The sequence below is a fragment of the Apium graveolens genome, chromosome 3, assembly GCF_009905375.1.
Source record: "Apium graveolens cultivar Ventura chromosome 3, ASM990537v1, whole genome shotgun sequence".
Taxonomy (NCBI): Eukaryota; Viridiplantae; Streptophyta; class Magnoliopsida; order Apiales; family Apiaceae; genus Apium; species Apium graveolens.
The window spans coordinates 218,768,565-218,840,653 of NC_133649.1; the positions used below are offsets into that span (position 1 = coordinate 218,768,565).

Consider the following 72,089-nt stretch of genomic DNA (forward strand, 5'->3'; position numbering starts at 1 on the left):
CCATCCATTATACAAGCTTCCATTTCAACACTGCCATTGCTGGTAAGAACAGACCCTTTACCGGCATTGAAGTTTGGATTATTCTCTAGTTCACGTACCTGAACAAATGAATATACTATGTTTAATAATAAATACCATTAAAAATTCAATTCAGAAAGCATCCGCGTAAGTACTATATATCGCACCATCATATTAGGTTGTTGTAATCACTGTATGTTTTAACTTCATCGTATCTGGAAGTTCCTTTTTTTTCCACTAATAATGCATTACATTAGCTCCTTGAAACATAATGGAATTGATATACAATAAGTAGACGCCCAAAATGTGCACACTTTTCGACCCTATCCTATGTTAAACATTTATGCAAGAAATCATATAACAATAGCTCGAAAACTCCTACTATGTCAACAAACATCATGTCCATCCTCTAAATGCATTACTATAACAGCTCTTTTACAAAGCACCTTTATTAAAAGAACTTGATCTATAACCAAATAGGCACTTACTAGTTTATATCATCAATCTAACAAACCAATTACCATAAATCAACATAAAGATTTGAGAATAACCAGCTCGCATTAAACATAACAAGTGAAGCCCCTGATTCTTTTCAAGATTCTTGCTTGTCAAGATCATGGTACGAATATTTGAAAAGAATTATGAATGACCCCTTGATTCTCTACTTCTAATTGTATTGTCTACGTACATCTCACCCTGCTCAGACTCGTTACGAGCTAATTATGTTTAGTTTGGTTTATTAGAAAAAATCAAGATACAAACCTTAAACAGGGCATCACACACACAAACACATGTATCATATAAAAATGTCATTTCATTTAAAGAAAAATAAGGGGATTTTAATACAAAAACACATGAAGATGATATTATATAAGTTATATATGTAAATGAAAAATGTAGAATACCACAAGTTCAACAGCATCCAATGCAGAGGCATGCGACTTGAGTGCAGAAACACCCACTTCAAGGGCACGTCGGAGCCCTTCTTCTCGTGGCTGCCGGCGTTCCGGTGGCAGGTTCATCGGAATATCCCCGGCGCCGCCGTGTAAAGCGATGGCCCAACCCATTTGATTAACAAACAGTGAGCTGTGAGAGTTTGTTGATCAAATGGGAAAGGAGTACAAAATTAGTCTCTTTTTGTCAAGTTTCGAGGAATCAAAGGTTATTTTTTTATTTATAAGGAAAATGACAACTCAATTTTAGATTATAATTATTTTTTTTAAAGAAATACTTCATCAATTTGTATTTTATTTCCATTATTTGTATTTTTACGAAAGATTCTTTATCATTATCTTTGATTTATTAATCGAGTGGTATCTTTGTCTTTCCTGTTTCAGGATGTCGGAGAGTCCGCAACTTCTAAAAAGTAAGGGTAGGTGTTATTAATAATAACAAACTCAGCGATTTCTGCAACAATCTTAAAATATCTTCTGACTTGAAATTTATCATATGTTTATTGTATATTATATGGGCATTGGCCCCAAATGTCATTATTTGGGGTAAAATGATCTTTAATGTCATTTTGGATAAAATAACCCAAAATATTATTTCAAAACGGAGTTTGATGTGAAGTTTTAGTATTTATTCTGAAAAGGCAAATACGCGTTACGTTTAACTATATATTTCAAAACTAAATAGAAAAAAAGAAGTTGCGTCTTTCGTTTTTACGCAAAACGCAGTTTGAAATTTTGTTATTTGCTAAATTTTAAAAAATAAAATGTGTGTTTTAAACTCAAAACGGGATCTGAATTTGAGTTTAATATATAAACGAAATATGAAAAATTGTATTGAACTATTAAAACACAAAACAAAATCATGTTTTCTTCTTAAAATTTAAATTGTATGGTTTCTAAAAACGTTGTTTGAAGTCTAGTTAATGGTTTAAATTTTGTAGTTATAAAAATACAAAAATATGATTTTGAAAATTATTTATAAAAATCAAAACGCAGTTTCAAAGAATGTATTGACCGGTTGAAAACGAGATCTGAAGTTCAGTTAATGTATTAAATTTTATAGTTATAAAATACAAAAACATGATTTTGAATATTATTTTAATATTAAAACGCAACACGAGTTCATGTTTTGAACTTATATATGATACTTTATAAAACGAAAAACGCAGTTTCAAAGAATGTGTTACTGAACTTCGATATATAAAAACGTAATTTAAAAAAACATGTTTGGATATTAAAACGCAACACGAGTTCTTGTTTTTTGATAAAAGCGTTATTTCAGGTTTTGTGGTAATCGGGATGATCTTAAAACGAAACACGATATCATGTTTTGATCATAAAACACGACATGGTTTCATGTTTTTATTCAAAAACGTTGTTTCAGGTTATGTTTTTATCGGGATGTTGAAACCCTCCTCTTGGTAGAAGCTACTGTGATTTAGTTATTTTTTCAAAAAAATCTTAAAAATAAGATTTAAAACAAAACCAATCTACTAATTAAGTATCAAATTAGTAACAAAACACAAATTAGAAGAGAAATAATCAAATACAAGTCTCCAAATTTAACAAGAATTTTAAACAAAGTTTCAAATATCTAATAAATTATCTCGAAATAAATAACAATAGTCAAATTGCTTCAATTCTTTCTGCGCGAGGCTTGAAAGTCCATTGCATTCTTAAATCATGTGGACTTTCTTCTTCTCAACTTCTTTGTCATGCATCAACTTTGGAACCTCAACACCCGATGGCCAACGAGGATCCCCTTTGGTTGGTATTGGTTCAAATACACCGTCATAGACTTTTGAAACATTCTCCAACCTATAAAAATCGCCTACAAACCTTTCGTGACTCATATTCAAATGGGCATAACACGCAACCAAATGAGAACATGGAATGTGATAGTTTTGCCACTTTCCACGAGAACACATACCATCTTGCAACCGGACAGTATGCATATTTCCTCGTGTTTGGCCAACCCTCCTAGTAACTACTTGAAATAACATAGAATGTCGGTCAAATACCGTGACATAATGTCCGGCAGCACGTTTATTCGATCGGCTCATCATTTTGTGTGCATGTTTTGTGAACACTTGACCTTTAGATGATTTGGGTTGCAATCTCAACCCGCCTTTCATCAAAATACTCCACGATCTTCGAAAACAGAAATCTAACCAATGAACTAATCGTGAGAATTCTAGCTTCAAGAATCGTATTGTTCCAACTTTCGACATGGTTGGTGCCAAAACGTTTGCCCCCATCATGTGCCAAAGACCCTTTCATCAATGATTTATCCGTAAATCATTCTTCCGCCCGAGGCTCCACAATTAGCGTTTGCTCCCATAGATAATCAAACTTCTTCTTTTGCACCTGAGAAGCCAAATCAACTAACCTATCCTTCAATCCCGGTCTTCTATGCGCATTAACAAAATTTGTAAAAATGTGTCTAATGCTCCCGTCTGCCGCATAGCTGCCATAATCCCAGTATGTCTGTCATAGATGATACAAATGCCATGTCTCTTACCTGCCACGAATCTCCTCAACCAATCCATAAACCACCCCCAACTAGAAACGTTCTCGGATTCCATAATTGCAAACTCCAATGGAAGAATGTGACGGAAACCATCTACTACTACAACACTCAATAGTATATCGGGATAAGGACCATAAATGTGGGTGCCATCTATGTGAATGACCGGGATGCAATGCTCAAATCCATCAATACAGGGCTTAAAAGCCCAAAACAATCTTTTGAACGTCACTTCCTGTTTCAAACATATATTATAACATTCATTAGTGCAAACCCTAACTTAATATACCTAAAAGAATAAGAATTAAATTTACAAAAAAAGAATGAACTACTAATATTATCAAAAATTATACCTCTAAATTCTCATGTACTCCTGACTCACTTTCTTTAAAAAGTCAATAAACTTTTGTACCAACATTGAAGGATTGCAATGCTTCCATCAAATAAGGAAGTTCTTCATATGATCCTTCCCAAGAACCATGCACTTCATCCATCACAAGTTTCTTTGCATTTCTAATTTTCTTTCTACCTGGAAGGTAACCAAACATACTTTTTGCCGTCGCCATTAACACTTTTTCTTTAATTCTAGGATTGGCTACAATTTGGTCCTTAATCGTTTCACAATATCATAAGAGGACAAGTTATCGTGGTCTTGAATAATGGCGGTGCTCATACATGTGTGTGGCCCGAAAGTTTTCATTATTTGAACTTTACCAAGTGCCTTTCGCAACCTAGCCTTTAGACTCCATTCACAACCATCTTCCCTCAACTTACATGCAACATGCCAATTCAAATCACTTGATCTAGTAGCGGTAAACTCTTGATGACTAGCAATATGAAATTGATTCACAACATGAATCAAATCCTCTTTTGAATTAAATGTCATACCCTCCCTCAACTCCATAGGGGTTGACACATCATCTCTCATCTCCAAAATTGACTCATCAAAAGAAATAATATTAAGTATGGATTTACCAATCATTATTCCACTATCAACATCATTAATATCCACACCTCGACTACTACTCGTTTTTGCCCCAAAATATTTACTACTACTTCTACTTGTATACCCTTCGAAGCATCTACTAGTACTCTTTCGATAACTTTAGAGCTACTATTAACTAATAGGCAATTGAAAATTTTTTCAATATAATTTTTCACAAAGAAAGGAGGTCCCCTTTGAAAGAATAACTCCAAACATTAAATCAACATCATCATCAAGAGGCACGATACAGAATTTCATATCATTAGGATTTTGACTTCTACAATACAACTTCAAATAATAATTATTTTTATCAATTTTCAATTTCAAAAATAACAAATCACATAAATTACGATAATTCATGCTACTATCAAGTTTAATATGCTTGGAAACAGGTTTATCATATACGCAACCCTCTAATTGCGTATGTTGAATATTACCGTCGATATAGATCCACGCAATTACGGATGTCGATTTTGATCCCGAGCCCGAAGCCATTCCGAAATCACACTTAATTTCAGTGTATTAAAGATATAAGTGTGATATACTATATGTTTAAGTGCTTAGGTTTTGGTTTTTAAGCAGAAAAAGCAATAGAGTAACATGGATCTGAGACATACATACGTTTATGTATGGAATAAAATGAAAACGGAAGACGAAATAATGTTATCTGTCTCAAATACATGATTCCAAGGCACGTTTATGGTATAATCTTAAAAAGTAAAAGAGAATAAAAACCAAACACGATGCCTTGTTTTAGAAACGCAAAACACAATCTGATGTTGTGTTATTTATTAAATTTTAAAAAACAAAATTGTATGTTTTATCCTTAAAACGCTGTTTGAGGTTTTGTTTTGGTTTAAAATTTTATAGTTATAAAAAAACATGATTTCGAAAGTTGTTTTGGTAGCATAAAGCTCAAATTAGAATACAATTTAATTTATAATTTATTTTAAAAATAAAAAATGGAACATGCTATCATGTTTTACAGTCAAAACATGATTACAAGTTTCGTTCATTCGAAAATAATATATTACAAAATATAACTAAAACGGAACACGATGCCTTGTCTTTAATCTAAAAATTGTATACTTTTTAAAAATACTTTGTAAATTTTGGTTTTGGATTTAAATTTTATACTTGTAAAAATACAAGAACATGATTACGAAAATTGTTTTTGCAAATTTATAAATTTAAATTGGAACATTATATCATGTTCCACAATCAAAAACAGAGTTTGTAATATAGTTTTATCTTAAATATTGAAAATGTGAACAACGTTGTTTGAAAACTGGTTGCAATAGGTAAAAACGTTATTTGAAGACATGTTTATAAGACAAAAACGCTGATTGAAATCATGTTTCTGTCAGAATTTCTTGATTGCAAATAAATAACAGAAATCAACACCCCTGTTCAACAATTATAGAACACAGATTATTGAACACAGATTAGAAACTGAATAATTAAATATTTACATCAAACTAAGTAAAGCGCTAGATCATTGATTAAACTAAATGATTTAACATAGAAGTTAATGCCAATATACTTATAAGCAAAACTTTACTACAATATACCTTCCATTTCATACTTGGGATTCAAAATAACTCTGATATTATCACTACAAAGCAGTAGTTCCAGCAAAGAACTATTAAGATTAAACAAGCAGAACATTTAATGTGGCTAGGCACATCATTCCAAGCAGCAAAACTAGCAAAAACAAAGTTTCAAAAATAGAGCAGATATTCAGATATGCACTATCAGCCAAACATAGTTCAAACAAAGTAGAGGCTTTAAGTTTTGAGTCATGGACATGCAACAATGGACATAGTTCAAGCCAGACTGCATCACCCATCCTTTCATTTGCTAATGTTAGCAGAGCTGGCCACCCACATCAGGATTGTCACTCCTTTCCATCACTATTCAAGTACCTATTATAATGATCGAAATTAACGAGGAATGAGCTACTTGAGAAATGATTACTTTCAAGACATGTTTCTATGTTTTTCATGTGCTTAATAAAATTACAAGATTACAAACATTTAAAAGAAACAATACTTCCAAGTCACTTTCTGGCACACTTCTCCCCATCAGTCCCACAACGTGGAGGCTTACGAGCTCTCTTTGAACGTCGGTACTAAGCTCCAAACTTTCTTCTTCCATCACTACCTTTGGAACTCTGAGAAGACCCAACAACAGTATCAAGATCAAAAGAAGGAATGGAATGATCCATAGCTGAACACTCAATAGGCCTGTCAGGACGACGTATAGGGGGAGGCTGATTAGTAGAAGGACGGTCAGTAGTATGCAGCTCATGAGTAGAGTGTGGAGTAGGCTGCTCAGGAGGAGTGGGAGGAGTAGGTGTTAGATGGAGATGAAATGAAGGATAAGGATCCCTCAATCTCTCCGGAATGATATTAATAAAATGATGCTCACTAGTATGCTGCTCAGAAGGAGAGTGTGGAGTAAGCTGCTCGGGAGGAGAGTGTGGAGTAAGCTGATCGGGAGGAGGGTGTGGAATAGCGTCAAATGGAGATCAAATGACGGATAAGGATCCCTCGATATCTCCTGAACAACATCAATATAAACATCTCCACGATGTGTTATCATAGGATCATCACCAACTACATCTACTGCAATAATCTGATCAAGTGCATCAGCTTCTCGGCCTCGACTTCGACCTCTACCACGTCTAGGACAACGCCCGGGATCCTGCCGCACATCCATCTCTCTAACTCTACACTCATCCACTGACAATGCATCAAAACCATACAATCTAAAATCTCTAACATCATTACAACCATCAACAGCTAACTGATGAACACTTGGAAGAACTGAATGTGTCTGATCAGCTATACTCCTCAACAAATCTCCCTAAAAATAACAAATAAAGGAAAGACTTGTTATAAAAATAAAAAAGGATATAAGCAAAAGAATTGAAAGAATACTACGAAACAATTGAACATATACGGTTAACTAAATGAAGGGATTATAGGACTTACAACGTAATGATGAAATGCACCAGTACGAGAAATAAATCGCACAGTCCTCTGCATATACCACCCGTAATAGCCAAAAACTGTACTATCATTAACAATCAAATCTACATGGAATATAGTATCTGAACGATGGTCCCAGAGAGAAATGAATGACTCAAATTCTAGATTCCACTTAATCAACTGATTGCCCCTCAAAGTAATCTTATGTAGCTCACTCGTGTACTGTAACACGGGTGGAATAAATTGCACCATGCCAAACTGCCTAGCAACTCTGTCAGGAACATGAGTCTCCACAATAAAAATACAAAGGATAGGGCCTCTATAATGCTAGATATCACAACCAGCCAAGAAACAAGGAGGTAAAGAATCAATGATATCCGTAGAATAAGGCTGCCATATAAAGTTAGATGCTGCAAGCTCATCTAGAACTGTACGATAAACAGAAAGTGTACGACCAACCATCTCTTTATAAGAAAGACTAACAAGCCACCTATAATCAAAATTAATAAATAAAACCAATTCAATATTCTAATGTAAATTAAATTTAAATCTTTCTAAAACCCAATTAAGGGATTGGTGAACCCTAGAATATTAAAAAATGTTAAATTAGGTTTATTACATTAACTTATTAAGCATGGTTATTATGATTTGAAATTAAAAGAACAATTAAAAACAAAAAAAGTTTCATACCTGTCTCCGTGTGGACCCGCAAGCTGATCATCAAAAATAGGAGAATGATGTAATGTCGAGTCTGTGGGGATTGGAGTAAGAGTAGGCAACCTCTCCCATGCCCATAACTGAAGCAACAAAAGACATCCAGCAACCTCCTCTTTGTCTGTCTTGCAACCCTTACATAGCTCTCTGTACAAGAATGCAAGGACAACAGCTCCCCAAGCATACTCACCACATGAATCCAAGTCCCGAAGAAAAAGTAGGTACTTTGGATTAATACAACCTCCAAAAATATCAGTAAAAAGCACACCAGCAATAAGATGAACAAGATAGCACCTAGTGCGATGCATAACCTCATCTAATGATACAGTCTCCGGAAGAATCCGCGGAGTAAGAGAAGAGAAGAAAGAACACGAAATCCTGGCTCCAATAAGGCAAGTCGAAGGAGGTGGAGTACAAAATATAGAGGCAACTAAATCAAGCAAAATATCGCTAGGTCCGGGGATATCATCAGCGATAAGAGTGTGCCCATTCACAGGGAGGCCTAGAAGGACAACAACATTCGGAAGAGTAACAGTCACCTCTCCTATAGGTAGATGGAAGGTATGGGTCTCCGGCCGCCACCTCTTAACCAAAGCGGATAATAAACTCTAATCAAGCTGTAATACAGAAACCCTAACGACATCATAAAAGCCAGAAGACTGTAAAAATGTTATCATCCGATGGTCCAGTGCAATACTATCCTTATTAGGATTAGAGCGTCTACATCTCAAAGCATCACCACCACCTAACCACCAAATCTCTCCAGACCTATGCTTGGGCTAAAGATGAAGAAGACTATCATCAATAGGTCCCGGATTAATAGCCTGTAAATAGATATTTGTAGAACGTTCAAATAAAATTATAAAATATATAAAATGTACTAACAAATTGATAGGGATAAATAAATTATGATTGTATAATTAAATACTGCATTAATTGTACAAACTGTGGGCTGCTAGGCCCAATAAAAAGATATATGATACTCAGACCAGAAAGGTTAAGCCTGATGGACCAGATCAGGCCTGATGGAATAAAAAAGGCCCAAAAGCCCTGATTATTAATTAATTTCGTAATTAATTAATAAGGGACAAATCAGATGTTGAAAAGAGTCCCGATAAGGATATAAATCCTTGGAGATTAGCCTCAAGGGGACCTAAAAGGATAAGGAATCAGTTTCCTACTACCTAGGACTCCAAAGTCCATTCTAATTATGAGATTTGCCCACCAAGTCTCCTATACCAAGTCCAATTCAAGGACTCCCAACATCTATATAAGGGGTCTCACCCCCACCAATCAGAACTACATTTTTTGGCTTGATTCTCTAATTCACAGAGATACGTAGGCATCTTGTAAAGGCAGATTGAGCCACGAAACACGAGAACAGCCATTAAAGGTCTTGAGCTCCCGAATCTTAGTATTAAATACAGCAAGTAATAACCTTAGTTTTTTATCCACAACATTTGGCGCCGTCTGTGGGAATCACAACAACAACCATGGCGAGAACACGGAGAACAATTGGAGCTCTAGAGGAAGGAACACCATTAGAGACAACCCAGGTGATTTCATCAACCGTGGAGGTTCCTCCCCATTCAACTTATGCATCTACTCAGGAGGAAGCCCAGACAGGGGCAACTCAACCCCAGCTACAAGGGACAACTCCCCCGATTCAAGGTACGAATCCTCAAGTTCAACAAATACATATACCTGTGAATTCTCGACCCGTCGGGTATGAATATTCAACTATTGTTACTACTAACCCCCCTTATGGGATGCCCCTTCACTTGAGGTTGGAGGAAGCGGATATGCTGGGCGAAGCGAAGCACGAGGGCGGTCGCCCCCCTATATACGAGGTTTGGATCCTATCCCTGAGGATCGGGAATTTTCTGGTCCATACACTGAGAGAGACTCCGAATCTTCGGATGATGAAGTGGCCCCGAGAAGGAGGCGTCCTGGAAAAGAGCCAATGGCCGATGGAAGGCAACGCCCCCAAAGCACCCCAGGGGCGAATCCCCAAGAAGTGCAGGAAAAGATCAGGGCTCATGAGGCTGAAATCCAAAGGCTGAGGCGTGATTTGGAGGCTCACCAAGCCACCAGACCCCACATGCCTCCTAGGGGGAGAAATCCTCCTCCTATCATAGATCTGGATGGTCCGGTAAGAAGAAGGGCTGCTGTCCCAAGAACTGATCCAAGCAATCTCCTTCCCCTTGGAGATCCTGATGATCCAACTTCACCCTTCACAGAAGAGATAATGAATGCCCATATCTCAAGGAAATTCAAGATGCCCACTATCAAAGCCTATGATGGCACGGGAGACCCCGCTAATCATGTTAGGACATTCTCTAATGCACTGCTGCTGCAACCCGTGAATGATGCTATAAAATGTCGGGCCTTCCCTCAAACCCTGTCGGGTATGGCTCAAAGATGGTACAGTCGCCTACCCCCAAATTCTATTGGGTCATTCAGAGAATTAAGTCAGGCTTTTATTAAGCAATTCATCAGTGGAAGAGTCCATGAGAAAAGTTCAGCATCTCTTATGAGTCTTGTGCAGGGAGCTAAGGAATCCTTAAGAGATTACCTGAATCGTTTTACAAAGGAGGCTTTAAAAGTCCCAGACCTTGATGATAAGGTAGCCATGATAGCACTGCAACAAGGAACTAGGGATGAGTTTTTCAAGATGTCTTTGGCCAAACGACCCCCTGAGAGCATGTTGCAGCTCCAAGAGAGGGCAGGGAAGTATATCAAGGTTGAAGAAAGTATGAGGAAGACCGTAGTAAGTAATGAGCCCACTAGAGGCAAGAAACGAAAAACTGATTTGGAGTATATCGCTAAGGACAAATATCCTAGAACCGAACAAAACCCTGATTCAACCCCCAAGAAGGGAGGACCTGGGCAAAAGTTCACTGAATACGCTAAGTTGAATGCTCCCAGAAGTCAGATTTTGATGGAGATTGAGAAAGACAGAGATATTCGCTGGCCTAAGCCCTTGAAGGCTGATCCCGCCAAGCTAGATAAGGGCAAGTATTGCAGGTTTCACAAAGATGTTGGCCATGACACCGATGAGTGTAGGCAATTGAAAGATGAAATTGAGTTTTTGATTCGAAAAGGAAGATTGAACAAGTATACTGGAGATGGAGGGGACAGAAATAATAATGGAAGGAAGAACTTTGAAGATCGTAGGAGGGACCAAGACGATCAGGGGCGAAACCCCCAGCCTAGAGGACCAGTTATAAACACCATTTATGGAGGGCCGAGACCTCGAGGGCCTGTGATAAACACGATCTTTGGAGGTCCAACTGCTGCTGGATTGTCCAAAAATTCCAGAAAGGCATATACTAGAGAGGTTATGCATATTGTTGGAGAAGCCCCGAAGAGGGCCAGGACAGAAGTAACATTGGCTTTTGATGATTCCGACCTAGAGGGTGTGAAGTTTCCCCATGACGACCCGCTGGTCATAACACCAATAATAGGAAATAGCCCGGTTAAGAGGGTCCTTGTGGATAATGGTGCTTCTGTGGATATCTTGCTCCACGACACCTTTCTAAGGATGGGGTATAACGACTCCCAGTTAACACCAACCGACATGCCGATATATGGATTTGCTGGAGTAGAATGTCCTGTGGAAGGGATAATCAAATTGCCAACCACCATAGGTACGGAGCCAAGGCAAGCAACGCAGATGCTGGATTTCGTGGTGGTAAAGGCTAGTTCAACTTATAATGCTATCATGGGGAGAACAGGGATACATGCCTTCAAGGCAGTCCCCTCTTCCTACCATTCAGTCATGAAGTTTCCCACCCGAAACGGGATTGGAGAAGAAAGAGGAGATCAAAAAATGGCTAGAAGCTGTTATGTGGCCTCTTTGAGGGCAGATGGAGTCGGGGGGCAGGTTCTTCCTATTGAAGATATGGATGTTCGAGAAAATGATGAGAATAGAGGAAGGCCAGCAGAAGAATTGGTCTCGGTTCCTTTAGACCCCGAGAATCCTGAGAGGATGACTTTCATTGGAGCCACATTAGAGGAGCCCCTTAGAGGGAGGTTAGTGAAATTTTTGCAAGAAAATAGTGATGTGTTTGCATGGTCAGCAGCTGATATGCCAGGCATAGACCCGGAGTTAATTACTCACAAGCTAAACGTAGATCCAAGCCGGAAGACAGTGAAATAAAAGAAAAGAAATTTTGCCCCGGAAAGACAAGAGGCTATAAAGCAGGAAGTGGAAAAGCTCTTAGAGGCTGGTTTCATTGAGGAGATTCAATTTCCGGAGTGGTTAGCAAACCCTGTAATGGTGAAGAAGGCTAATGGAAAGTGGAGGATGTGTATAGACTTCACCGATCTGAATGATGCATGCCCCAAAGACTGTTTTCCGCTGCCTAGAATTGATACTTTGATTGATGCCACCGCTGGACATGAGATGCTGAGTTTCATGGATGGGTTTAGCGGATACAACCAGATCAAAATGCATAAGGATGACATTTCAAAGGTATCATTTATCACTGACTTTGGTGTTTATTGTTATCTTGTTATGGCGTTTGGTCTCAAGAATGCAGGAGCCACCTATCAAAGGTTGGTGAATAGAATTTTTAAGGATCTTATTGGTAAGACTATGGAAGTCTATGTTGATGACATGTTAGTCAAGAGTCTAGTAAAGACTGATCATATAGCCCATTTAAGGGAAGCTTTTGAGGTCCTGAGGTACCACAAGATGATGTTGAATCCGACGAAGTGTGCTTTCGGAGTAGGATCTGGAAAATTCTTGGGATTGATGGTCTCGAAGAGAGGAATTGAGGCAAATCCCGATAAAATAAAGGCAATCCTGGACATGGAACCCCCCAAAACTGTCAAGGATGTTCAGAAGCTCACAGGAAGGGTTGCTGCATTAGGACGATTCATCTCCAAGTCAGGAGACAAGTGCTTGTCATTTTTCAAGTCACTAAAGAACATCAAAGACTTTGTATGGAGTGAGGAAAATCAGAAGGCATTTGAAGAGTTAAAGAAGTATATGGGCCAGGCCCCGTTGTTGGCCAAGCCCGTTCTGAATGAAGTTTTATTCTTGTACTTGGCTGTTTCAGAGAGCGCCTTGAGCGCCGTGTTGGTTAAGGAGGAACTGAAAGTCCAGAAACCCGTATACTATGTCAGCAAAATTTTGTATGGTGCTGAGTTGAATTATTCAGCCATTGAGAAATTCGCTTTAGCCTTGGTGATGGCTTCAAGAAAGCTGCGTCCTTATTTTCAAGCTCACCAAATTGAAGTGCTAACAAATCAGCCACTGAGAAATATCATTCACAGTCCCAAGGCAAGTGGGAGACTGATTAAGTGGGCAATAGAGTTGGGAGAGTTCGATCTCAAGTATAAGCCACGTACGGCCATAAAAGCCCAGGCACTAGCTGACTTCGTGGTGGAATGTACCATACCCAACCAAGAAGTCGGGGGGCAGGAAGATACCATACCTCAAGACAAGGGAGTCGACAATGGGGACAAGGAGAAAGAATATTGGGTTCTCTATTTTGATGGAGCATCAAAAACAAATTCCAGTGGAGCAGGGTTGGTTTTGCAAAGCCCTGATGGATTCTTAATTGAGTATGCCATGAAGCTAGATTTCCCAACCACAAACAATGAGGCAGAGTATGAAGCCCTGATTGCTGGCCTTGGTCTAGCTGGGACACTTAGAGTCAAGAACTTAAAGGTCCGTGGAGACTCGAAGTTGATCATATCCCAGGTAAAGGGAGAATTTGAGGCAAGGGATGATACGATGGCTAAGTATGTTCGCCTAGTAAGGGCTGTGATGACCCAATTTAATGAATGCCATGTTGAACACATTCCAAGGGAAGAAAATGCTAAAGCAGATGCGCTATCAAAGTTTGCTTCATCTGAGATTGAAGAAAGTTCAGGAAGTGTGTACTTCCGTGTTTTGAAGACACGAAGCATAGATGTTAAGCTTGTGGCTCCCGTAGGCTTGGGGACGTCATGGATTGATCCCATCAAGGCTCACATTCAGACCGGTTGGTTGCCAAACGATGCAATTGAGGCACGGAAGTTAACTGTTCGAGCACTAAGGTACTCTTTGATAGATGGGATTCTATATAAAAGATCTTTCGTGGTTCCTTACTTGAGGTGTCTCAGGCCCGATGAGGCACGCTTAGCTCTTGAGGAAGTGCATGGAGGTATTTGTGGGCAACACTTGGGGGGCAGGGCCTTGGCTCATAAGATAACCCGTTTAGGCTTCTATTGGCCAGAAATGATGGCTGATGCCAAAGAATATGTAAAGAAGTGTGATCGCTGTCAGAAGCATGCACCAGTCGCCAGACAACCCCCCGAGATGCTGACCTCTATCAACTCACCTATTCCCTTTGCTATGTGGGGGATGGATATTCTAGGGCCTTTTCCTATGGCCACAGCACAAAGGAAGTTTCTGATTGTAGCCATTGATTATTTCACCAAGTGGATCGAAGCCAAACCTTTGGCCAAAATCACAACTAAGCAGGTTGCATAATTCCTGTGGGAAAACATTATGTGCCGATATGGAATTCCCCGTATCCTCGTCACTGACAATGGAACACAATTCAACAACGAGGAATTCAAGAAGTATTGCGAAGAAAATGAAATTGAGTTACGGTTCACCTCTGTGGCTCACCCGCAAGCCAATGGGCAAGCGGAGGTAGCAAATCGGATAATCCTGGATGGACTAAAGAAGAGGATCGAAAAGTCAAGAAATAATTGGGTGGATGAGATACTTCCCATATTATGGGCCTATAGGACTACCTGTAGAGTCACGACAGATGCAACTCCTTTCATGTTGGCATATGGGGCAGAAGCAGTAGTTCCCGTGGAGATATCACATTCCTCTCCAAGGATTTAGGCTTTTGATGAAAAAGAAAATGAAGAAGGGCAGAAGTTAGCCCTGGATTTAATCGATGAAGTGCGAGATAAAGCACATGCGAAGATAGTAGAATATCAGAAAAAAGCTTCATTCTACTACAACTTAAGGGTTAAAGAGAGGTTTTTTAAACAAGGTGATCTAGTTTTGAGAAAAATAGAGGCTTCTGGTATTGGACAGAAAGGAAAGCTCGCCCTAAATTGGGAAGGGCCGTACAGAGTCAAGAACGTTCAGGGTAGAGGAACCTACAAGCTGGAAACTATGGATGGTTTTGAAGTCCCGAGGACCTGGCATGCACAAAACCTGAAGGTTTACTACGTGTAAGATAGGCTAAGTACGATTCTCACTTGTCATTGTGACAAATAGGTTTAAAAGCACCTGGAAGCTTTGCTTGCGTAGAATTTTATATTCTAGAAGAATTTACAATGTCTAGTTATTATTGATTAGGGTCGAACCCATGCTGTGTAAGGTTTTGAAAAACCAGACTTCATATTAAAAAGCTTGAAATTATTTCAATCCAAGGATGTTTAAGGTTCAAATGCATATTAAGATTGTAAAGTTAAAACAGAAAAAGGCAAGAAAAGCAATGTATAAAACATAACCCCGAAGGGTAACAAGTTCTGATATAAATAAAGTTCAAAAAGAAGATATACAAAAAGCTAGGCCTTGGAAGGCTGAGATTCCTCAGAACCACTATCCGAAGTCTCTTCGGAAGTTTCAGTCGTTTCTTCGGACGTCTCGGTCGTCCCCTCCGAAGTCCCTGTAGAAGTTCCCTCAGCAGGAGATGATGGCTGTTGAGGCGCTGCTTTGGGAGATTCTTCCACCCTGGCCTTCTTAGCGACAGGCTCGAATTCCTCCTCAGAGGAATCTTCCTCCTCTCCATCCTTGATCATGCCAGCAAGCTTTTCAGTAACACCTCCAAGCTCTGGAACCCGCACTGGGCAAGGAAAGGGCGACTGCTCAAGGACCTCGGGAAACTCATCCTGGATGGCCTCCACAGCAGCGTCCCAGCCTTCCTTATAGCTAACAGGATGAAGAAGGGCGTCATGCTCCACCATCAAGTCTTTGAATTCTTGAGTGTCCATCCAGCCATCAAAGGCTTTTTCCTTCTGCGCCTTCAAGATGACATTTTCAGCCCGGGCCGTCTCCAGGTCAGAAGTGGAAGAGGCCAATTGAGCTTCAAGGGCCTCAATTTTTTGATTGGCCTCCTCCAACTTCTTGTTGGCATCTTCCAGGCCAACCTTCCAAGCCTTGGCTTGGTGAATTGCCCCTTGAAAATGGGCGTTAGCCTGCAAGAGAAAAACAGCAAAGGTTTAGAAAACAAAGAAAAGAGAATTGTAAAAAGCATAAGTAAAGTACGTACCGTCGCCAGAGCTTGGGCTCCAAACAGCTCATTCCCCTCCAAATCCTGTTGAAGGACAAAATCTTGATAATCCACCGGGGAAATGGAATGCTTAGACCATTCCTTGGACAGGGCCATGCTGCCCACAATTGAGTCCTTGCCCCGGATCCCCCAAGCAGGTTGAAAATAGGCACCTGGCCTCTGCTTGGTGTGCAGAACTTGACTGGGGCCTTCCTCATCTGGCTCCGTTGCCTGAAGAAGGAACTCCGGGAAGCGGTCACCTAGTCGAGGGTCCTTAAAGATCTTCCCGGCCCTCTTCATCCTGGTTGTCTCCAGGTCCTTCGGCTTGGTAGCCTCCTCAATCTTCTCAGCCACTGCAACAAACAAAGTCAGTTGAAAATCAATGAAATAAAAGTGCAGGAAATAAAGGAGATAAGAAAGGGAACTTACTTTTCTTATTAACGGGCGAAAGGCCGCGTTCTACCAGGACGGTCTCCCGGATAAGGTCCCAACAATGGGAAGTGCCGTTGTCTTGCGTAAGGAGGTTGAAACCTCTAGCCTCCTCCTCAGACAAAGTTATGTCATTCGGGCTCCCGTCTACGGCCAACCCAAAGGATGATCGAAACAGGGAGCCCCAATCTCCACCTTCCCAAATAACAAACAAAAAATCTTTCTTCCACCCCAAGTTGTTGTCAGGGATGGACTTCCCATTCACGATATGGGGGATAGTGGGGCGCTGGTTGATAGAAGCCCAACCCGGACTTTTATCAGGGCTGTTTTTAAACTGAAAAATCTTCCTGAAGACAGCAACAGATGTGGGGACGTTGTGCTTGGCGCATTGCGACAGATAGCACAGAATCAACCTCCAGGAATTAGGGGGAAGTTGGCAAGGGCTGATGCCCACATCAGCCAGTAGCAAAGGAATGAATGGATGAAAAGGGAGTCTAATACCTGCCCTCAGAGTATCCCTATAGACGCATAGCGCGTCCTTCTTCCACTGACAGGCCCTGTCGGCCGGACCCGCAAGAATCAGCTTAAAAGGCTCCTTGATTTTGAAGCAGCTGCTCAACTTTTCCAGCTCCTTGGGATCCCGTAAAGCGCTGATATGATCGTGCGCGTCCAGATGCGCATCAGACGGATACTCGTCCCCTCGAGTGTTGATCATGTCGATTAAGGAAGTATACCTCGATCGAATAGGAAAATCATTGGACTTTCTAGCCACGTTCATCTTGGCCAAACGAGTCATTCTTTTGTCAGCCATCTGAAAAAAGTATGAGGCACGTAAATAGGCTATCTTAAAATGGCACACAATGGAAAAATAGAAACGAAAAGCAAAGGGAGGAATCTTACCTAAAGAAGCACTCCTGAAAAAGGCTTTGAGCTCCGACTTGCTGTTATTGCTCTGAGAATCTTAGCAGGAGGATGAAGAAGAAAACTAAGAAATGAGAAAGTGAGGAGTAATAGCCTTTCCTCATTCCTTTATATAGGAGGAAAAAGAAGTTGAAGGGACGAAAAGCCCATTAAGAACAAAGGCCCATAAGAAGAGGCCCAGAAAAAAGAACATTCCAGAATATACCTAGGAATTCTAGGGCATTCTAAACAGGGTGTGTTAAGCCCAGCAATATTTAAAAAGCCCAATGAGAAGGCCCAGTAATATTTGACAAAGCCCAATGAAGAGGCCCAACAATATTTGATAAAGCCCAATAAAAGAGGCCCAATAAGATTTGAAAAGGCCCAATAAAAGAGGCCCAATGAGATTTGAAAAGCCCAATAATAGAAGCTCAGTAAAATTTTATAGGGCCCAACAAAAAGGCCAGGCCCAAATCCAATTAGGATTTGGAAAATACAATACCCTAAATTAAAGCTAAATAAAGAAGGCTAGTGAAAGACCAGGAACCAGGTCGAAATCCAGGTCGTGAATCCTGCCCGAAATCTTTCGAGCAGACACCCGAAAATAACGGGTAAAAAAGACCAGAATCCAGGTCGAATTCCAGGTCGTGAATCCTGCCCGAAATCTTTCGAGCAGACACCCGAAAATAACGGGTAAAAAAGACCAGAATCCAGGTCGAATTCCAGGTCGTGAATCCTGCCCGAAATCTTTCGAGCAGACACCCGAAAATAGCTGGAATAACGGGACTGAATTGAGGTCGAAGCTTCGACCAGGAATGAGGTCGAATAAACCAAGCATCTTTCAAAAAATGGGGATTAAAAACCCAGGTCGAAGTTCGACTAGGATCCTGGTCGAATTCCAGGTCGTGGATCCTAGTCGAAATCCTTCGACCAGGAAACAAGAAAATCAAGGAATTTTCGAACAGGATTCAGGTCGAAATATCGACTAGAATCCTAGTCGAAATCCTAGTCGATAGGCTCATGACAAGAAGCTAAAAAAAAAAAAAAAAAATAGGGGGTGGAATTTTCGACCTAGATCCAGGTCGAATTTTCGACTAGGATCCTGGTCGAATTCCAGGTCCTAGATCCAGGTCGAAATTTCGACTAGGATCCTGGTCGAATTCCAGGTCGTGGATCCTAGTCGAATTCCTTCGACCAGGATGACAAGGCTGGCCCTTATTTTTGACTAGGATCCAGGTCGAAATTTCGACTAGGATCCTGGTCGAAAAAAGGGCTGGAAATTTGAAGAATCCAGAAAATAGGGAAAATTCCAGAAAATAAGGAAAAATCCCAGAAAATTAGGGAAAATTCCAGAAAATAAGGAAAAATCCCAGAAAATTAGGGAAAATTCCAGAAAATAAGGAAAAATCCCAGAAAATTAGGGAAAAATCCCAGAAAATTAGGGAAAATCCCAGAAAATTAGGGAAAAATTCCAGAAAATTAGGGGAAAATCCCAGAAAATTAGGGAAAAATCCCGGAAATAAGGGAAAAATCCCGGAAATAAGGGAAAAATTCCTGGAAATTAAGATAATTCCTGAATAAAAGGAAAAATTCATTGTAAATGTGTAGGTCGCTCCACACTTTACGGAAAAATGAAACCCTGTAAGGGAACAAATAGACTTAACTTCTGCGAAACCTAATCAATGTTTCCCAAAAGTTGGGGGGCAAATGATAGGGATAAATAAATTATGATTGTATAATTAAATACTGCATTAATTGTACAAACTGTGGGCTGCTAGGCCCAATAAAAAGATATATGATACTCAGACCAGAAAGGTTAAGCCTGATGGACCAGATCAGGCCTGATGGAATAAAAAAGGCCCAAAAGCCCTGATTATTAATTAATTTCGTAATTAATTAATAAGGGACAAATCAGATGTTGAAAAGAGTCCCGATAAGGATATAAATCCTTGGAGATTAGCCTCAAGGGGACCTAAAAGGATAAGGAATCAGTTTCCTACTACCTAGGACTCCAAAGTCCATTCTAATTATGAGACTTGCCCACCAAGTCTCCTATACCAAGTCCAATTCAAGGACTCCCAACATCTATATAAGGGGTCTCACCCCCACCAATCAGAACTACGTTTTTTGGCTTGATTCTCTAATTCACAGAGATACGTAGGCATCTCGTAAAGGCAGATTGAGCCACGAAACACGAGAACAGCCATTAAAGGTCTTGAGCTCCCGAATCTTAGTATTAAATACAGCAAGTAATAACCTTAGTTTTTTATCCACAACACAAATATAGACAACTATGTACAAAAAAACAATAAACAAATCTGGTCATATATTAACAAAATTAAAGGCCAGTACTCCTATTTTAAATGTTGCTCAATATATTACAAGGACATAATAACTTTTTAATCATTTCTCAGCTGATAAAGGGCACTGATCAAGATTCAACACATTTCTCAGCTGGATTCTCAATCATGGCATGCTTTATATTTTTAGCTCAGGTTTTCTATTATCAATACATAGTGGACATGTGTGTTTCTATTTTATATTTATTTTACTACTCTAAATAGATCACATCTCTACCAAATCCAAAGAATAGTTGTCTTCTTATTTGATGCTCAATTTAGTCTTTGAGATTTTTTTCTAACCACTTGCTTATGAAAGATGTCTACTGTATAATTTTCAAACTTTAAGAGTTGCATATCATTTACAACTAGTCCTCTGTCAGTATTAGTATTAAAGTAATCTACTCAAATTAGTAAAAGATATATATTATAACTACACACAGAAGAAACATACACTTAACAATAAAGAAAGTTAACAGGGATAATCAAAGAACAAGCTAGCTAACCCACTCATGACTCAGGTTGATGTACACCACTAAAGTTTTTTAAACTTTTGCATGTATATTATACTTCAAAAAGGTCAAAAAATATAAGCAACCAAACAGAAAGAGACTTGGTAGAAAGTACACAAGGACCATTTTGTTTTTGTACTTATTGCAAGAAGCAAAGGCATCAAAACTTTGGGGAGACAAGTTTATAAACAGAAGGGTTAATAATATGTTCATCTTGTGCAAAAGTTCTTGGTCCTCGAGTTGCTATTTTTAAGTGGTGAAAAATGCATTGCCATAACAGAACACCATTTGATGTTATATCAAGTTTTAGAACCGATATGAAATTGACATTTTTATTTTACAACTCCCTGAAATCTGAAATTATTTCCCATCTTTTATGACTTTTCTAGCCATTGGTATAAGTAGAGTTTAGTATTATGTACTATCTAACGAAGAGGCCTCATTATTAAAGTATCACGCGTCGCCATATCATACACATAAAACAGACTAGTAGCACTTTTGCACTTCAAAAAATAAACTTCTTGCAATCAGAAGTTCATCACCAACCCATCTATATAATAATACAAACAAATGGTGGGCATTATTATAGATAACATCATATCATTTAATAAATAACAACATAAAACATAATCATATCAACAAGAAAAGTCAAATTAATTTAAGAAACAAAGAAATAAAGACATAGGAGTAGAAAGACATACATTAAAATCCATAATATAAGTAGAATGGATGTGTTGTAAACCCTAAATTGATGACGAAGAAGATGAAGATATCATAGTAATCCAGTAATGTGTTGATAGCGTAGTAACCCGTAAATAAGTAGAGTCCAAAACTGGTAAACACCTCTGTGTAAAATAGGGGAGAATGAATAGAGAAAAGGGTGTTAAATCATCGGTCTGCGTTAGTAAAGAAATAAGAGTAAATTTAAAAGAAGATATAAATGGAAGCCGAATTTCCGTTTTTCCAATTGTTAAAAACGAAAGACGAGGTCATATTATGAAGTGACAATTGGGGCCAAAAAATTATATAGTGATATTGAGGGCCATTTGTGTGGAAAAAGTAACATTGAGGGCCTTTTTTCTATTATATTTGATTATAAAATTATTCTACCGTCTTCTTTCTTGTAATGTAGAAATAGGGCTATGATCCTATATATAATAGATCTACATAAGTCGATGAAACATATTTTCATTCTTCAATTATTTCCTTTCTTATGGTATTAAAGAAGAAAAAGGTCAAGAAATTTTATTTCAAATGATGTGGAGTACTTGAAAATTAGGGTTTCTTAATCTACAGTTCCATGAGAATTTTGGAAAGGTCTTTATAAACAATAAGACCGATAGGAAGAGTGGCTGAGACTTGTTCCACGCGACCACTCATATAATTCATTCATTGATATTCAGCCTTGCAACATCAACTTTTCGTACTCAAATCTTTTACAAAAAATTTGAGAGATAAAATTTAAAAGAGGTTAAATTATTATGGAAAAATTAAAAAACATAAATAAGTTTTTGTTTAATCTCAGGAGCAAACAAAAAATTAGAAAGCTGAAATTATTTATTTAATGCATCCAAATTAATTGTACCAGTATGAGTAATAAGCAGTTTATTACTGTCACCCATAAAGATCTCTCCGGGTCCATTGTAGTCTGGGCCTTTTAAAGGCCATTTGAATTGGATGTCACGTGGCAAGATGCCAGAGTCTGGGATCCCTGGTGTATCCCCAATATGCAACCAATAGATAAAATTTGATTTGGCTTCAAGATGATTATGTGACCGAGATCAACAAACTCAAGTTATGTGTCTAAATTTTTCATAAAGTTGACACTCTATGGGTTTCAAATTGATAGACGATAATGAATGGAATGATCGATGAAACTTGACATTATCAACTTGGTTTTCGTTAGGTGAAGAACGTCAAAGTTGAGAAAAAAAATATGTTTGTTAGCACGATTCTCAACATTGGTCATTTGTACAATAACTGTAGTTATCAGTTATATTATAGGTACAGAACATTTATTTTTTGTGCAACAACTGTAGTTATCAGTTATATTATGGGTACATAACATTTATTTTTTTCATGATGAATAGTTATACATAAATAAGCTTATCAAAGAATTTTTCATAAGTGACTGGAGAATCCCTTACGCGAATGATTACAGATAATTTACGAAACTCAGGTAGAATTTTGACAATTAATTCGGCATTAGATACCGACATCCGGGATGTAGCGAGTTCATAAGAAATGAACTAATCTCATAAAGATGGTCAACCACATATTTTGAGTTTGAATCGTGGCACAGTTACCTTTCCGAAGAGCTATTATACGCCTCAATGGAGTCCGTGTAAATTCAGTCTCCCGACACGTAGTCCAATGCAAAACAGAAAACTCTTTTTTCTGAAAACTGCAGAAAATTGTATTCTGATTTTTGGAAAACTGATCTTATCATTTATGCCTCCATATATCATGTATCTAATACATACATATCTCACTAACCATCAGTAGATTATGTTCATATATAATCTGTTCATCAGTTTATACACATATAAACGTAACAACATGCTTAATCATATAAATCACATAAATAACAGCCATGGCAGATTATATACATGCTTAAATCGTAAAATCAGTAAACACATATACGAATTAAAACTTTTCGCAAGTAACTCGGATATCATTGTTGGGTTTCGGGGTATTAAAACATGGTGGAAACAATATAAAAACTGTAAAAAGCAGAAAAATCTGAAACCCACCATACGATCCCTACGAAAAAGTAATATTTAATTCGTGGATTAGATGTTTACCTTACGAAACTTTACGATTATGGTTGTATAATGGATGTCCTTGCTTGAAATGGTCACAGCGTATCCCGCCTACGTGATCTACACCGTAAGGTATCCACACGAAAGCTGGTACGAGGGAGGTGTGTACTAACACCGAAAATCAAACTCGTTCTTCTTCTTCTTCCCCCCTCTCTCTGCTGCTAGGTTTTTTGTTATAAAAATGTGGTCCACTAAATCATCCGTATAGAGATTATATATGAGAGAGATACAAATAAATTCTAACTCTAACCTAAATTAGAGTTATTGAAAATCTGGAATTCCTAGTTGTTATCTAATTAAGTCTAACTTAATCATCAAGCAACTGAATTTCGATTTTAGTATTTGTAAATTCAAATTTCATTTTTTCTATTAATTAAGTCCCACTTAATTAATAATAAATAACTCGAATTTTCTATTTAATTCAAATCCGAATTTAAATGAAATATTCCTCCAAGATTTCTTTGTGCGGCCCTATAGGTTATTATTACGTTGCCAATAATTAAAATATGTCATATTTTTAAATTATAAACAATGAGTGGCATCTAGTAATACATAATTTCTACCCAAGTAATAATAATTAAATCGGTGATCGATTAAAACTTTCATGAATTATGTATAATATAATTTAATCCCACTAATCATATATTATAGGTTTAACTCAAGGCATGTTATGTATCATTCTCTTCATGGTTTAATCCAGGTTTTCTTGATCAATGGGTAGACTATCATTTCAAATCAATATTTGAGCGCGGTGCCACACATTTCATAGTCTAACTCACACAAGAGGCCAATAATATTACTCCAAAATTAGGAGGGTTAAATCATTTCTAGATTATTCATATTTCTCACACGATTCCTAATATACCCGAAGTCCACTTTTATCATTACCCGACAACTTTTAATTTAATCAAAGTATATTAATCATTATATAAAAATATAATGATTTCAAGTTGAAGGACCATACATCATTATCACTGTGATATTTATAACACAACAGACATATGGAATCTCACATGTATATTTATATATCCTGTGTTTTCGACTTTTGTATCACTATACCTATGATTAATAAGATGTGATCATCAGTCAATAAACACACTACTCTTAATGCATTATTATTATCCCTTAATAAAAATACTCGACTGGGGATAATTAGGAATATCGATACTATTAATATAATCTCATTTCTAAGTCACGTATTTAAAGATATAGAATGCATATCATATTTCAAGGACATTTATTAATCTAATATTTATATCGTAGTAAATTAAGACATAATAAATTATAAAAAGAATAATCGATAGAATATAAACATTAATAATCCAAATGTCATAAACAAAACATAATAATGTTGTCTTTAGGGCACAAACACTACCAGTTTACATGCGTCAACCACCTAGATTTGAAAATCAAGCCTTCCTGAATCATGTGTGTCACCTGCGCAAAGTCATTTATGGTCTCAAACAAACTTCTCATACTTGGTATAAGGAACTCAAACAATTCTTACTCTTGATTGAGTTTATAACTCTCAGTCAGATATATCATAATTTATTCTCAACAAACCATATATCCTTTTATATATACTTTTATATGTAGATAATGTTATCAAACAAATGATTGATTAGGTTATTGTTACATTTTTTAAACATTTTTCTAGTTAAGTATCTTGGTCATCTATCCTATTTCTTGGGTGTTGAAGTTTTACAGATGACTGTTGGAATTATTTTGTCCCGCTGTAAGTATATTCAGGACATATTACATAGTCATAACATGTTAAAATGTAAAGGCGTCCTGAATCAATGGCTTCCACCACGCCACTACTTCTTAGTGATGGAACCCTACTACCGATGAACTGAATATCGTTGAATAATTATAAAATTGCAATACTTATCATTCACAAGACCTGACATTAGTTTCTTAGTTAATAAACTGTCCCAGTTTATGCATGCTCTAACAACTACGCATTGTTCAGGTATAAAAAAGGTTTTTACGCTACCTAAACACACCTTAAGTTCTGACCTTCAAATTACACGACATCCTTCACAAATCCTGCACATATATTTGATGCTAATTGGGATGGGGACGTAAATGATAGGACTTCTACATCTGGTCATATACTATATCTTGGTGAAAATCCAGTTAGTTGGTCCTTGAATAAGTAGCGCACAGTTAGACCTGGCAACGTTCCGTGTCATGTACAAACGTTCTGTGTACTTTCGTGTTTTTATGTACCAAACCTTTAACCCGAACCCGACTCGGATTTGTATTCGTGTACCAATTTGGTGACACTAACCTGGAACTAATATATTCATGTTTACCCGCTTTAGTACACTAAAGTACACGAATTATATACGAAAATTATTAATTGTTAAAAAATACAATAGATAATTAAATGGTGAAGTGCTCACTCACATAGTCAAGGAACAATAAAATATATTTTAGAATTTACAATTATATATATGTTATTTAGAATAGGTAAAATTCATATTTGGTATTTACTATATATATGTATATTATATATTTTTTAAAATTTAATTATTTATTTATTTCGTGTACTTTCGTTCCGTGTCGTGTACTGATAAGTGACATTTTATACCACTTCGAACATCTTATAATGGCTTGAATTGATGTCTTGAAATCAAGTATTTTGTGTGTATTTGATGCGTTTTTCTAGTGTTTGTGCATTTCAGGGTGTTCCTTGTGTTTTTGGGGAGATTTCATCAAGAATAAGCCTTAGTATGTGTTTGGCATTGCAAGTGGGAAGATAGGAGCAGAATGCAGCAGAGAACGGGAGCAGAACAGAGCATTTTCCAGAAAGGTGCTGGGCGTCCGCTCAGCCTGGCTGGGCGGCCGCTCAGGAAGCTAGGCGCCCGTTCAGGATTGCTGGGCGGCCGCTCAGGGGCGCGAATTAAAAATTTGATTTTTAGAGTTCTTGTTCTGCTGGACTTCTAACTTCTTAGATGGCTGGGTTTTGTGGGGCTTCTATATAAGTAGTTTTCAGATACGTTTCACGTATGTTGAATCGTGGTATTAATCAAGGAGCAAGGAGATAAGGAAGAAGACAGGTTTAGCACATCGCAACGAAGAGGAAGCATAGTTTCTTGTGATTCTTTTATTCATTGTAACAATAGATGCTAGTTTTCTTTACTTTGAACCTATTTACTCTTGTGACGTACTCTGGTTTAATATAAGTAGTTTTATTAATTATTCTCGTGTATTATTATCATGTTTTCATATGAACCCATGGTGACGATGAGTTCAATCATGGGCTAATCATGATCATGGGGTCGTAACGGATTTGCTATGGAATTCTTTAGTTAGTTGTTTAATACCTTAGTGTGTGATAATTGTATGATATCTAGTATTGGTTGTGATTATTCATCTTATGTGCATCGCGAACATATAAGATAGGGTGTTAATCTCTTGTGAAGCGACGGTGGATCTTGAGATTTAGAACTTGCCATGCTAGCATAGGTTCATGTATGTGTACGCATGATTAGTGGATAACCCTAACCATTTTACTTGCCCTGTGTAATCATAAGGAACAACTTGTGCTTAAATCGTTATGTTGTAAAATTCTATAGACATATAGGGTCTCAACATAATTGATGACTATTCAACTTCTATCTTAATTGTGGGTGCTTGGCAGAATGGTATTAGTACAACAAAAGTTGGCTTTTATCAATTTAGTGTTGTTCGATTAATATCATCACCGTTACATGCTAAGGGTAATAACAATAACTATTGAAGGAAGTAGTAATGAAGTTATGATCTCATGTGTGTTTAATATTGTTAATTCAAGTGTCTGTTAAGTGTTTAATTCTCATAGTTAATTCTAGTTAATAATTAGTTAATCAATTCTATGTGTTATTGTCTTAACATTGAGAATTAATCATACATTGGTGAGTAAGTGTTAATTGAGCATAATTAGTCCGAGTCTCTGTGGGAACGAACTAGAAAGTATTCTATATTACTTGAGAACGCGTATATTTGCGTGTATTATTAGCACGTATTTTCTGCCCTAACAAGTTTTTGGCGCCGCTGCCGGGGAGTTGGCGTATTTGTTTAGTTTATGTACTTATCATCAGTGGTCATTAGAACTCATTGATTAAGATGTGTTACTTATCGTTTCCGGTTGTGTTTCAGGTACTTTAGTGAGCGTTTATGCAAACACGTTCTCGTACTCGCAAGAGGACTTTAGATACGGCCGAGGAGAGAGACTCAGTTCTTGATATTCCGGAGAAGATAGATTTTGAAGATTCGGATAAAGAGAGTGAGCAGAAAGAACCAGTAATCATGGGTGATCGTATAGTTCCGGCAGATCCAGCTCTTATGGACTTTTCTCGGCCTAAAATTGATGACATTCAGTCAAGCATCCTTCATCCGGCTATTCAGGCTAACACTTTTGAAATCAAGCCGGGCACTATTCAGATGGTGCGGAATTCTGTTTCTTTCGGAGGTGCTGCAACTGAAGACCCCAACATGCACATCAGGAATTTTGTCGAGATCTGGTGTGACTGATAAGGCTATCAAGCTGAGGCTTTTCCCATTCTCTCTGAGGGATAAAGTTAAGGATTGGTTACATTCTGAACTAGCTGGGCCCATCACTACTTGGCAAGATTTTGCGCAAAAGTTTCTGGTAAAGTTCTATCCAATGGCGAAGACTGCAGCTATGAGGAGTGCTCTTACTCAGTTTGCGCATCAACCAACAGAATCTATGTGCGAAGCTTTGGAGCGCTACAAGGAGATGTTGAGAGAGTGTCCACATCATGGTATGCCTGACTGGATGGTGATCACTGGTTTCTATAATGGTCTGGGGGTCCAATCTCGGCCCATGCTCGATGCAGCAGCTGGAGGCGCTTTGTGGGACAAAAGCTATACTGAGGCTTATAATCTTATTAAAACTATGGCTGCAAATGAGCATCAAAACCCAACTCAAAGGATGATGCCTGGGAAGGTAACAGGTATTCTGTAAGTTGATGCAGCTACAGCTATTGCAGCGCAGCTCCAAGCGCTGTCTATAAAGGTCGATTCTTAGCCACCTATGGAGTCAATCAGATAGCTATAGTTTGTGAGCTTTGTGCAGGTTCTCATGCTACGGATCAGTGTTCTCTTGTTAATGAATCTGTTCAGTATGTGAACAATTATCAGCGACCGCAGCAACCTGTGCCAACTACTTATCATCCTAACAACATAAATCATCCCAATTTCAGCTGGAGCAATACTCAGAATGCTATTCAACAACCATATCAGCAAGGCGTAAGTAAATAGTTTAATCCACCTGGATTCCAGCAACCACAACAGTATGCTTAAAGGCAATCATATCCTCAACAAGAAGGTGCTGCTCCACCTTCTAGTGTTGATTTCGAGAAACTCAAGCTGTTGTGCAAAAGTCAGGCTGTTTCTATCAAGACCTTGGAAAATTAAATCGGTCAAATAGCCAATGTAGTGCTCAATCGCCAACCTGGCATACTTCCCAGTGATACTGAAGTGCCAGGCAGGAAGGAAGATAAAGAGCAAGTCAAGGCTATTACCTTAAGGTCTGGAAAAGTTGCTGATGCTGAAAAAGCAAAAGACGGAGAAGCTGAAGTTGGTGATAAAGAAGAGAAGCAAAAGGAGAAAGCGGCGGAACCAAGGAAGACTACTGTTGAACACACTCTGCCTGAGGGTAATACAGGGGAGAAACAGCTCTATCCACCACCTTTCCCTAAGAGATTGCAATAATAAAAACTGGATAAGCAGTTCGGTAAGTTTCTGGAGATGTTCAAGAAACTTCACATCAACATACCTTTCGCTGAGGCTCTGGAGCAAATGCCTAGTTATGCGAAATTCATGAAGAGTATTCTTTCAAGGAAGGTAAAACTGGATGACCTTGAGACCGTTGCTCTAACGAAAGAGTGTAGTGCTGTGCTGCAACAGAAATTACCTCCAAAGCTTAAAGATCCAGGTAGCTTCACCATTCCTTGCACCATTGGCAAGTTGTCTTTCGATAAATGCCTGTGCGATTTGGGAGCAAGCATCAATCTGATGCCATTGTCTATCTTCAAAAAGTTGAATTTGCCTGATCTAAAGCCCACCTACATGTCTCTATAATTGGCTAATCGTTCTATTACATATCCACGAGGCATAGTGGAGGACGTGTTAGTAAAGGTGGATAAGCTCTTCTTCCCTGCAGACTTTGTCATTTTGGATTTCAAGGAATATAAGAAGATCCCCATAATCTTGGGAAGACCCTTCTTGGCTACAGGTCGTACCTTGATAGATGTGTAGAAAGGTGAACTTACTATGAGGGTGCAGAATCAGGATGTGACATTCAATGTATTCAAAGCGATGAAATTCCCTACAGAAGACGAGGAGTGCTTAAAGGTGGATTTGATTAATTCTGCGGTAACTTCAGAACTTGATCATATACTAATGTCCGACGCATTAGAGAAAGCCTTAGTGGGGGAGTTTGACAGTGATGATGAGGATGGCAATGATCAACTACAATATCTAAATGCTTCTCCTTGGAGGAAAAAGCTAGACATGCCATTTGAATCTCTTGGAGCTTAAACCATTTCCTGAACACTTGAGGTATGCCTTTTTAGGTGATGCATCTACTTTACCTGTTATTATTGCATCTTACCTTTCAGGTAGTGAGGAGGACAAGCTCTTGAGGATTTTAAGAGAATTCAAATCGACTATTGGATGGACTATATCAGATATCAAAAGGATCAGCCCTTCGTACTGCATGCATAAAATTCTTCTAGAAGAAGGTAGTAAGCCAACTGTTGAGCAACAGTGACGACTTAATCCTATCATGAAAGAAGTGGTGAAGAAAGAAATTCTGAAGTGGCTGGATGCAAGAATCATATATCCTATTTCTGACAGTTCTTGGGTGAGCCTCGTGCAATGTGTACCTAAGAAAGGAGGTATTACTATGGTAGCAAATGAGAAGAATGAGCTCATCCCCACTCGAACAGTCACAGGATGGAGGGTATGCATGGATTACAGAAAGTTGAACAAGGCCACAAGAAATGATCACTTCCCTCTTCCATTTATTGATCAGATGCTTGACAGGTTGGCCGGTCATGAGTATTATTATCTTCTGGATGGCTATTCGGGGTATAATCAGATTTGCATTGCACCAGAGGATCAAAAAAGACTACCTTCACTTGTCCATTTGGCACGTTCGCTTTTCACAGAGTTTCATTTGGCTTATGTGGCGCACCTGCAACTTTTCAGAGATGTATGATGGCTATATTCTCTGATATGATTAGAAATAATGTCAAAGTGTTCATGGACGACTTCTCCGTCTTTGGACATTCGTATGATGAATGTTTGAATAATCTTCGTGCGGTGCTCAAAAGGTGTGTGGAAACCAATTTGGTGTTCAATTGGGAAAAATGTCACTTTATGGTGCGTGAAGGCATTATTCTTGGGCATAAGGTCTCTAGCAAGGGTCTTGAGGTGGACAAAGCCAATGTGGGAGTCATTAAAAATCTTCCACCACCTATTTCTGTGAAAGGAATCCGTAGTTTTCTTGGTCATGCGGGTTTTTTATCGGCGTTTCATTAAGGACTTCTCGAAGATATCTAAGCCATTGTGCAACTTGCTCGAGAAGGATGTGCCTTTCAAATTTGATGATGAATGCTTGGCGGCATTCGAGACTCTCAAGAAGAGTTTGATAACAACACCGGTTATTACGGCACCTGATTGGACAGAGCCTTTTGAGATGATGTGTGATGCGAGTGATTATGCGATGGGAGCAGTTCTTGGGCAGCGCAAGAATAATCTTTTTCATGTGGTCTATTATGCTAGTAAGACTCTAAATGGAGCTCAAATGAACTACACCACTACTGAGAAGGAGCTCTTGGCTATAGTCTTTGGGATCGAAAAATTTCGATCTTATCTGATTGGGACAAAGGTGACAGTATTCACTGATGATGCGGCCATTCACTATTTGGTTTCCAAGAAGGATTCGAAGCCTAGACTTATTCGTTGGGTGCTCTTACTATAGGAATTTGAGTTAGAGATCAAGGATCAAAAAGGTACCGAGAATCAAGTAGCTGACCATCTCTCTAGATTAGAGAATCCCGATTCTACTTCACATGATAAGATATTGATCAAAGAATCTTTTCCGGATGAGCAGTTGTTCGCAGTTCAGGAGGAAGAGCCATGGTTCGCATATATTGTGAACTATCTTGCCAACAAAATAATGCCTCCTAATATGAATACAGCTCAAAAGAAGAAGTTTCTGCATGAGGTGAAGTGGTACATGTGGGATGAACCGTATTTGTTTAGACAAGGAGCTGACCAGATCATTAGGAGATGTATCCCATTCTGTGAGACGGAGGAGATATTACGAGACTGCCACTCCACAGTTTATGGTGGACATTATGGTGGTGAAAAGACAGCAGCTCGTATTCCGCAAACAGGTTTTTTCTGGCCTACTTTGTTTAAGGATGCACATTAGTTCATTTTAAGGTGTGATCGTTGCCAAAGAGTGGGGAATCTTACGAGGAAGGATGATATGTCGTTAAATGTGATGCTTGAAGTCGAGGTCTTTGATGTTTGGGGAATCGATTTCATGGGACCATTTGTCTCGTCTTGTAATAATCAGTACATCTTGCTGGAAGTCGATTATGTCTCAAAATGGGTAGAAGTCAAGGCTCTACCGACGAATGATGCAAAGGTAGTGTTGAATTTTCTTCATAAGCAGATTTTCACAAGGTTTGGAACGCCACGAGTAATCATAAGTGATGAGGGGTCGCATTTCTGCAATCGTAAGTTCACTTCTTTGATGCAGCGCTACAATATGAATCATCGTGTTGCTACTGCCTATCATCCGCAAATGAATGGTCAAGTGGAAGTGTCTAATAGAGAGATCAAGCGCATTCTAGAGAAAGTTGTTTGTCCGTCAAGGAAGGATTGGTCTTTAAAGCTCGATGAAGCTGTTTGGGCTTATAGAACAGCATACAAGACTCCACTTGGGATGTCCCCGTTTCGACTTGTTTATGGTAAGGGATGTCATTTACCTGCGGAGCTTGAGTATAAGGCTTATTGGGCGTTGAAGAAGTTGAACCTTGATCTAGATGCAGATGGGAAGAAGCAAATGCTTCAGTTAAATGAACTTGATGAATTTCGACTCCAAGCATACGACAACAACAAAATGTACAAGGAAAAAGTGAAAAGGTGGCACGACAGGAAGCTATATCCTAAGTCATTTATGTCGGGGCAGCAAGTTCTTTTATTCAACTCTTGTCTCCGACTTTTTCCTGAAAAGTTGAAATCAAGGTGGTCTGGGCCTTTTATTGTTAAAACTGTATTTCCACATGGAGCGGTGGAGATTTTTGAAAATGATCCGAGCCAAGCATTCAAGGTTAATGGTCAGGGTTTGAAGCATTACTATAGGGACACGGCAAACCGGGAAGTGGTTAGTGCCGTTTTATTGTCAACTTGAGCAAGGTAAACTACGTCAAGCTAATGACGTAAAAGAAGCGCTTCTTGGGAGGCAACCCGAGATTTGTTGTTATAGGAACCCTTAAAGGTCAGTAACCTATCCAAAAACACAAAAAAAATCAGAAAAAAGGGCAAGAAAAAAATATTTTTCCAGAGACCACCTCTGCGCCCGCTCAGCCTTGCTGGGCGGCCGTTCAGGATGCTGGGCGCCCGCTCAGCTCAGCTGGGCGGCCGCTCAGGACCCGTCTGCCTAAAATTTTTTTAAGCCTAATAAAAATCCAAAAAAATTAGAAAACACAAAAAATAAAAACACAACCCACTACCCACGAATCCTTTTCCCATAAACCCACATTTTTAACCCTCAACCCCACTCCTAATCAAATTTTAACCCTAATCTCTACCCGATATATACATACAACCATTCCATATACTCCCTCATACACTTTCAACCTTAAAACTCTCTCCCATATTCAAAAACACAAATCTTAAACACTTTTTCTCAGTTTCAATGGCACCCAAGAGATCCAGGACTATTGATAACAACAGCACTGTTCCTACTGTTGATTGTTCGAGGGGTACTGCTGCGAGACCTCGTTTGTTTGATAGGGCTGCTGAGGAGGAGTATACTAGGCTTCTGGGTAAGCCGGTTTTGAAGGAGAGGGGATTCTTACCATCGGGGAAGGATGGTGAGTTGTTGCCGATGATTGCTGAAAAGGGTTGGATTTCTTTTTGTGAGTCACTGGAGGCGGTCCCGATGAGCATGGTTCGTGAGTTCTATGCGAACGTAAAGGCTGAAAAGAATGGGTTTTCTGTTGTGCGTGGGCTAACGGTGGATTATCATCCTGAGGCGATTCACCGTGTGATTGGGAAGCGACAGCAGAAGCCCATGGAGGACAATTGGAATGAGAAGCCCTCCAAGGAGTTTGATTTGGATTTGATTTGTGCTACTCTCTGTCAATCGGGCACGGTTTGGAAGTTCAAGACTGGGACTAATGAGTATCGTTCTTTTCCGGCGATTGCGATGAACAAGTATGCCCGTGCATGGAATGCCTTTATTTGTGCTAATATTCTGCCTACTTCACATGCACATGAGGTTACAGTTGAGCGAGCAAGGTTGTTATGGGGTATTTTGAATGAGGAGTATTATGTGGACCTTGGTGAGTTCATCTACCAAGGAATTCTGAAGTTTTTGAGGGGAGCGAAGCATATGAACATCCCTTCTCACGAAGCTATGCCGAGCAGTGGGAGTTCATTGGCCTTCTCACGAGCAGTTGCAGATGCCGGCCGCTCCTATTGATTCAGGGACTCTGAATGCGATGCAAGAATAGACGGGTGGAGAGCCCAAGGAGCATGGGTTGTGTTATCGTCTTTCAGGAGGACGTCCAGCAGCTGGTGCTACCATGGCTAGGCCGGGGCGTGATGAGGCAGGCTCTTCTAGAGCTCAGGAGGCTGCTGGGATGGCTGATGCCCAGTATAGGAGGTTGTCGAGGAGGATGGATGCCATGTATGAGAGGCAGAGCAGGTTTGCTCAGGAGCTCACCCTTGCACTTGGGACTGCTTTTAAAGGCCTTGGAGCTGACATCCAGTGGCCCATTTTTGGTGAGGACTCTGCTTATCCGCCTCCTGATACTCCACCCTCTGAGGGTGATGATGATGATTTCTTCGAGTAGGTATACCCTGAGTTCCTTTATACTACCTTCACTGGGGACAATGAAGATTTTAAGTTTGGGGGTGGTAGTTAAGGAATATTTTTGTGTGTGTGTCATATAGTTGCATATTCATGATAACTTAGTTCATATAATTGCATATTTTTGCCATATAGTTTATTTTTTATTTTTTTATAGCTTTATTTATCATGTCATTTAGCTCATGCATTTACCATGATCCCTTTTACGTTGCTTTACCAATTGATTTGTGACATTGATGCGAGTGTAGTGATAACGTTAGAGTGATGTTGAGTCTTGTAGGTTGACATGCATGCTAGAAACACTTGTAATTTCACTAAGTCTTAGAGTATGCTTAAGGACTAGATTGTTGTCATGGTTTGATGGTTTTTGAGGTTAATCTATTGATTATGCTTAGAATTTATAATAGGTTCTTAATGATAAAAGGCATGAAAAGAAAACATTGGAGTAAAAATTGGAATTCATTGCTAATTGTGGCTAGGCGTCAAATAGCTAGTAGCCGGCTCGTATTTTTATGCGAGTAGTCTAGGGTTGAGCAAGATGGAGCGAAACGCACTTGCTCAGAAATTTGAAAAAAGGAAAAAAAAAGAGAGAAAAAAATAAAATAAAAAGAAAATAAAAATAAAATAAAAAATGTAAATAGTTAATGCATAATTGATCACGAGTGGGCTCTTTGGTATTCGAGTTATTAAGTTCTTAGGGGATTTTGTGCCTAATGACCTAAGGCTTTTATAGTCTGGGATCCGCTAACCTAACGCTCGCTAAATGGATGCCATTGTATAAGTCTTTTGTGGACCTCACTCATTGCACGGTCAAATAAGCATTGTTGTTGTGTTGAATAAAAAGCATGATTCCGCAGTAAGCTCCAGTAATCTTGAAGTGTTTAAGTCATTTTATGCTTAGAATTTATTCTTCGTATAATCATGTGATTACCTTGAGGATAGTCGAGTTATGATAATTGATCTAGTTTCGAAGCATATCTGTTAAGCATCAGCACACACCATATTTCTGGTTGTATGTTAATTTGCATGATTTGATTGATCTTTATTCGCCTAATTGCATTTGTTGATATGTCATAAGTTGGTTGGTTTGGTCGTAGTGAGGGGGATCGCTGCATTTCATATAGATTACATTCATGCATGTTTTTGTTTTGTTTTTGAGACTGTGACGCTTGAGGACAAGCATCGATTTAAGTTTGGGGGTGTGATAAGTGGCATTTTATACCACTTAGAACATCTTATAATGGATTGAATTGATGTCTTGAAATCAAGTATTTTGTGTATTTGATGCGTTTTTCTAGTGTTTGTGCATTTCAGGGTGTTCCTTGTGTTTGTGGGGAGATTTCATCAATAATAAGCCTTAGTATGTGTTTGGCATTGCAAGTGGGAAGATAGGAGCAGAATGCAGCAGAGAACGGGAGCAGAACCGAGCATTTTCCAGTAAGGTGTTGGGCGCCCACTCAGCCTGGCTGGGCGGCCGCTCAGGAAGCTTGGCGCCCACTCAGGATTGTTGGGCGGCCGCTCAGGGGCGCGAATTAAAAATCTGATTTTTAGAGTTCTTGTTCTGCTGGACTTCTGACTTCTTAGATGGCTGGGTTTTGTGGGGCTTCTATATAAGTAGTTTTCAGAGATGTTACCGAGCATTTTCCAGTAAGGTGTTGGGCGCCCACTCAGCCTGGCTGGGTGGCCGCTCAGGAAGCTGGGCGCCCACTCAGGATTGTTGGGCGGCCGCTCAGGGGCCCGAATTAAAAATCTAATTTTTAGAGTTCTTGTTATGCTGGACTTCTGACTTCTTAGATGGCTGGGTTTTGTGGGGCTTCTATATAAGTAGTTTTCAGAGACGTTTCATGTGTGTTAAATCGTGGTATTAATCGAGGAGCAAGGAGATACGGAAGAAGACCGTTTTAGCACATCGCAACGAAGAGGAAGCATAGTTTCTTGTGATTCTTTTATTCGTTATAACAGTGGATGCTAGTTTTCTTTACTTTGAACCTATTTACTCTTGTGACGTACTCTGGTTTAATATGAGTAGTTTCATTAATTATTCTCGTGTGTTATTATTATGTTTTCATATGAACCCATGGTGACGATGAGTTCAATCATGGGCTAATCGTGATCATGGGGTCGTAACGGATTTGCTATGGAATTCTTTAGTTAGTTATTTAATACCTTAGTGTGCGATGATTGCATGATATCTAGTATTGGTTGTGCTTATTCGTCTTATGTGAAGCGACGGTGGATCTTGAGATTTAGAACTTGCCATGCTGGCATAGGTTCATGTATGTGTATGCATGATTAGTGGGTAACTCTAACCGTTTTACTTGCCCTGTGTAATCATAAGGAACAACTTGTGCTTAAATTGTTATGTTGTCAAATTCTGTAGACATATAGGGTCTCAACATAATTGATGACTATTCAACTTCTATCTTAATTGTGGGTGCTTGGTAGAATGGTATTAGTACAACGAAAGTTGGCTTTTATCAGTTTAGTGTTGTTCGATTAATATCATCACCGTTACATGCTAAGGGTAATAACAATAACTATTGAAGGAAGTAGTAATGAAGTTATGATCTCATGTGTGTTTAATATTGTTAATTCAAGTGTCTGTTAAGTGTTTAATTCTCATAGTTAATTCTAGTTAATAATTAGTTAATCAATTCTATGTATTATTATCTTAACATTGAGAAGTAATCATACATTGGTGAGTAAGTGTTAATTGAGCATAATTAGTCCGAGTCTCTGTGGGAATGAACTAGAAATTATTCTATATTACTTGCGAACGCGTATACTTGCGTGTATTATTAGCGCGTGTTTTTCGCCCTAACATGTACCTATATTACAAACACAAAACCGACACTAATTATATTCGTGTCTTTTCGTGTTCGTGTACCAAATATTTGAACCCAAACACTGATTATTCGTGTTGTTTCGTAGCATGTTCATGTGTCATGTACCAGTATTGCCAGGTCTATGCACAATTGCTCGCTCCTCTACTGAAGTTGAGTATTATGCTACTGCTAGTGCACATGCGGAAATAAATTGGGTGCATAATTCACTTCGTGAACTTCAGGTCAACAACAATGTCCTTACAACAATTAACTTTGTTAATATCATTGCTACATATTTGTACCATAATCCAGTGTTTCATAGTAGAATGAAACATATATCAGTGGATATTTACTATTTTAATAATCAAGTATAGAACAAATAGGTTCAAGTGAAGCATGTTCATGTTGTTGATCAACTTGCTGATACCTTGACAAAAGATCTTCCCAAATCCGAGTTTTATCGTAATCTTCACAAATTGGGTGATGCGGACAGAACCTCTAACTTCAGCGGGAGTATCAATAATAATAAGCCAATTAACCTTTGCAATAATCTTAAAACATCTCATGTGACAACCCGAGTTAAATTCCGAGCCTTTTTCAAAAATTAGGTCAATTCCTGATTCCGAGTCCGAAAATAAGTCAAAGCCTACTGGCCTAAATGTAGCAAACTTGGGTAAACAACAAGCACACCACATGCCCCAAAAGATCATGATTGGTTGGTCCATATAGTATTAGTACTTTGCCTTATAAACTGAACAAAAGTCTTAAATCTTATCGATGTAGAACTGGGGTGTTACAAACTTTCCCACTTAAAAACCTGACATCCTCGTCAGGCCAGAACAAACATCCCATAGGTCCGGATCGTTGCCTCTCTAGCCATAGTGGGATAATGTCGGCTAGTTTTGTGTTCCCGCATCTAGAAATGGTAAAATAATCTGATCTGACGGATACCCGATTCGAAACCCAAAATTTTAGATATACCAAACCCAAAATTTTGGATTCGTATATGGATTTCAACGACACTGAACTGATACCCGATGTGAAATTCAAAACTAAATCCAAGCCTGATCCAAATCCAAAACCCGATTAAAACCCGACACATAAATAATATATTATACACAATATTTTAGATGTAAGACATAATTTACTTATTTTTATTGTATTATTTGAGTAGTAATAGATTAATGTAAAGATTGTCAGCACTTATTTAGTGAACTATAATTTCTTTGTTTCAATCTCAAAATTTTATTATTTAAGATGTACTTTGTATGTGTTTATAAAAAAGATCATTAATGATGGATTACTAAATATTATGTCATTAACACATCTTATATTTTACTCATCATGTTAAGTCGTACAATATAATATGTTTGATTACTTATTAATTAATATATTTTAATTTAGATATTATATAAATGTAATTAATAGTGTTTACATATATAAATAGTATTAAATTTGACTACATTATTCGTAATCTTGGATATCCGAAAAATACCCCATCTGAACCTGACCCGTTGCCATCCCTACCCACCTCCAGATTTTTGTCCATTATGGGATAATATCACCAGCCTTCGTGTCCCCACATTCGACAACTTGACGAATTAAGCTTCCGAGAGTCGGCTTTGATAACATATATGACAACCCTGGTCAAATTCCGAGCCTTTTATAAAAATCCGGTCAATTCCCAATTCTGAAAATAAATCGAAGGCTATTGGCCTAAATGCACCTGACTTGAATAAAGACAATCCCACAATAGTCCCCCAAAAGATTATGATTTGTTGGTGCATATAGTAGTAGTACTTTGATTTATAAACTGAACAAAAGTCCCAAATTTTATCGATGTGAGACAGGGGTGTTATATCACATGACTTGTAGTTTATCTTATCATTTATTGTATATTATATTTGATTGTAAATTTTTTATATTATCTCCTTGAAATATGAAGATAAGGCTACACTCATGTATACAACACATTTACATGTGTCGATGAAACATATATACATTCTTCTATTAGTTGTTTCTTTCTTATGTGTATGTGTGTATTTAACTATAAAAGGTAGATTCCTATCATATATATATATAATACACACACTACACATACTTGAACCGAATTTTGTGAATGTCTAATTTTGGCTACATTTTGAGTGCGATTATATTCTCCCCCCATGTGGAAATGTAGGTGCTACCAATATACTTTTCATTGACCTTGCACTCAGACCAAATCTTAAAACCTAGGTCACATGTAACGCCTTCCAAATCCGGGGTTTAGATCTGGGGGTTACTTGCCAACTACCAACTTAATTAAACCTATACAGTGATTATATAAACATACATCTAACCCCTTCTTAATGCTACTCAAGATCTTTAAGGTTAAAGTATGAAGACAAGAACACAACACTACCTTTATTACATTCTCAAAATTCAAAATCTTACAAACCTTTCTTTATTACAAACCAACTATCTTAATATGTTTTAAAACTAGTTTCATTTTATTCAAATACACACAACAACTATCCAAGATAAACCTATTCTCGTAGTTCAAAGCTCTCTTCCTGAATTAGGATTAACACCCTTGGTGCCAAAGGGTCCTGCCTTTTTACTCGCTTTTTTACTACTCTGGGGTGAATAGGCTTCATTCTCATATTTTACTGAAAGATAAAGTGAGTAACAACAAAAGTGAGCCATAATTACTCAGCAAGTCCACAATAAGTATATAGTATCATAAGAAAGTTAAGTGAATCTGATATGAAATAAGTAACCAAATTCTATATGTATCTGTGTATTTCTGTAATGAATAAGGAAGGACGCTACCGGCGATTATCAATAAACTAGACTGGACACAAAAACCAGCATATACATTGTAACCTACTTGTAACACCCCCAAATCCGGGGTTGGGGATCCGGGTTGTCACGAGTTCCATTTCCCTTAATAACACCCAATCTTAATAATTAATCAACTATTCTGTACTGTGACCCCACCATAAACACACACACCACAAGTTATAGTCTCAGAGATGAATATCCAAAAATAATCACATGTCGTTTTATTCCACAATTATATGTCAATACACCTTCAAAGGGTTTCTGAATAAATTTACATTTCTTTGCCATTATTACAATTCATAAATATACATAAATCTGGTTCATCAATAGTTGAAAACCTAGCCTATTGGTAGCTCCTACCTCAGCTACGGCGGCATCAACGCTTCCAGAAACTGCGGAACATTTTCTAACCGCTTGCGGATTGGAAGCTTGGTCCTGTTCATCTTGTCTAGCTGATGTTGTGTGATGAAAGAAGAAAGCAAGGGTGAGCAACAAGCCCACTAAAATAATATGTATAATGATTTATAATATATGAGCATTATCATAGTACTCATGAAAGTCTTGGTCAAGAAGAAATGAACCAAGTTTGATATCTTATCGCGACCAAGTCACAAAATATTCAGTATATATGTACATATATACTTTTCACAATCTTTGAAATCCTCTGACATGTATAATATACATAGAGTTCCCGTTTATAACTGTATAAAATATCGTTGCAAGGTGATCTCATATATCTAACCTTGTCTCAACGTTTTTCCAAAAATCTTTGACATGCACAAGATAATCACTTACTAGATATAAGTTTAAAAGATGAAGTTATAAGATACTCCAATATACTTATATCCGAATACTACTTGAACTACCACCGTTCAAGTTATAATCAGTTTCAAAAGTTCATCACCCAGATGAGACTACAAGATAAGACTTGAATAGATTCAATCCTTGAAATATCATTATAAATAATGAAGTTACGAGATACTTCATTAAGTCCCGATATATATATACACCTATATATATACATTTCATACACTCCTTGAAAACCTATGTTATGAAAATTATAAACAGAGTTGCAATATCCAATGAATTTTGGAAAGAAAAGAATTTTGGCATAAACCTGATATCTTGCTGATCAAGCAAAGATACCAATAAGTAACCTTTTCTACTAGTAGATGGATGAATCCCCCACTGGTCATCACCCTGGCCACATAAGGACCTTGTGCTGGACCGCCACCCGGCCTCTTACGCGTTGATGGACTGCCACCCAGCCACTTACACTTTGATAGACCGTACCCCGGCCTGTCGCTTATGCCGACTCAATTAGATGGACTTACTTCCCGGATCTTGGGCAAGTAATCAAATTGTTTCCTCAAAACAGCAACCACGTTGCGAATGTAAAATACACCACAGAGCCGGATCCCCAGGTTTTGAGCGAGTATTTAAATCCCCTTCGAAAGGAGGATCTTAAATATAAAAGAATGAGTTTTGGGATCCGCCCTAACTTTTAGAAATCATTTTGAAGACTCGAAAACATTTTTAAGAATGTTTGGAGTACTGCTGATTTATTAAAATAAATCAGTCCCGATATATTAGAAATACCTGAATATTATTATTTAAATTATATTCTCATAAAGATAATCCTTATAAAAATAATTGAAGTAGAAGTTTTAAAACACATACTTGAAATGAATATTAAATAACCAAAGATATACTTATACGAAAGTACTATCTTTATTTTAGTAATCGAAAATAAGTTTGATTATCGAAACATTATTCTTTAATAAAATAAAGAATATTATTAAATAATAAGCGGAGTCATAATACCTCGAATGAATATTATAAATAATATTCATTAAATAAAATAAACGGAGTCATACATCCTCAAATGAATATCCAATTAATAATCATTAAATAGAATAAATAGAGTCATAAGTCCTCGAATGAATATTCAAATAATATTCATTAAATAAAATAAAGTTATCGAATAAACCTTATTCGATCAATAGTTTTGAAAACTATATCCATATATATATAAATAAATATATATATATAATATACTCGGGAACATCGACTCCCAGTTTAGAAATATATTCACCTTTGGGTCCCCTATACTAAGGGTATACGCAACTACTGCTTATTTCTAGCATAGGTATTATGCAACTATAAGCATTGAAATCAACAGATAGATAACCAGATTAAGAAACAGACATGCATATATACCATATCAGCATGCTCCAATATATCGTAAAATTTGCTAATAACAATCATGCACTTCTCACAAGATAATGCATATACATATATTTACATCACAACAACAGTATAACGGGTAGAAAACTTGCCTGAGTGCTCCCGGATAGACTTAAGCTTAAAGTGGGTCCAATAACCTATGAACAACAATATAAGTCGGAATTAAACCCCGGTCGCTTAAGAAACTAGACTTTAACCATTTAGAGTCCTAACGTTCGCTTTCGCGCTTAACGATTTACTTAAGTCGCTCGCGTACCCTCGGCTCCACCATTTTTAATAAATTAACCATTAAGAGTTTTAAGGTGATTCTTTCGCGAGTACCTTACCAACTACCTAATACACTTATCATATTTGTTTCATACCCCAATTAGTCATTTAAAGTCCTTAACCAAGGTTTCAAAGTAAGGCGAGGGGTAATGGTTCGTTCGCGAAACGCCCTTACTCAAAACGGTCGTTTCTCCTAAACCGTTCATCGGATTCAAACGAACTACATATCAAAACGAAGCTCGTAACATGAGCTATCTAAACAAGGCAATGGTCAAAACCTAACAGTGAGTTCAAGCGTTATGATGTTAAGAACAAAAACAGTCTAAAGTAAATCGGATATTACGATGGCTATTTTTACGCGATTACCAATTTTTATACCACTCCAATCAATCCACAATTCAACCCACAATCAACATTACAACCAAAATCCCTCCAAACCTCACCACATCAGTCCATTACTTCATGTTTTATCCAACTTATTCAATCACAACAAAAGCTACTAACCATACTAAGGTTCATTAACTAATAACCAAGTTTCAACCATCAAAATCTCTACAAACTCAACCAAACTTTAAACAAACAAGCATCATGATTCACATATACTATATCAATCATAACCATTCCTAAATACTCAAAAATAAAAGCTAGGGTTTGGAGTTTATACCTTCTTGAAGCTTCTTAACACAACACAAGAGCTTTGAATGCCTAAAAGAACCATGATCCTTGCTTGTATAACCTTAAACTTTCATAAAAATTCAAGAAAACTAAAGTTATTTTTTGAAAGTTACTATTCACCATCTTCTTCCTTGAATTATTGGAAGAGATTGTGAAGGAAATTGAAGCTTAGATTCATGGGATAGCTATATCTATGTATAAGGAACCTTGGATAATTACCTCATGATTTAACAATGCTTGGATCTTGGATTTTGATTTTTTTTCTCCTTGAAAATGAAGAGAAAGCCGAGAGCTTCCTTGAAGAAATGGAGTGTTTTGTGTTTTTTTGATGTTATGATTTGTTTTTGGCTTGGTTGATCCACTTTGTTTGTTTAATTAACTTTTTACCATGGTAAAGAATGAATGGTTCACAATCAACCAACCAATCCCTCCTTTTTGTCATGCTTAAGTCACCATGTTTATGTTATCTTCCACACTTGTCTTCTTCTTGTTGGTGTGATGATATCATCATCCACTAACCCCTTGATTAACTCCTAATTGCTTGCCAAATGACCGCTGATCTGTTATACGGTTCGCTTAATTTTCGTTCTCGTTTATCGTTTGAGGGATCATACCGGGGATCTTATTACTTGGGTTCCCTTAACCTTTCTCAATACATTATATTCCTCTTATGATCCTCTCTTATAATCCTTGAATTTAAATCCTTTTAATCATGTTACCTTATACTCAATTCTTGCGGTATCTGGTGGATTTTCTGGAAAAATTCAAAGTGTTCAGATTTGGATTCTGACGATCTTTACATACACTTATATATCACATAGAGTACCAATAAAATCTCAGAATATCCATAAAAGAACCCCTACATAGTGTGGCATGAAAAGTTTTCTTATTCAGCATAAACACTATTCATGAGGGTTACAAAAAGTTCAAAATTTTGGGGGTTATTACAGTCTCCCCTCCTTAAAAGGATTCCGTCCCAGAATCAAATAGAAAATAAATGGGGGTACTTTTCTAGCATTGCGCTCTCTAGTTCCCAAGTTGATTCTGCCATAGCACTCTGACTAGCTTGATCACTTTGTTCCGAAGCACCTGCTCCTTCTTATCTATAATCCTTACCGGTTTCTCCACGTAAGTCAGATCTGGTTGCATATCCACATGCTCATACTCCACTATGTATCTGGCATCCCGATGATACTTCCTTAGCATTGACACATGGAACACATTATGAACTTGTTGTAGGTTCGGGGGTAAGGCTAGCTCGTAAGCCAACTTCCCAATCCGTCTTAGTATCTCAAAAGGTCCAATGTATCTTGGGCTTAGTTTTCCTTTCTTTCCAAATCTCATTAATCCCTTCCAAGGGGATACCTTCAGCAGTACTAAGTCCCCTACTTCATACTCCTTGTCCTTTCGGGCTAGGTCTGCATATTTCGTCTGTCTGTCTTGGGCTGCTACCAGCCGTCCTCTGATGAGATCCACTATGTCTTTGGTCCTTTGGACCACCTCGGGTCCGAGCACCTTCCGCTCTCCTACTTCATCCCAGTATAAGGGAGATCGACACCTTCTTCCGTAGAGGGCCTCATAAGGTGGCATTCCGATGCTAGCATGAAAGCTATTGTTATAAGAAAACTCGATCAACGGCAAGTGATCATCCCAACTTCCTTTAAAGTCTATTGCACAGACTCTCAACATATCCTCTAGTGTCTGGATGGTCCTTTCACTCTGCCCATCCGTCTGGGGATGGTACGCGGTACTCATATTTAACTTGGTCCCCGCACATTCTTGAAAGCTCCTCCAAAATCTGGAGTTGAATCTGGGGTCTCGGTCTGAGACAATGGACGCTGGGACTCCATGTCGCGTCACTATCTCCTTAAGGTAAATGTCCACCAGTCTATCGACTGTGTATCTCTCATTGATAGGAATGAAATGAGCTGACTTTGTTAGTCGGTCTATAATTACCCATATGGCATCATGATTGGCTTTCATCCTTAGCAAGCCTACAACAAAATCCATCGCTATCTGTTCCCATTCCACTCGGGAATCTCCAGGGGTCGTAAAAGTCCACCGGGTCTCTGGTGCTCTGCCTTTACTCTTTGGCAAGTCAAACATTTGCTTACCCATTCTGCTACATCCCTCTTCATGTTGAGCCACCAGTAATATTCCTTCAAATCCCTATACATCTTGGTGGTTCCCGGGTGAATGGAATACCTTGAACTATGGCTTTCATCCAAAATCTCATCTTTAAGCTCTTGAACGTTCGGAACCCAAATCCGGTAGGAGTACCTCATTATCCCTTTATCATCTTTCTCAGTATGGATCTCTTCTCCAGTCATTGACTCTCTGCCCTCATTCATCATTTTTTCTTGGCACAATCTAATCTTTTCTAATAACTCTGGCTGCATTGATATCTCAAACAGCTTTTCAGTTCCGGTTCCGGTTACCTTTACTTCTATTTCCATTCTTTCGAAATCCCTGATTAATTCCTCCGAAGTCATTATCATTCTAAGCCTTTCCTTTCTACTGAGGGCGTCAGCCACCACATTGGCTTTCCCCGGATGATAGAGAATCTCATAATCATAGTCCTTGATTAGTTCTAACCATCTCCTCTGGCGCATGTTGAGCTCTTTCTTTGTAAATATGTACTTGAGGCTCTTATGGTCTGTGAAAATCTCGCACTTCTCTCCATACAAGTAGTGCCTCCAAATTTTTAGGGCAAAAACTATAGCCGCAAGCTCAAGGTCATGAGTAGGATATCTAATCTCGTACTCCTTCAGTTGTCTCGACGCATACGCAATCACTTTACCGTGCTGCATAAGCACACACCCTAATCCTTTGTGCGACGTGTCACTATATATCACAAAATCTCCTTTTTCATCTGGCAATGCCAACACCGGGGCCGTTACCAACCTTTTCTTTAATTCCTGAAAACTGTTCTCGCATTTCTCCGTCCATTCAAACCTTTCTGTCTTACGAATAAGTCGTGTCAAAGGGGCTACGATCTTCGCAAAGTCTTGTACAAATCTACAATAGTAGCCGGCCAATCCTATGAAACTCCTTACCTCTGTGGGTGTGGTTGGCCTTTCCCACTTTGAGACCGCCTCTATCTTGGAGGGGTCGACCAATACTCCTTCTTTATTGATCACATGTCCTAAAAACTGTACTTCATTCCGCCAGAATTCACACTTCGAGAATTTGGCATATAACTGTTCCTCTCTGAGTATTCCTAGAGCTATCCTCAAATGCTCTGCATGTTCTGCCTCAGTCCTTGAGTAGATTAAAATATCATCGATAAAAACTATCACACACTTGTCCAAGTACTTCTTAAATACTCTGTTCATTAAATCCATGAAAGCCGCTGGGGCGTTGGTTAATCCAAAGGACATTACCAAGAACTCATAATGCCCATACCTGGTACGGAACGCTGTCTTGGGAATATCTTCGGGTTTAATCTTTAGTTGGTGATATCCAGTTCTCAGGTCAATCTTGGAAAAATATACAGCATCCTTTAGCTGGTCGAACAGATCGTCTATTCTAGGTAATGGGTACCTGTTCTTTATGGTTAGCTTGTTCAACTCTCGATAGTCGATGCACAGCCTCATGCTCCCATCTTTCTTCTTAACAAATAACACTGGTGCTCCCCACGGAGACACACTGGGTCTTATCATACCCTTATCCAAGAGTTCCTGCAATTGGGTAGCTAATTCCTTCATTTCTAACGGGGCTAACCGGTAAGGTGCTTTTGAAACTGGCGCCGTCCCTGGGGCCAACTCAATCGCAAATTCAATCACTCTATCGGGTGGTTATCCCGGAAGATCTTGTGGGAATACATCTTCAAATTCGTACTACTGGAATATCTTGTAAGTTGGGCACCTCCTTTTGCGTGTCTACCACATAGGCTAGGTAAGCCTCGTTTCCTTTTCGTAGCATCCTTCTGGCCTGGGCCATAGTCAAAAATTTATGCGTCTGCCTCTTTCCCCTAAATATGACTTCTTTCTTTCCTGGGATATTTAACTTAACTTTCTTCCCCTTACAGTCTATCTGAGCATCATTGCTAGATAGCCAGTCCATTCCCAAAATTATATCAAATTCCCCTAACTTAAAAGGAATCAGATCTACACTGAAAGATTGTTCCCCTATGCCTAACTCACAGGTGGGGTGAATCAAATTAACAAGAATAACTTCATGGTTGGCTATTTCTACTTGTAAGGGCTCTATCAAGGGTTCAACTTTAAGTCTTAATTTACGCGCAAAGTCCCTTGATATAAAAGATTTAGTTGCTCCTGAATCAAATAATACATTTGCACTGACTGAATTTAGAGTAAGGGTACCTGCTATCACATCTGAATCTTTCATAGCATCCTGGACTGTCATGTTGAAAGTCCTTGCAGTAGGTGGCTTATTAGAAGCAGCCCTGCTTGCTCCCGAAGCTGCTGGTTTGTTCATTGGGCATTCCCTCTTCCAATGACCCGGGCGTCCACATTGATGACAAGTGGTGGTTGGGCGGGTAATGGGGGTTAGCGAAGTGCACTTGTCCGAATAGTGACCCTCTCGACCACACTTGAAGCAGATTACCGGCTTTCCTTTACACTCCCCAGTGTGCATCCTTCCACAAGTGTTACAGGCTGGCAATGGGGGTCGAGACTGGTTGGAATAGGACATTCTGTACTTCTGGCCGCTCTGGCTCACATTTACACTCATTGGCCGCTTAAACCCAATGTCCTTTCCCGGTAGGCACTGCTCCCCTATTAACTCTAGTTGGGAAGTTCCTTCCTGCGGAACCTCCACCCATGCTCATACTTTTCCTCTTTATTCCCTTCTTCTCTCTTTCCTTCTGCATCTGTTCACTTCCGGCTTCTACAATTGTTGCCTTTTACACCAGAGTGGCATAATCAGTAAGCTCAAGGATTGCCACCCTATTCTGAATCCACGGTTTTAGTCCCTGCTGAAACCTCCTAGCTTTCTTTTCCTCGGTGCTCACAAACTCCGGCACAAACCTTGATAACTCAGTAAATTTCGCTTCGTACTCTGCTACAGATAAGTTATTCTGCTTTAGCTCCAAGAACTTGAGCTCCATCTGGTTTTCCATAAACCTCGGGAAATATTTTCCCAGAAACAACTGACTGAATCTTTCCCAGGTTATAATAGCATCTGTCTCCATATTTTTCTTGGCCTCCCACCAGTAGTTAGCCTCTCCTTTCAGAAGGTAGGTAGCAAATACAGTCTTCTGTGCCTCATCGATACTCAGAATCTTAAAGGATTTCTCCATTTCCTTTAACCATTCCCTTGCCTCAACTGGGTCGGCTGATCCGTGGAACTCAGGGGGCTTAAGGGACTTAAAAGCCCTGAAAGAGTTTGCCGCAGCATTGTTATTTCCTTGAGGGGGTGGGTTGGGTTGACGTTCCAAGTTCTGCCTTAGTAGTTGCATGAACTGGCCCATGGGATCCATGCCTGGGTTTGGTATTGGTTGCTCAACCTCAGTTTCTCCTTCCTCAGCCTCTATCTCAAATCCCTCAACATCATATATTTCCTCTTCCTCTTCATACAAGGAGTCATCCTGTTCCACATAATCCTCATCTTCCTCTTCACTGTGTTCCTGGTTCCTATCATCCTGGTTATGGCTTCCCTGGTCCTCAGACCCAGGGTTCGCCCTAGTTCCAATCTTTCTTGGCGGCATGATACTGATAAAAAGATTATTGGGAAAAATTCAACGTTAGGTCACAATCACACACAACATTGTGCCTTGCATAGCTCTATAATGGGGAGAATGTATCTCGCAATTCTATTATACTATGACAGTTCTAATAAGAAGTGGAGTAATAATAATGATAAAAACAGTGATCTCGTCACTAAGGAACTGAACCGAAAGGAAACAAATATATACATAATGCGAGAAATATATAGTTTGATCTGGTCAAAAGTACAACAGTGCTACAACCATCTGTCCCAAAAGTGATACACAAGAGTCTATCTGTCTAGTCAGAAAAAGGGATGCTATATATAAGTCAACTATCCCGGAAAATTGGTTCTTACTAAGGCCTCTACTAACTAGACAACTAGACTATCCCATCGTCAGTACTGAATCACACACCGGAGCGGGTCAGCTCCCATACCCTTTTCATCGCATGACGGAAGATATAGTCGGCCTTCCGCCTGGAGATTCTACCATGCCTGTCCCCTTGGAGCGATCTGAGTCTCGCTCGGGACGTGAGCTCTATCCCCGTCAGCTCCCTCCTCAAGGATCGGGGTATAGCAGCCCTGGTCTCATAAGCTCGGGTATGCCTACCCACCCTCTCCGCATCCAACTCCCTCCTGGCCTCATCCAGTCGGGCCTCAGCAACAGCCACTCGGGTCCTCAATACATCCTGAAAATAGCCGTGGGCTAACAAAGACTGCCTATGGGCAGGGTCGAGAGGTGGTGAATCTGGAGCCGCTGGGGGTGCCTCCTCGGTCTGCCTAGGCTCGGGAGTATCAGTCTCAGAGCTGTCATCATAAGTGCTCCAGGATGGTAGTGGAGGGGTAGGAGCTCTGACCACTGGGAGTGTGGGTAAAGGGGTACCAGTGTACACTACCATAGGTCCGACACGCTCCTCAGCTACTGGGACCTCATCCGGGTCCTCCTCATATGAAATAGTAATGACCTCTGTCTCTAACTCCTCTGAGGGGTCCTCCTCATCCTCCTCTATCTCAGGCTCCTCCTGATCCTCGACATCTAGCAGTGCCTCATCATGCTCACGCTCGAACATCTCAGGGTCCTCTATCTCATTAGCCTACACATTAAACGAGCTAAGTTACTATCATGATACTTATAAGGGTTCCCGTAAGGGTTTTAACTGTCAGCGCTACTTTAAGTAGTCCGACCATGAACTTGGCAAGAGTTCTTATTATCTTTGTGAGTTTATTATTACATCGTCGCATCATCTCTAAGGTTTATAACGCTTAGCTCTGATACCATTTCTGTAACACCCCCAAATCCGGGGTCGGGGATCCGGGTTGTCACGAGTTCCATTTCCCTTAATAACACCCAATCTTAATAATCAATCAACTATTCTGTACTGTGACCCCACCATAAACACACACACCACAAATTATAGTCTCAGAGATGAATATCCAAAAATAATCACAAGTCGTTTTATTCCACAATTATATGCCAATACACCTTCAAAGGGTTTCTAAATAAATTTACATTTCTTTTCCATTATTACAATTCATAAATATACATAAATCTGGTTCATCAATAGTTGAAAACCTAGCCTATTGGTAGCTCCTACCTCAGCTACGGCGGCATCAATGCTTCCAGAAAACTGCGGAACATTTTCTAACCGCTTGCGGATTAGAAGCTTGGTCCTGTTCATCTTGTCTAGCTGATGTTGTGTGATGAAAGAAGAAAGCAAGGGTGAGCAATAAGCCCACTAAAATAATATGTATAATGATTTACAATATATGAGCATTCTCATAGTACTCATGAAGTCTTGGTTAAGAAGAAATGAACCAAGTTTGATATCTTACCGCGACCAAGTCGCAAAATATTCAGTATATATGTACATATATACTTTTCACAATCTTTGAAATCCTCTGACATGTATAATATACACAGAGTTCCCGTTTATAACTGTATAAAATATCGTTGCAAGGTGATCTCATATATCTAACCTTGTCTCAACGTTTTTCCGAAAATCTTTGACATGCACAAGATAATCACTTACTAGATATAAGTTTAAAAGATGAAGTTACAAGATACTCCAATATACTTATATCCGAATACTACTTGAACTACCACCGTTCAAGTTATAATCAGTTTCAAAAGTTCATCACCCAGATGAGACTACAAGATAAGACTTGAATAGATTCAATCCTTGAAATATCATTATAAATAATGAAGTTACGAGATACTTCATTAAGTCCCGATATATATATACACCTATATATATATACATTTCATACACTCCTTGAAAACCTCTGTTATGAAAATTATAAACAGAGTTGCAATATCCAATGAATTTTGGAAAGAAAAGAATTTTGGCATAAACCTTATATCTTGCTGATCAGGCAAAGATACCAATAAGTAATCTTTTCTACTAGTAGATGGATGAATCCCCCACCGGTCATCACCCTGGCCACATAAGGACCTTGTGCTGGACCGCCACCCGGCCTCTTACGTGTTGATGGACTACCACCCAGCCACTTACACTTTGATAGACTGTACCCCGGCCTGTCGCTTATGCCGACTCAATTAGATGGACTTACTTCCCGGATATTGGGCAAGTAATCAAATTGTTTCCTCGAAACAGCAACCACGTTGCGAATGTAAAATACACCACAGAGCCGGATCCCCCAGGTTTTGAGCGAGTATTTAAATCCCCTTCGAAAGGAGGATCTTAAATATAAAAGAATGAGTTTTGGGATCCGCCCTAAATTTTAGAAATCATTTTGAAGACTCGAAAACATTTTTAAGAATGTTTGGAGTACTGCTGATTTATTAAAATAAATCAGTCCCGATATATTAGAAATACATGAATATTATTATTTAAATAATATTCTCATAAAGATAATCCTTATAAAAATAATCGAAGTAGAAGTTTTAAAACTCATACTTGAAATGAATATTAAATAACCAAAGATATACTTATACGAAAGTACTATCTTTATTTGAGTAATCAAAAATAAGTTTGATTATCGAAACATTATTCTTTAATAAAATAAAGATTATTATTAAATAATAAGCGGAGTCATAATAACTCGAATGAATATTATAAATAATATTCATTAAATAAAATAAACGGAGTCATACATCCTCAAATGAATATTCAATTAATAATCATTAAATAGAATAAACAGAGTCATAAGTCCTCGAATGAATATTCAAATAATATTCATTAAATAAAATAAAGTTATCGAATAAACCTTATTCGATCAATAGTTTTGAAAACTATATCCATATATATATATAAAGATATATATATATATATATAATATACTCAGGAACATCGACTCCCGGTTTAGAAATATATTCACCTTTGGGTCCCCTATACTAAGGGTATACGCAACTACTGCTTATTTCTAGCATAGGTATTATGCAACTATAAGCATTGAAATCAACAGATAGATAACCAGATTACGAAACAGACATGCATATATACCATATCAGCATGCTCCAATATATCGCAAAATTTGCTAATAACAATCATGCACTTATCACAAGATAATGCATATACATATATTTACATCACAACAACAGTATAACGGGTAGAAACCTTGCCTGAGTGCTCCCGGATAGACTTAAGCTTAGAGTGGGTCCAATAACCTGTGAACAACAACATAAGTCAGAATTAAACCCCGGTCGCTTAAGAAACTAGACTTTAACCATTTAGAGTCCTAACGTTCGCTTTCGCGCTTTACGATTTACTTAAGTCGCTCGAGTACCCTCGGCTCCACCATTTTTAATAAATTAACCATTAAGATTTTTAAGACGATTCTTTCGCGAGTACCTTACCAACTGCCTAATCCACTTATCATATTTGTTTCATACCCCAATTAGTCATTTAAAGTCCTTAACCAAGGTTTCAAAGTAAGGTGAGGGGTAATGGTTCGTTCGCGAAACGCCGTTACTTAAAACGGTTGTTTCTCCTAAACCGTTCATCGGATTCAAACGAACCACATATCAAAACGAAGCTCGTAACATGAGCTATCTAAAAATGGCAGTGGTCAAAACCTAACAGTGAGTTCAAGCGTTCTGATGTTAAGAACAAAAATAGTCTAACGTAAATCGGACAATACGACGGCTATGTTTACGCGATTACCAATTTTTATACCACTCCAATCAATCCACAATTCAACCCACAATCAACATTGCAACCAAAATCCCTCCAAACCTCACCACATCAGTCCATTACTTCATGTTTTATCCAACTTATTCAATCACAACAAAAGCTACTAACCATACTAAGGTTCATTAACTAATAACCAAGTTTCAACCATCAAAATCTCAACAAACTCAACCAAACTTTAAACAAACAAGCATCATGCTTCACATATACTATATCAATCATAACCATTCCTAAATACTCAAAACTAAAAGCCAGGGTTTGGAGTTTATACCTTCTTGAAGCTTCTTAACACAACACAAGAGCTTTGAATGCCTAAAAGAACCTTGATCCTTGCTTGTATAACCTTAAACTTTCATAAAAATTCAAGAAAACTAAAGTTATTTTTTGAAAGTTACTATTCACCATCTTCTTCCTTGAATTATTGGAAGAGATTGTAAAGGAAATTGAAGCTTAGATTCATGAGATAGCTATATCTATGTATAAGGAACCTTGGATAATTACCTCATCATTTAACAATGCTTGGATCTTGGATTTTGATTTTTTTCTCCTTGAAAATGAAGAGAAAGCCGAGAGCTTCCTTGAAGAAATGGAGTGTTTTGTGTTTTTTTGATGTTATGATTTGTTTTTGGCTTGGTTGATCCACTTTGTTTGTTTAATTAACTTTTTACCATGGTAAAGAATGAATGGTTCACAATCAACCAACCAATCCCTCCTTTTTGTCATGCTTAAGTCACCATGCTTATGTCATCTTCCACACTTGTCTTCTTCTTGTTGGTATGATGACATCATCATCCACTAACCCCTTGATTAACTTCTAATTGCTTGCCTAATTACCGCTGATCTGTTATACGGTTCACTTAACTTTCGTTCTCATTTATCGTTTGAGGGATCATACCCAGGATCTTATTACTTGGGTTCCCTTAACCTTTCTCAATACATTATATTCCTCTTATGATCCTCTCTTATAATCCTTGAATTTAAATCCTTTTAATCATGTTACCTTATACTCAATTCTTGCGGTATCTGATGGATTTTCTGGAAAAATTCAAAGTGTTCAGATTTGGATTCTGACGATCTTTACATACACTTATATATCACATAGAGTACCAATAAAATCTCAGAATATCCATAAAAGAACCCCTACATAGTGTGGCATGAAAAGTTTTCTTATTCAGCATAAACACTATTCATAAGGGTTACAAAAAGTTCAAAATTTTGGGGGTTATTACACTACTGATCAGTCAGGATACAATGCGGATCTATACCCATCCTTAGACCCACCGTCATATCGGGTATCCAGGCCCAATCTGGTCTTGATAGGCCATAAATAATCAGGCCCAAAAGAAAATTATAAAAGCCCAAGATAAGGACAACCCAGGCCCAAACTGGGGTGGTCCTCGGGAGACGTGGTAGGTGGTCAAAATATCAATTGTCCCATGTTACCCCAGCCATCAATGTGTGTAAATCTCATAGCGCCTTAGCTGCAAAAGGACAACCGGGCCCCACTAGAAATCTAAACCATCCAATCATTCACCAACCAAAAATCATCAAGGGATAGGATGAAGGGGTACAAACCCCTAAGACCCTAAATTTGGGAGCCTATAAAAGGGCCCAAAAATTGGGGTTTTGGGGGTTGGAAAATATTTACCGGCTATATACACATATACACACACCAATGCACATATTTTTAAATAGCTCCTTCTTCCATCTTCTTCTTCTTCAAGAAGCCCCATTCTTACTCTCACACCGGAGTTGCCGCGGGGACGCAACCCCCCTCCAGTTCTGTTTTACAGAAGCCCCTAAACCACAGCTTAACCACACATCATCTTTCACATGGACTAGGCTCAAGCTCGAGTGAAAAAGGAGAAGACCGGGGAAGAAACAGAGTTACCATTGGCGCTAGAAGGAGGGGGCGAACCTCCGGATCAGTGGTAACACACTCAGCCGTGCCATTCTACCCCAAAACCCTGAAAGATTTATACCCTAGCAAGGTTAACATCCCTACTTCCTTTTGGATTTATTTTTCATACTGTTCATACCTCAAGAACATACATATCGTCATATTTGTGTCATTTTCGCCTATTTTATGCTGAAAAATGACCACAAGGAAGAGTAAGACATTAGTCTCTGGAACGATTCAATCCATCGTTGTCCAACCCAGGGATGACAAGATGGAAGAGATAGAAGTGGAGCCCCCCATAACTCGTGCTTCATTGCAACATCTCCAACAAGGAGACCAGAGGGTAACCATTGAGAAAGCGGCCCACAAGTATGCTGAAACCTCTGCGAATCCCTGGGGAAGCATGACCCCGGAGCAGATTCAAACGGTGGTAAGCCTGTGAAAGGAAAATAACCAACCTAAAACCCACCAAGTGGATCAGCTAGAGCATTCCGGAGAATATCGAGGTTCAGTCCTTGAACGAATCGCTAAGAACCTGAAAAGACCACCCGAGGATGCCCGAGATGAAATCAAAAGAGCTTCACTCCGGGACCGGATTCGAAAGGAAAAAGAATCTAAGGCCAAGGCTAACATTGAAAAGAGAATCCCAGAAAAGGAGGCAAGGCTGAAAAGAAAGACATGCAGAGTTCATGTCTCCTCAAATTCCGAGCCCGAAAAAGAATCCAAACAAGAGCATATGGCCTGAGCTCTCCGGGACCTCAAGAGAAAAGTCGAGGGAGACATGGAAGTCGGAGCAGCAACCACCCCCTTCACCAGGAGACTGGAGTCCACCCCCATAGAATCTGGCCTTAAGCACTTCAACTTTGAATCATTCGACGGGCTCACAGACACAGAGGATCACCTAAACTACTTTGAGCAGATCTCGAATATCTATGATTACAATGACCTCACTAGATGTTGTTTTTTACCCTCAATGTTGAAGGGAGTGGCTAAAAAATGGTTCAGCAGAATCCCCTGCCGAAGCATCGACTCCGGGAAAGATTTTCAAGAGATGTTTTTGAAAAGATTCTGGGCAAACCACATGAATGAGCTAAAAATGTGCCATTTGGAAACCATCCGGCAAATGAGCAGAGAGACGCTCCCCGAGTTTATCAAGAAATTTCAAGAGGCGGTCAACCAACTCTCCAACCTGGGAAAAAAAGAAGCCATTAATATCTTCCGGAGAAACCTCCACCCGGTTTCTTGCGAGGGCTATGTCAAGGACCTCATTCACAGAGAGCCCGAAAGCCTTGCCTCAGCTTATGCACTTGCATCAAAATTCATTAAGGAAAATGATTTCCTCATATCTATGAAAATGAACAGAAGTATCCGCGACGATAACGAGTCCCCGGAGCGATGCTCGTCGTACAGAAAATACAAGAGGTTCAAGATAGATAGATAGTCCAACTACATCCAGCAGTCCCAGGGAACCCCACCCGGGACAACTATACCAGATCCCATATAAATGAGAGAAAACCAAGGCCCAATAAAGAGCCCAAGTCAAAGCCCGTATGGATACCCCTCAACAGACCCCGAGAAAATATCTTGAGAAAGGTAAAGGGGAAACACTTCTACTACCCCCTGAAGCCATTAATGCCACCCTTAGAGAACAGAGCACATGACAAGCACTGCGGATACCACGAGGACCATGGCCATATTATAGATAACTGCTTCTCCTTCAAGATGTTTATTGAAGATCAGATCAAGAAGGGGAACATGAACCAGTACCTGCAAAGAAGGCTGAACGATAAAGATAAAACCCCGAATAGTGGCAAACATGTGGTCAACATGATCTTCGGAGGAGCCGCCTCCCTGCCTCGGAGCCCTGACATGGATAGCGACGTCATGATGATCCAACCCTTCGAAGATGAACCTATATATTTCTCCCATGCTAACTACGAGGGCCTGGATCCTAAACATAACCAAGCTCTGGTGGTAACCCTTGATATCGCTAACAACGAGGTAAAAAGAATTTTGGTTAATAATGGATCCTCTGCTAACATTATTTTCGAGCAAACACTTAACATGATGAAACTTGGGCATCTTCGAATGTATCCCTGCCTCGAAGACCCGCTCTACGGATTCAGGAAAAATATGATTCCGATACGTGGTACAATCTACCTTCCCGTGGTCTTCGAGACTGCCCCCAACAAGTCTCCCATGTCATGAAATTCTACATGATAAGCACCGCATCCTCCTACAACATGATCCTTAGAAGGCCCACGATCACGAAGCTTTGAGCCATCCCTTCAACGATCCACTTAAAGCTAAAATTCCCCACCCTGGAAGGCATCGGAGAACTCAAGGGAGATAGAGACTTGGTTGGGAGGTATTATGGGCAGGCATTGGTCATGGCATAAACTGAGCCCGAAAATAGGTTGAAGACAATGATCCTACCCAAGGGTCAAAGCCAAAAAAAATCGAGAGCACCTCAGTAATAGGCCGAAGCTTGATATCAACATGATAGAGGTTTCAGGGTACAGCGTAACCAACGCAGATGCCCGGATACAGAAATTCGTAGAAGTAAAAGAAAAGACCAAAGTTGAACCTGTTGCACAGACTGTGGAGATAGAGTTGGAGCCCGGGAACCCCACCCGTAAATTGAAGGTCGGAAAGGGCTTAGAAATAACGTTCCAACAAGAGCTCATAAAGCTGCTGAAAGAGTATGCCGATGTGTTTGCATGAGCATCGAAGGATATGCCCGGAATTGACCAATTAGTTGCGATACACAGCTTGGACGTGGATCTGAAAAAGAAACCAATCAAACAGAAATGAAGAAACTTCGTCCCAGAGCGACAATAAGCTATCAACGAGGAAGTTGAGAAATTCCTCAGAGCCGATATCATTTGCAAAATCAAGTACCCTGACTGGCTCGCGAATATTGTTTTGGTCAAAAATCCAAGCGGGAAGTGGGGAATGTGTGTCGACTACACAAGTGTCAACTCTACGTGTCCAAAAGACTCTTACCCACTCCCCAATATTGACCAATTGATCGATGCAACCTCCAGACATATTATGCTGAGTTTTATGGATGCATTTTCGGGATATAATCAAGTCCGCATGAATCCAAAGGACATCACCAAAACAGCCTTCATCATCCACCGGACGGTCTACACCTTTATCATGATACCTTTCGGACTCATTAACTCCGGAGCCTCCTACCAAAAGATGATGAATACTATCTTCAAGGACTAACTGGGACATAATATAGAGTCCTACGTCGATGACATGATCTCTAAGTCGGTCTTGGCCTCGGATCACATAAAAGATCTCAGAGAGTGCTTCGACAATTTGAGAAAGTATAAAATGAAGATAAACCCGAAGAAGTGTGTGTTCGGAGTCCCCTTTGGAAAGTTCCTTGGTTTTCTGGTTAGCGAAAGAGGGATCGAAGAAAACCCAGAGAAAATAAATGCCATAATGGAAATGAAGGTACCCCGCACTCAGAAGGACATTCAAAAGCTGGCAGAATGCCTCGCAGCCCTTCGCAGGTTTATCCCAAAGCTTGTAGAAAGATGCCTCCCATTCTTTGAACTGTTGAAAGGCATCCGAAACAAAAAGTTGATAGATTCAACCCTGGAGTGCAATACAACCTTCGAAGAAGTTAAGCAGCATTTGATGAACCCCCCAGTCCTATCAAAAGCAAAGCCCGGAGAGCCCCTGTCTCTCTACATCGCCGCTGGCCCGAAAGCCATCTCTTCTGCTCTTGTTCGGGAAGAGAGAGGAGTCCAGAGTCCCGTCTACTATGTTAGCCAAGTCCTCAAAGATGCCGAAACTCGGTACCCAAACTTGGAAAAGTTCGCCTTAGCCCTCGTGCCCTTGAGCAAGAAGCTATGACAATATTTCGAAGACCGAGAAATCAGAGTGGTTACGGATCAACAACTAAGGAAAGTCATCCACAAGCCGGATGTGTCTGGAAGACTGGTCAACTGGGAAATTGAGCTAAGCCAGTTCAACATCAAATTTATACCATAAACAACAATAAAGGCTTAGGCATTGGTTGAATTCGTGATGGAATGTACCTTCCCGGAGCCACAATAACCCACTCCCAGTGGGACCATCTGCAAAAATAAAGCTCTGAGCGCAGATTACTGGAAGCTCTATGTGGACGGATCATTAACAGCCGAAAGATCTGGAGCTGGACTTATTCTGATTAGTCCTGAGGGGTTCACCATCCAGCAGGCAATTACTTTCACCTTCAAAGCAACAAACAACCAAGCCGAATATGAAGCCCTGTTGTCCAGACTCAGGCTAGCAAAATCCCTTAGAGTATAGGGTCTGGTCGCACACAACGACTCCCTGATAGTCGTCAAATAGACAATGGTGAATATGTCGCCAAGGATGAAAAACTGGCCCAATACCAGACCATGGTAAAAGGTCTCCTGGAATCCATCCCGGATACCGACATCCTGTAGATCAACAAAGAAGAGAATAGAAAAGTAGATGAGCTCTCCAAGTTAGTGCACAACTCCTCAAACTTGAGCTCCTCGGTTTACTTTGAAGAACTACAGACTCCAAGTACTGAAAAGATAGAGATCCTATGCATCAGCAGCCCGGAGAACTGGATGACCCCCTTCATAGCATAATTGAAAGATGGGACCCTCCCGGAAGACAAGAATAAGGCCAAGTATCTGAAGCATAAAGTCGCCCGCTTCTTCCTGGAAAATGATCAGCTATACAGGAGAACCTTCTCAGCACCAATTCTGTAATGTGTGGATCCGAATGAAGCAGACTACTGTCTCCGGGAAGTGCACGAAGGTATCTATGGAGATCACTTGGCATCAAAAGCCTTGGCATACAAGATCATCAGGCAAGGTTACTATTGGCCCACAATCCACTCCGACACTATTTCCTATATCAAGAAATGCACTCAATGCCAAAAATTCAGTAATGTCCCCAAGCAGAGCCCAAGCCTACCTGCGTCCGTTCTCTCTCCAATTCCATTTGATGTCTGGGGAATAGACATCATGGGCCCCTTTCCCGGGGTAAAGGTAGATCTCCGCTACATCCTAGTAGCCATCGATTACATGACTAAATGGGTAGAAGCCAAAGCTATGAGGACGATCAATTAGCAATACTGCATAAAGTTCATGGTTTCTATAGTCATGAGATTCGGGATTCCTATTGTTTTGGTCTCAGACAACGGGCCTCAGTTCGTGGGTTCGGACTTTGAAGCTTATCTTAAGGAATTGGGCATCAAACATAAAAGGTATTCTGTAGCCCACCAACAAGGCAACGGGCAAGTCGAAGTGACCAACAGAACTATACTCCATGGATTGGAAAAGAGGCTTGAAGAATCAAAGAAGACCTGTCTAGATGAGCTCCTAAAGGTCTTATGGTCTTACAGAACCACCCCCAGGATGAGCATCGGGGAATCCCCCTTCAAGCTCGCATACGGTTCAGAAGCCAGGCTCCCTGTTGAAACCGAATCTCATCTCATTGGATTGTCAATTTCGATGAGATATCCAATATTGAAGGCCTAAGAACTAATCTGGAACTGCTGGATAAAGTAAGAGACCGTGTTGTACAAAAGATGGAAAGTTACAAGGAAAAAACGAAACTCCAGTTCGAAAAAGGCCAAGATAAAGGAGCATAAAGCAGGAGATCTGGTACTCCAACACATTGAGGCATCAGACCTAATTAACCAAGGAAAGCTACAACCCAACTGGGAAGGGCCCTACATAGTCAAATAGGTGCTCCGTCCGGGGACCTACAAGTTAAACTATCCCAACGAAACTGAGGTCCCGAAAACTTGGCATGAAGCCCGCCTCAGAAAATTCTACCAGTAGAAAGGTGTGCATGGCTGCATAATTTTTGTTGAACAATAAGAAATTCAATTATATATTTAACCCGCCTGGAATGTAATTAATATTTGATGTCTATTTTGTAATGAAAAATGCCATGCTTTGGGCTCCTTTCAAATTAAAATGATGTTAATCTTATGATTAAATTATAATTATTGTCTACACACCCACATGCACTATTAATTTCAATTAAATATCTTAACCCCATCCCGGGGACGATTACACAGACCATGTGTACGTGTAAAAATTCTTTATCCAATGAAAGTTTTTAACCACATCCCGGGGACGATTACACAAACCATGTGTACTTATAAAAATCCTTTATCCAATAAAAGTTTTTAACCCCATCCCGGGAACGATTACACAAACCATTGTGTACTTGTAAAAAATCTTTATCCAATTAAAGTTTTTAACCCCATCCCGGGGACGATTACATAAACCATGTGTACTTGTAAAAATCCTTTATCCAATTAAAGATTTTAACCCCATCCCGGGGATGATTACACAAACCATGTGTACTTATAAAAAATCTTTATATAATTAAAGTTTTTAACCCCATCCAGGGGACGATTACACAAACCATGTGTACTTGTAAAAATTCTTTATCCGATTAAAGCTATTAACTCCATCCCGGGGATGATTACAGAAACCATGTATACTTGTACGAGCATTTAATAAAAATTTCAAAAATAAATGCAGAAAAGGGAAATATATTTCCATATCCATCTGGGGAAACCAACCCCGGATCAAAGTCAAACAAGTAAATATTCAGAGTTTAAAAGCCACGAAGCTCAGTTTCAGAGACAATTAAACTTAAAACGAAATTACAAGGCATGAAGCCTGGATCATCACAAAGGTTATTTCTAGGGAGGAGGATGAGTCTTCTCGCGACCTTCTGCAGTAGGAAGAGGTGGCTGGGCCCCGGAAGTTCCCTCGCCAGTAGCCTGGGCTTTCTCACAACGAAGCTCCTTAGCAAGGTACAACACTACAAACCCGTCCATGTCGCCATCAGGGTTCTTAGCAAGATAAGCGGAGGCAATGTCCCATCACATATTCACCTTCTCAAAGATCTTGTTGTTGAGCTCCTCGTAGTATGCAGGAGTACCCCGGAAGGCAGCAAGAACGTCCTCTTCCCAAGGCCTAGCTGCAAGCTCTTTTTTCAAGTGTTCAACCTCCGCATGGAGGGTCTCAACAACCCAGGCGGCCTCCTCCCGAGCCTTGACCTCCTCAGCAAGAGCCTTTTTGTGCACCTGGGACTCTCTCTCCTTAACCTCCCGATACTTAGTAAACCTCTCTTTCTCCTCAGCAACCTCTTTCACTGCGGTCTTGGCCTTCGCCACCTTTATCCCGTAATTGTGGATCACGGTATAGCAACCGGAAATCCGAGAATTAGACTGAAACAAGAACCAAATAATAAGTAAAAGCGCAAGGAGAATAGTAATACGAAAGAACAAAGTATATGAAACTCCGAGATGTCCCGAAAAAGGTGATCAAGGAAGGTGTCAACATTTTCCTTCGCATGAACTTCGAAGTCCTCAGGGGTGGCATAGTTGTCAAATATTTCAATCCTCCGGTTATCAAGAGTCATTCGGGCCAGAAGGTTCTTTAAGGCATCGGCGTCCACAAACTTCTGACTCTCCTCTTCCGAAGGAGTCGGGGGAGTAATCCTCCTACGCTGCGGAGTCCCAGAACCACTAGCAACATCTTCAGCATTCTTCCTCTTGTAAGGGTTCAAAGCACCAACTTCCTCCTCCTCCATCTCTAAAACTTCAACCTCGGGCTCAGGATCAACAACTGTTAGAAATATGTTGTGAACTTGATGATAAGTTAAACAAAACACCTTAGTAGATTTAACTTAGTGAATTTTGTAGCACTAGAGGGATGTTCAATTATAGTCCCGATGGATGATTTAATATAGTCCTGAAGGATGACAAATTGACATCCACCGGGTGAGTAGCTTATGTAACAATAAGATCTATAGCACATTTCTGCAAACAACTTTGTATAGATTATGTAGGAGCATATGAGTCATGTTGACTACTAGTGGATATGCAGAATAGGTTGATGAAATTGTAAATATGAGATGTCGTGTAATTCTGTGTAAGTTAAATAGAGTCAAGTGACAAATAGCTACCCGACGTATGATCAACAAAGCTACCCGACGGATGACAAGCATGTACCTGACGGATGATCAACTTCAAATATCTATTGACAGTGACAACACAGTCACATGTGTCGAGTGTTTTCAAAAGGAATGTGGCATCCTATTAAGCAGGAAATTGAGAACAAAGAAGCATTACCATTTCCATGCAATTGTGGAGATATTCAAAGATGCTGGAACAGAGTAGTTAAGCAGCATAGAGTTAGACTAGATATGTTTTGTTTTATTATCTTGTCTTATTGTCATGTAAACTTGGTGATATATAAACCAAGTGTAGCTAATAGAACACAAAAAAAAACTAGGCAAACACATTTTTAGAAGAGAGATAGAAAAAGTTGTACTTGTCAAGAATCTCTCTGTAGTTTGCTTGTTCTACTTGTAAAGCAGCTGTGAGCCATTTTGAGCTACACAGAGTTCTCAAACCGATATATATATATATATATATATATATATATATATATATATATATATATATGGTGGATACATTCAAATCCACCATAAAGTTTTAAAAGCTTGTCTTTTTATTACTTTGTGTTTTGATTTATATAATTCTTTCATTCCGCACTCTGCAAATCAAACACTTATATATACTCAGTTAGAACAGTTTTAAAATCTTGAAAAAGTAGCCAGAATTACATTCAACCCCCCTTCTGTAATTCTTGTTGTATTGTTAGGGAATAACAATTGGTATCAGAGCAAACTCTTGAAGTACAAAGAGTGTAAAGGTCACAACAAATAGCAAGATGAACAAGGAGGATGTTGGAGTTAAAATTCCATTTCTGGACAAAGATAATTATCACCACTGGAAGGTGAAGATGCACCTACATCTTCTTTCCCAAGATGAGGTCTATGTGGATTGCATAGAGAGAGGTCCTCATGTACCAACCAATGAGAGTTGCAACTGGCAATGAGCCATCTGTTCCAAAACCAAGGCATGAATGGTCAGACCCTGATATTGAGCAAGTCAGGAAATATAAGAAGGCCATGATTATATAATTCAATAAAGTTGATGGTGATATGTTTGATAACATCATTAAATGCAAAACAACCAAAGAGGTTTGGGACACAATCCAAATTATTTGTGATGGTACTGAGCAAGTAAGGGAGAATAAAATGCAGCTGCTAATTCAGCAATATGAGCACTTCCACTGTGAAGATAGTGAGTCTCTCACTGATATATTTAGTAGATTTCAAAAGCTACTAAATGCTCTAAAGTTTCATGGAAGAGTCTATCAAACAAAAGACTCTAACCTCAAGTTCCTGAGATCTCTTCCAAATGAATGGAAACCAATGACAGTCTCATTGAGAAATTTACAGGATTACAAGGAGTTCACCTTGGAGAGACTATATGGAATCCTAAAAATATATGAGCTTGAAATAGAGAAAGATGAGAGGATGGAGAAAGGAAGGAAGAAAGGAGGGTCCATAGCACTGGTTGCTGAGTTAGAGAAAGAGAAAGTGATGAAGGTAGAAGCTGTTGAGTCTACATCAAAGGTCTGTGAAAGTAAGGGTAAAGGGCTGGTAGCAGAAAATGAAGATCATTTGAGCCAAGATGATATGGATGATATTGATGAAAATTTAGCATTCCTTTCCAGAAGATTTTCCAAGCTCAAGTTCAAAAAGAACCTTGGAGCAGCCAAGCCAAGTAAAAACATGGTAGATAAATCCAAATTCAAATGTTTCAAATGTGGCTTGGCAGGGTATTTTTCCAGTGAGAGTAGAAAGTCAGATTCTAGCAATAAGAAGTTTGATCCTGTTGATTATAAACAGAAATATTTTGAGTTGCTCAAGAAAAAGGAAAGGGTTTTCATTACACAAGAAAATGACGGGGTAGCTGATGGATTGGATGAAGATGAAGTAACAAGCTATGTCAATCTAGCCTTGATGGCCACCTCTGATGAAACAGAGACAAGTTCTTCAAGTAATCAGGTAATCACCACTAACCTAGCACATTTATCTAAAGCTGAGTGTAATGATGCAATCAATGACATGTTCACAGAATTATATCACTTGCGTGTTACACTTAAGTCCCTCACTAAGGAAAATACTAAAATTAAAGAAAACAATTTATTTTTGAGTGAGAGGAATAATGTGCTAGAGTCTTAGTTTATTGAATTTGAAAAATTGAGAATTGTTTGTAAGATTGCTAAGGATGAATTAACTGAGTCCTTGAAGAAAGAAGAGATTTTAAAGAAGTAGCTTGAACGAGAACAGGAAGTGATTAAGGCATGGAAATCATCAGAGATGTCCATGCTCAAATCACTAAAGTTCAAGGTTTTGAGTCCTTCTGTAATGCAGCCTGGAAGAAGAGTAAGGAGAAGCTGGAATCCAATTTGGTTGAAGGATTGTTGACAGATGTGGACTTGACGGATGATGAAAATCATCCATCGGTTTATTAAAAGGATTATCAGTCGAGTGATAAAGAGCCACATCCATCGGTTGTGAGTAAACCTGTGAGCAAAGCTAAGCTTGCCAAGCTGAATGAGAAATATGGATCAGTTTTCAAAAACTTAGTTCCAGGAGAATCAAGTCAAGTGAAGAAGGAGAAGAAAGTCAATGTCGGTCATCTGTCTATCAAACAATTGAATGACATGTTGGAAAAGATTGCGGTTAAAGTAGAAGCTAAAAAGAAAAACAATAGAAATGGGAAAGTAGGAATTAACAAACATAACAACTACACACCTGATAAGTATGCACCAAGAAAAATATGTGTTAAGTGTGGTAGTGTTAATCACTTGTCTGTTAATTACAAACTTGCCATGCCTACTCCTATGTCTACACCTCCCTCTTTTCCCAACATGACTGCTATGCCTACCATGCCATTGAATGCTATGTCTACTCAGAATATGAATGCACAATTTGCTAATATGCCATTTGCACCTAATCCTTATTAGGCTGCATTTAGTATGCCTCAAATGTCATTTAGCATTCCTTACTGGAATAACATGTTTGCAAATAACATGCCTTTTCCTGTTAATCAAAATGTGCATGATAATTCTGTTCTAATGACCGGTTTCAAAGGTCCAACTCAAATGACTAACGATGAATCAGAAATCCCCAAGTTAAATGAGATCAAACCTAAGAAACCAAAGAAGAAAGCTAACAAGGCAGGACCCAAGGAAACTTGGGTACCAAAATCAACTTGATTTGATTTTGATGTGTGCAGGGAAACAGAAAGAATCTTTGGTATCTGGATAGTGGTCGCTCAAGGCACAAGACTGGAGATTCTACCCTGCTCACTGAGTTCAAGGAAAGAGTTGGCCCAAGTATTGCTTTTGGAGATGACAGCAAGGGTTATACTGTGGGATATGGCTTGATTTCAAAAGACAATGTCATCATTGAAGAGGTTGCCCTAGTGGATGGTCTCAAGCCCAATTTGTTGAGTATCAGCCAGCTTTGTGATAAGGGCAATTCAGTAACCTTCAATTCAGAAGCCTGTGTTGTGACAAACAAGAAAAACAACAAAGTGGTTCTCACTGGTGTGAGAAAAGGGAATGTGTATCTAGATGACTTCAACTCATTAAATGCAGAATATGTCACTTGTCTTCTCAGTAAAGCAAGTCAAGATCAAAGTTGGCTATGGCACAAGAAGCTATCCCATCTAAACTTCAAGACCATGAATGAGCTTATCAAGAAAGAACTGGTTAGAGGTATTCCTCAAGTGGAGTTTAATAATGATGGATTGTGTGATGCCTTCCAGAAAGGAAAGCAGATCAAAGCATCATTCAGAAAGAAGCTCGATTCAACAATTGAAGAACCTTTACAATTGTTACACATGGATTTGTTTGGACCAGTCAATGTGTTGTCCATCTCAAGGAAAAGATTTTTCCTAGTGATTGTGGATGATTTCTCAAAGTTCTCTTGGACATATTTCCTAAAGTCTAAAGATGAAGCTAGTGAAATCATCATCAATTATATAAGGCAAGTCAACAATCATCCTGACTTTAAAGTTAAAAGAATCAGGAGTGACAATGGAACTGAGTTTAAGAATTCTGTGATGAGATCATTTTGTGAAGAGAATGGGATTATGCATGAGTTTTCTGCAGCAAGAACTCCACAACAAAATGGAGTAGTGGAAAGAAAGAACAGATCTCTTATTGAAGCTGCAAGGACAATGCTTGAAGAATCAAAGTTACCAACATATTTCTGGGCTGAAGCTGTGAATACTGCATGCTACACTCAGAATATCTCTTTGATTAATTAAGAAAAGTGCATGACACCCTACCAATTGTTCAAGAATAGGAAGCCAACTCTAAATTTTCTTCATGTCTTTGGCAGCAAATGTTATATCTTAAGGAATCAAACTGATCAACATGGAAAGTTTGATGCTAAAGCAGATGAAGGAATTTTTGTTGGATATGCTGTGAGAAAAGCATATAGAATCTACAATCTGAGAACCAACATTGTTATGGAATCAATACATGTTGTGTTTGATGATAAAAAGATTGAAGGTCTACAAGATGGAGATTTCCATGAAAGCTTCAAGTTTGATAATGTGGAGATGGTTAGTGATGACAGTGATGATGAAAGTGATCAAGAAACAGTGACTAAAGATAATGCATCAAAATCTATAACTAATGAAGCACACAATTCAACATCTGTCGAGTTACAAAATGCTTCATCCGTTGGGAGACAATCTACCTTATCCGTCGGGAGACGATCAGCTTCATCCATCGGGACATAAAGTGCATCATCCGTCGGAACTTTAAGAGAAGCTGAAAGTCAGAATAGATCACCTACAGAAATTTCCCCTTCTCAAATCAAAGATTCACAAACTCAGGGGGAGTTTCGTATAATCAAAACTCAGTCACACATCAAGAAAATAATGAGGCCTCTTCATCTAGAGCTAATCTCCCTCAACAAAGAAAATGGACTAAAGATCACCCTTTTGAGCTCATCATTGGTGATGCATCTTCTAGAGTTCAAACAAGGAGAGCAACTCTAGAAGAATGTCTATATAGCAGCTTCATATCTAAGGAAGAACCAAAGAAGGTAGAAAAAGCTTTGTTGGATCCTGATTGGATTTTAGCTATGCCGGAGGAGCTAAATCAATTTGAAAGGAACAAGGTATGGAAGCTGGTAGCCAAACCTAAAGGAAAGAATCCAATTGACACCAAATGAGTATTCAGAAACAAGATGGATGAAAATGGCACAGTGGTCAGGAACAAAGCTAGATTAGTTGCTAAGGGCTACTGTCAACAAGAAGGAATAGATTTTGATGAAACCTTTGCTCCTGTTGCAAGACTTGAAGCCATCAGAATCTTCTTATCTTATGTAGCTCATGCCAATTTCAAAGTCTATCAAATGGATGTCAAAAGTGCCTTTCTGAATGGAGATTTGGAAGAGGAAGTCTATGTTAGTCAGCCTCCTGGTTTTGAAGATCCAAATTTTCCAGAACATGTCTATTATCTTTTGAAAGCACTTTATGGACTGAAGCAAGAACCTAGAGCTTGGTATGACACTTTATCAAAGTTTCTTTTGGAAAATCACTTCACAAGAGGTACTTTTGATAAAATTTTATTCTTTAGAAATGTTAATGGCTCTAGTATACTTGTTCAAATTTATGTAGATGATATTATATTTGGCTGTACAGATGAAAAACTTTGCAAAAAGTTTGCCAAATTGATGCAAAGTAAGTATGAAATGAGCATGATGGGATAACTAACTTACTTTCTTGGTTTATAAGTTAAGGAAGTTAGTGATGGAATATTCATGAGTCAAACTAAATATATTTATGATCTTTTAAAGAAGTTTGATCTAATGGATTGCACATCTGCAAAAACTCCCATGGCCACTGCAACTAAGCTTGAGTTAAACACTACTGAAAAGTCTGTGGATATTTCAAGATATAGAGGCATGGTTGGCTTACTTCTATACTTAACAGCTAGTAGGTCAGATATAATGTTTGCTACTTGTCTTTGTGCTAGATTTTAGGCTGATCCTAAAGAATCTCACTTAGTAGCTATCAAGAGAAATTTCAGATATCTCAAGGGAACACCAAAACTTGGCATTTAGTACCCTAGAGATTTTGGTTTTGATCTATCTGGTTATTCAGATGCAGATTATGCAGGGTGTATAATAGACAGAAAAAGTACAACAGGAACCTGTCAATTTTTAGGGAACAAGCTTGTGTCCTGGTTCAGTAAAAAGCAAAATTCAGTTTCTACTTCTACAGCTGAAGCTAAATATATTGATGCTGGCAGTTATTGTGCACAAATTTTGTGGATAAAAAACCAATTGTTGGACTATGGTCTATAAGTGGACATAATTCCCATTTTCTGTGATAACACAAGTGCCATTGTCATCACTGAAAATCCAGTGCAACATTCAAGAACAAAGCACATAGACATCAAGTACCACTTCATTAGGGAACATGTGATGAATGATACTGTGGAACTTCATTTTGTTCCAAGTGAAAAGCAGCTTGCAGATATCTTTACCAAGCCACTTGATGAATCCACCTTTTCAAGGTTGGTAAGTGAGTTAGGTATGCTTAATTATTCTTGAATCATTTCAGATATTTTTGCAAGTTATAATGCAGCCAGAAAATTAATTGATTTTTCAGCTTTGGATAAATTTTTTGGCTAAGTCAAAATTTACACCCCGACGGATGCTCATTATCCATCGAGTTTGGTCATCCGTCGGTATATTGTTTGTTAATAAAATCAATTATTTTTCTGGAGTATTTTATAACTTGACGGGTAATTGCTTTATCCTCATCCATCGAATTGTCTCAATCTTAGCCGTCAGAATTCTAGACATTATCCATTGAGTATACTTACAGTTTATAAGCATAACACGACGGATAATTGAAAGAATTTTTACAGTTTATTTATTTTCAAACGGCTATTTTGGGAAATTTTAACTGGTTACTTTATTTCACTTTATTATTTTTGCCAGTTTATTTCTCAGAGAGTATAAAAGCAGAATTCATTTTTATTCTACTTTTTTATCATTCTCAGGAATTAGTTGCTCTAACTTCTTTCATCCTTAAAAGCAAATACTCTCTCTGCAAATTTCAAATCTTTAGCAATGGCACCAGTAGTCAAAATCATGTCCCAGTCCAGATTTATCTATGAAAAGAACAATTTTACAACTCTTGTGAATAAGGAGATTCAACAGTCTGGAGATTATCACAAAATGATGGATTTTGTGAAAGGCTGTAAACTCAACTATGCGATGCTGGAATCTCCCACAATCTACTGTGAGGTTGTAGAGGAGATATGGACAACTGCTGTGTACAGCTCTACTGACAAAACCATAACGTTCACTCTCAAAGGTAAGCAGTTTTGCATTAATAGTGATATTATCAAAGCATGCTTTAAAATTCCAGATAACACTACCACTGTTTCACACACTGATGCTGATATAGTTACCATGCTTAATTCTATGGGCTGTGCACTTTCTACTTCTAAGTTAAGTGAAATTAGGGTGTTAGGTCTTAGAAAGGAATGGAGCTATTTGTGTGATGTGGTTACAAAGGTATTTTCTGATAAGATTAGCAATTTTGACTCTGTTAATATCTCCATGCTTAACATGCTTTACATGCTAGTTACTGATAAGTACTTTAACTTCAGTGATTTAATCATATTTGAGTTAGGTTTTAAGTTAGGAGAACTCAATAAGAGAGGTAAAAGTGTCCATTAGGCTAGATTCTTTATGATGCTTGCTAACCATCTTATTGAGGACATTGCAGTTGAAAACCCAATCAACAAGCTGAATTGTTGGGTTCAAGAAAGAAGAATTATTGCAGATATTAATAGGGCAAATCACCACAAAGAGGTGCCCCTCTTCTATTTTCCGGTCATGGAGGGACCTCAGGTAATTGAGGTAAGCACCACTGTCTCCACTCTTCCAACCTCACACATTTCTTTGCCTTCTAGTATAGCTATGACATCTATGTCAATAACCCAACAGATGCCTACCCAAGCTACCAAACCAACAATTTCAAAATCCAAAGCTAAGAAAGCCCCCTCTGGTTTATCTCAAAAGAAACCAGTTACAAAATCTACTAAACACAAAGAGGGGAGTGTGAAGGTGAGTAAGCAAGGTGAGGGACAAGGCGAAAATCAAAGAAACCCTAAGGATAAGGCTGGCGAGATGAGTGTACCTAAGCCTAGCCACACCACAGTTTCCCAACAAACTGTGATTGTTAATAAGGAAATTAGCTCACTTCTAGTTTCATCCTCCCAAAATGATCTTGTGACGACCTCAACCCCGGGGTAAGGAGTTGACGTCATCAGTTACAATATTAACAACATAACATAATCCAACTCAATATTATTATATAAACACAACCCTTTTTCCAAGATCTTTTCCAGGTTTAAGTATGACTAAGGTTACAACCATCACAAAACCAACTTACTAAAGACAATCCTGACAATACTATCTTTGTTCAGCAACTCAACAGACCCGCTTGGGTCCAACATAACTACCTCAGAGGAGCCTGACACAGCAGGAACTGGAACTCTGCCCTCACTGTCACGGGAGAATCCCCTAGGCATCTGCAATACATATATAAAACATTTTGCAAGGGTGAGCATTCAATTGCTCAGCAGTACCACTATATGAATAATAATAAAAAAACAGTTTATGATAAACAGTTATAGGAACAAAAATCATAACTTTCTAGAAAATAAGTAAAACATGTATGAACTGGATATCAAAACTAGCATGCTCTGTAAAACCAAATCATCAGTTGTGTGATGTGCATAAATACCAAATTTCAATTTTAGCATGCTTATTTCATTTTCAAATCTTCCGTCCCATCGCAGGACCCATAAAACCATTTGTCCCATTACGGGGACCCAAAACCATTTGTTCCGTCATTTGTTCCATTACGGGAACCATAAAACTTGTCCCATCACAGGACCTATAAAACTTGTCCCATCGCAGGACCTATAACACTTGTTCCTCTCCGGGAACCTCAAAATCACTTGCTCAGATATAAAAGTATTGGATGATCCCTGGTGAGAC

The 72,089-nt window shown here is 38.9% G+C and overlaps 3 protein-coding genes across 3 annotated transcripts in view; 1 reads left to right on the forward strand and 2 right to left on the reverse strand.

Annotated features, from left to right (window-relative positions):
* Positions 1-1,175, reverse strand: part of LOC141713107 (isoaspartyl peptidase/L-asparaginase) — a 5,293-nt gene extending 4,118 nt beyond the window's left edge. The window contains exons 1-2 of the mRNA XM_074516350.1: positions 924-1,175; positions 1-98 (exon numbers count right to left, since the gene is read on the reverse strand). The exon at positions 1-98 is cut by the window's left edge and continues 136 nt beyond it. Coding sequence (XP_074372451.1) covers positions 1-98; positions 924-1,085 — 260 coding nt within the window. The 5' untranslated portion in view covers positions 1,086-1,175. The remainder of the gene's footprint in view (positions 99-923) is intronic.
* A 6,628-nt stretch (positions 1,176-7,803) lies between these two features.
* On the reverse strand, positions 7,804-55,274 carry LOC141714821 (serine/threonine-protein phosphatase 7 long form homolog). Its single transcript, XM_074518316.1, has 3 exons — positions 55,265-55,274; positions 8,167-8,692; positions 7,804-7,966 (listed from the first exon to the last, which is right to left on the reverse strand). Exons 1-3 carry the CDS (start codon positions 55,272-55,274, stop codon positions 7,804-7,806), a joined length of 699 nt encoding a protein of 232 aa, XP_074374417.1.
* Positions 55,275-56,744: 1,470 nt separating this feature from the next.
* Positions 56,745-57,320, forward strand: LOC141714822 (uncharacterized). The gene has a single exon (XM_074518317.1). It carries the CDS (start codon positions 56,745-56,747, stop codon positions 57,318-57,320), a length of 576 nt encoding a protein of 191 aa, XP_074374418.1.
* The last annotated feature ends 14,769 nt before the right edge of the window (positions 57,321-72,089 follow it).

Bases quoted from the DNA above. Each gene is read 5' to 3' on its own strand.
- LOC141714821 (XM_074518316.1), bottom strand. The intron at 7,967-8,166 runs GTATGAAACTTT...TTTTGATTATAG, and splicing joins GCGGGTCCACACGGAGACAG to GTGGCTTGTTAGTCTTTCTT.
- LOC141714822 (XM_074518317.1), top strand. From the start codon at position 56,745: ATGCCACCCTTAGAGAACAGAGCACATGACAAGCACTGCGGATACCAC.